This window comes from Aulostomus chinensis, chromosome 23, assembly GCF_037954235.1.
Source record: "Aulostomus chinensis isolate RoL2024-O1b breed Wild chromosome 23, RoL_Achi_v1.0, whole genome shotgun sequence".
Taxonomy (NCBI): domain Eukaryota; kingdom Metazoa; phylum Chordata; class Actinopteri; order Syngnathiformes; family Aulostomidae; genus Aulostomus; species Aulostomus chinensis.
In genome coordinates, this window is record NC_141342.1 from 18,828,757 (window position 1) to 18,900,845 (window position 72,089).

The window sequence follows — 72,089 nt, forward strand, 5'->3', positions numbered from 1 at the left end:
CTCTGAGGGCAAACTTTCTACAGCACCAACAGGAAACGTGGGATTCTCCCATCCTTTTTATCTTTTTCCAACAAAAAAACAAAAACAAAAACCCTCAAAAACTTCCAAAAAAGTTCAACAAATTTATGAGATTTTTAATTTCCCCCCCCCCACCTTCAATTTGATCCTGAAGTCAAAACTAATTCAGAAAAAAGTTGGATCCTTTCAACGACAAAAAAAAGCTCGAACAAAAAAATTGTTTTTTTTTTAAATAACTGAAAAAAATAATTTAAAAAATTCAACTGAATAATTTAAATCGATCAAACTGGAATTTTGAACTTTTAACGAACGAGTCTGAAGACGCACGAGGCTGCAGTGTTGCGCCGCGTCCAATAGAGACCACTGCGCCACGCAGGTAAAGAGCCTGACACACACACACACACACACACACACACACACACACACAGTAACTCGGTCCGTTTCATTTGAAAAATGACGAAAAATAAACAACATCTACTAGTAAAAAATAAACAAGCCACGCGCGCGTAATGGCCACCAAACTGCGCGCCCCAAAGAAAAAAACCAACATTTGGATCCAAAAATGCGCGTTTGTAAGTGTTTGCGCAGCTTCAAGGTTAGAAAATTGATTTATTTTAAATTCACGAGGTTTAGTGAGGTTTTTCCCTTCTTTCAGGAGGCAGACTGCTGAGGTTTGCTTCTCAGGTGTGTGTGTGTGTGTGTGTGTGTGTGTGTAGCAGCAGAGACACTGACGATCCCGGTGGCATGCTCCGGTACCGGTGTGTGTGTGTGTGTGTGTGTGTGTGTGTTGGGGGGGGGGGGGTTACCTGTACCACTCCAGGCCGTTCTCGTAGCTGCGGTCGAAGAAGTGCGGCTCCGCTCCCATGGCGCGGATGTCCGGGTGAATCCGGAGGAACTCCAGCAGCGCCCGGGTGCCTCCTTTCTTCACCCCGATGATGATCGCCTGGGGCAGCTTCTTGCTCACGGAGCCGTTGGTGAAGTTGGACATGGCGGGAGGCTCCGGGGTCCGGGGCTGCTCGCCCTGCGTCTCTTCCCAGTCGTCGGTTCTGTCCGTGTCCAGCTCGTTATTGAGCAGGTCTCTGGACGCGCTGGTCCTCAAGGACGGTTCATCATAGTCCACATCCTCCCAAGACTTGGTGAGCAGTCTGGACACCAGGTCCATCCTGCCCCCGCCGCCGCCGCTCTCCGTCCTCTTGTAGACCACCGAACCGGCCTCCCGGGCGCCGTAAGAGTCCACCAACAAACTTGGCACGGTGGCGCAGTAGCCCACGCAGGAGTAGAGCATGTAGACCCACACCAGGAGCATCATGCTGAGCAGAACTAGTTTCTTCTTCACGGGGTTGGACCAGAAGACGTGCAGGCTGTGACACACCACGCTATATTCCATCAGCCTCGCGGGTTACAACCACGTCCCAGCGGCGCATGTTGACCGGCTCAGGCTCCGGGGCTCCTCGGCGATCCTCGCTCAGTGACGCGCATGCTCCTGCGGGGGGGACCGGTGAAACATGCGGCTGGGCGCCGGGACGCTGCCGTGGTGCTCCGGGGTCATCTCAGGTTTGATGCCGCTGCTGCCGGAGCGCGACGCTTATAAACACGCCGGCGGCTGACTGGCGGCGGCGGAGGCCAATGGCGGCGCGCAGCGCAAATATGCAGCCGTGTGTTGACGGAGGGGAGCCAATCAGAGGCGGGGATGGGCGGGATCAGCCGTGGGATCCACCGTGTGGAGATGGAGCGTGCGCGCGCGGCGGGACTCTGATGAGAGTTGACTAAACTTTCTCATTGAGTCGCTCGCCCCCCCCCCCCCTCTCTAACACACACACACACACACACACACACACAGGTTTACATCATCCACACGCGCACCTTTTCAATAACCCTCACCGGGGATTCACGTTTTCATCCCAGGAACGTCCACGAACTTTAACATCGAAGTTGTGACGAGACAAAAACGACCCGAATAATTAAACTCACGTTAATCAGTGAATCTGAAGCGCGTGGATCAACGGTGAAGGTGAAGCCGTGTCAGAGTCACGTGGTTTGTTTGTTTCATTTTAATTTCACACTCCTGTAATTTTTTTTCATTTAGATAAAAAATCTGGATTTTTTTTCCCTCACTCATGAATCTGAAGCTTCCATCTAAACCCGCGCCAGTAAACTCCTCACGTGATGACGTTGGAAACGTAAAAATCAAAGTTTTGATGTGAAAACTTCCACATTTGTTTGAGTTTTCTAAGGGAAAGTTTTAAAAAACAAATCCCGGTCAGACTCAACTCACGCGCTTTTCCTCTCATTAGAAAACAACTAGAAAAGTCAGTTTCTCACGCGTTAACTAGGAAAACTATTTTTACATGTTCCCTTTTTAAACTAAATGAATAAATAAATGAATAAATAAATGAATAAATAAATGAATAAATAAATGAATAAATAAGGTACAAAGTAAAGTTTTAACTGAGTAAAATGACTTTAACGGGAGTTGTAGGACTTTTAAGAGTGTTAAGAAACTCTTTAGTAAGCCACTCACACAAATACTCCTGACAGTAATTATTGCTATTATTATTATTATTATTATTACTGTTATTATTGTTATTGTTGTTCCTTGGACCATCGATCCGCATGAGTACATGTAATAATAATAATAATAATAATAATAATAATAATAATGATAATTATGATAATCTAGCTGAGTAGAATTCCATGTATTTGTGTTTGAGGGAGGAACGAGTAGAACCCCAGTAGAACCCTAAATTTCACTTTCCGGTGTCTCGCGCGTCTCCTCCGATTTTTACTTCTCATCCTTGGTTTTTGTCTTATTTACACATGAAGTTACACACGGAACTACCGGCAAGTACACAAAAGTATTTGAAAAAATACTTTCAACAGCCCCCCCCCCCCCAACGCGGACCAAACTTGTAGATATCATTTCCTCTCACTAAATACTGAAACTACTTTATATTAAATATAAGCTACTTTATACATATATGTATATACATATATGTGTATATATATATGTATACACACACATATATACATACATAAATACATATTGTACCATGTGTAGACACATGTGTGTATTTTTGTGTATATATTTGTGTGTATATACATTTATACTGAACATATATACATACATGTATGTGTATATGTGTGTGTAAAGTAGCTTATATCTCATAGGAAGTAGTTTCAGTAGTTTCAGGCAGTAATCAGTGAGTTAAAGTACAATACAAAGTATTCAAAACTCCTCTGTTTTTCTTCAGAATTTAAAGAAGTCAGTAAATCCTCGTGATGAAAAGCTCCAGATTACAGTAGAAGTACTTTAATCTCTAATTTAATAAAATAGGGGGGTGGGGATCAAAACAGATCCGTCACACAAACCACGGAGACCAGCGCGCGCGCGGGGGGTCCAACTTGCCGTTTTGATCGCTGATGACGTGGATTGACGGCAGGGAGGTTGATTCTCCGAATTAGAGGATCTGCTTGAATGAGTCACGCACGCGCGCGGTTTCCACTACAGTGGCTGTAGTACTTGTACTCCAACACTTGCTTCCTGTGCGGTATTAGAAGTACTTCTACACCCGAATACTGCCCCGGCGCCGCTACTCGTGCGGGAGCCCTTCAGAGATCTACAATAACGCACCTTTGCAGAGAGGCCAGAGGTCAGCGTCACCCGGGGGTTCTGGAACTCCACGATGGGAGTCGGCGGGGTTGTTAAAGCTGCGGCTCCGGGCCCCCGCCGCTGACAGCAGCTGAGGGACCCGCTTTTGTTGACCGATGAAGGTCCGAGTCACACCGAGCATCGATAAATCACCAGTCACTCTGATTACCGACACCGGGGCGGGGAAGAAACATAATCTGTGGGAAAATGAGATTAACGAAGATTCGAGATATAACAGGTTTTAAATGTTTAATGAAGAAAACTGTCGGTCTTAATACACTGGTTTCAGGTCTTTGCCCCCCCCTCCAAACACACACACACACACACACACACACACACACACCTCCCCGTGATGAACAAAGTCACACAAACATCTAAGTATCTTCTCCCCACACCTGCACCTGGTTTGCGTCTGACAGGTATGGAGGACCATTTCTGACAAAATCCCATTTCTGGTAAAAAGTTATAATGAAAAAAAAAAATCAAAATCACAAGATTAAAATAGAAAAACTGAGATCAGTCTTCAGCAAAACTGAATAAAAGGTAATAATCATGAGATTAAAAATAATGACTTTTTGAAATATAAAGTCTAACTGATATAAAAACATTAGAATTACAGAAAAGTTGTGATCATGATAAATATGCAAATTATGAGACCTTGAGGCAAAAAACTCAAGTTCTGACTTCATAATTTTGACATTTCATCTTTAAATGATCATTAAAATATAACTTTTTTTTATCATCAAGTCTACATTTTTATGTCAGAAGCATTTTTTTTTTTTTACTCAGAAATTAGGATTGCAGAGGAACCCTTCGTGGATCACGTCGTTGATGTTCCTTCCTTGAGGGACCAACGGTCGTTTCAAGACTCAAAGAGAAGTTGAGGCAACGCGCGACCTCCTCCCAACACTCACGATAAAACCTCAGGAGAACCAGCAGGAACAGGAGAACCGTTCCACGGAGTGAAGATCATCCAGTAACGGAACATCAGATGTTTCTTTTTTTGTGAGCGAACGGCTTTAAAATCCCCACCCCTTTTTTTATGAGTAAGAGAAAACTTGGCCAAGACTTTTAAAAAAGTTTCAAATTTACCTTTAAGAGAAGGGTGAATGCTGTGTGTGTGTGTGTGTGTGTAATTCACCTGTTCTGCCTTGGAAGAGGAACACCAGTCGGGAGGAACTGAAATGTCAGAGAGACCCAAAGCTGCAGGTCTGAGGGACGAGCGCCCCTCCCTCGGCGCTCCACCTCAAGAGGGACCAGGCGTCGACCATGACACCACCTCTCTGGGCCCTGCAGGCCACGATATTCAATCTCCACACAGGTTGCCCCCCCCCCACCACCCCGACTGTAACAGCTGGCTCGATCAATCCCCTTTCACCCTCTGATATGAAACTCTGGATCCGGTCAGACGCTTTACGAGGACGTGGAGTCGTTTCAGGTCTCCCCGGCCTTGGCCAAATCCCACGGACCCCCTTTTATGGAGGGAGGATGGCAGCCAGGGCAGTGGGAGCACTGGTTCCTCCCAGAGCGGTGATGGAAATGTAACCAAATACCAAAACTACCAGTAAAAAGGGGGCGGAAGGGGAGCCACATGTTGACTGACAGGTGCGGAGGTGGACTGAGACAATCGGAGGGGTGTGATTGGTGCACTTAAGTGTCCGTCATGAATAATCAGTCCCATATATGGTCATAAGGCAGACAAGCGTCCCAGCATCGTTCACAACTTCTGAAACAACAAAGGAGACGGAGGAGAGGTTTGAATCCTGATGTGTTTATTGTGATGAGGCCGCTGGCGTTGGCCCGGTGCGCTCTTTGTTCTGACGTTCCGTCTCACGTTAGAACCTGAACAGACGCTTTTCTGGAAACAAACGAGGCTCATTAACTGTCAAGTAAGAGGGATCAAGTGAATGTCACACAACAACCAACCGTGTCTGTAGCTGCTCCGGGGCGTTTGTCCTGTTGTCGTACCCCGACTGAGCCAATGCGTCTGCTAACACGGCGTCTCTGGCCGCAGACGTGCGCTGCTCTCTACACACGCTTGGATCCACAGAAGTAATTTACACTGTACAAGGTCATTTAACACCAGTCCACGCAGGGAGGAACTGGTGGGATCAAATAAATAAATACAGAATATTTACAGTACACACACACTGACATGGCGACTACAACCTGACATGAATCTCAGTGCGTTTTCTGTAAATTGGCGAGTTTGATCGGAAGCTCTGCGGTGAGCACCTGAGTACTGAGGCAGGTCAAACAGCGCGTTGGTCACACAGAGCGGACCGAGCAGAGTGAAAACAACGAGCCGGCACAAGTGGCTAGCTTTGTGGTGCGACGGCTAGGGAAGCCAGCGGCGGCGGCAGTGGCGCCGCCTCCCGCCGATCTTTCTGGGGCTTCTTGCAGGTGAGGGCCAGCAGCAGCAGCATGGGCAGGTGCCACAGGCTGCAGAAGAATAGCTTGCGGGCGCTGCTGCGGCTGCCTTCGCGGTAGAAGCGAAAGGCCAGGTAGCTGATGTACAGGTTGATGGGTAGTGAAATGACGGGGAAGGTCCAGGAGGTGACGTCCAGCACGGGGGCGGCGCTGGACAGGCCCACCAGGGCTAGGCTGTGGCGCAGGGCCACACGCCTGCACATGCCGGGGTGGGTGACCGACATCATGCGGTAGCCACCGCGAGAGTAGTCCTCCTTCAAGTTCCAGCTGAGGGCGTTGAAGTGGGGGAACTGCCAGCTGTACAGGAAGCCACCGAGCACCAGAGCACCTGGGGGGGGGGGGGTCAGAAGTGTACAGCTGAGTTGTCTGATTTGATTGAAATAGTACATCAAAGTATATAATAAGTACACAATTTCACAATGGCAGTTGCAACTACATCTTTCAGACAGTCAGAACATGAGGATGTAACACTGAAGTTGACCTTTGACCTTTGGAATATGTGCACATTTGTGCAAAATCTTGTCCTGATTCTTTGGTGAGGGAGTTGTGGAGACGCAGACAGAGACCTTGACTTTGGACATCAGGTCAAGTGCACGAGCGCATTTGAAGAATCTGAGCTATCACAGTGACCCGTGACCCTCAAAACTTTTTAACTTCATCCTCGAGTGCGAGGTGGCGTGAGAGCTAAAACTGAAGACTCCCCTGGAGGTGTCCCTGAGGTGCACCTTGAGAACGGGACGGCGGTGCCTCCGAGCATTTCAGTCCATATCCGTATTTAATAGTGAACAGTAGTATTTGTACTTCATTTTTTGATGCCGTTATGTTGCAATAACAAGATATTACCTCAATATCACGATTTGATACCTCGTGATGACGAGGAGGTGATTTATCTCGACACCTCCCCACCCCCGTAACGACCGCACGTCCCGCTATCACTAGCGAGCTAATGGCTAATGGTTGGTTGGTTGGAGCGGTGATCATGTGACCTGCTGCAGATGTGAATCGACACCGCCTGCAGTGACGTTTGTGTGTGTGGACACACACACACACACACACACACACACACACAGTATCCAAGTACATGTTTGCATGCATGTGGTTTATCCCTGAAGAAGTTACACCAGAAAGCACCCAGCAGACGTGTAATCTGGCCTCCGCTCACTCGCTCCCATGTCAGCCATCATTTCACCGTTTTACTGCTTCAGGCTAGAATCCAAACAGACATCACGTCCTGAGAGACGCTCGCTGCCTCCCGTCTCTCCGGGCCCCATCACTACAAACACCGAAGACACTCACATTCGGCGGCTAAATCGCTGCCGACATGAAGCTGAAAGGGAATGAAGTCATTTTGTTCTCCAGGCTTTTTTTTCTTCTTTTTTCTAATTGAGGTTTTGTTGTTGTTGTTTTTTGGTGCTCCGAGCTCAGGAGGGAAGGTGTGTGAACTTCTCCGCCGCCTCCTAAAAGCGTCTACGTCAGCAGGTAGTTGTGTTCCGACGTCAGCCAGTTGGCCTGAAGCCGCCAGTCATGACCTCCTCGCCGCCTTCACGACCTCAACAGCTGCCTTCACTAATTCATCCGCTTAGTCAATTCCATTAAAATATTCATTTTAAAGAGCAAGACACTGATTTAACTACCAGCGTGTCCAGGCAGGGCAGAGCTGGATCCAACCATCACAGCTCACGGGACGGGACTCCTTCCATCTGCTGGTCCGAACAGCTTCTCTGAGGGGATTCCCAGGATGCACCATACAGGATTTTTGCTAATATTTTACTACTGATTTTGTGAATGGCTGCCATTTGTTATTTACATTTTTTGTACATATTCTGTCTATTTTGTCTTTTTTTCCTCTTATCCCTGAGCTTGACCCTGTTCAGCGAGCAAGGCCAACACAGAAATAAACCTGATTCTCATTTCTTGATATCAATATTAGCTTTTAATACTAAAATAAACAGCGTCTTTATCTTTCATATCAAAATAAACTGTAAATTTGGTGAATGAGTTCACCAACATTCAGGAAAGCCCAGGAAACACTGAGCCGACTCGTCGTTTCCTCATCATATGATTGTCAGTTCTGTAATTTCAACGTAACGGTGTATCAAGTGGTGATGGCGCTGATGTTGGACGAAGGTGTGTGTATGTGTGTGTTCCTCTATGCTGACCCTCCACCTGCTCTCTGCCAATAGCCCTCCTACCTGCATCCAGACAGCCTGTGGCCGCCGTCCAGCCCATGATGGGAGGTATGGCCCCCACCACTGCTCCCACCCAGGTGTTGAGGATGGTGAGCCTCTTGAGGGGGGTGTAGCAGCAGGTGTACAGAAAGATGTTGAGGGCTCCCAGGAAACCCGTCAGGGGGTTTACCGCCAATGACAGCAGGGCGACTCCAGGAATCCCACAGGCCACAGCGAAAGACACGGCGTGAAGAGGACTGGTAGAGGGAAGAGCGAGACCAGGATAGAGGAAGAGGATCATCTCGACCAGCACCAGCACACAGGAATGTCACACAATGGAGATGTTTCTGTTACAACAGGAGGCCTGCGGGCTGGTGCGCTCGGACCCGTGGGGGCACCGACATCAGCACGACGCGCTCACAACGCAAACACAAACAAGGACTCCCTGATAAGAGTTTGTCAGGGATGAAAGTCGGCCTGGATCACGAGCAGCATGCGCACGCGCCTGAGATCAAACCTAGCAGAGGGAAACCACTGGGGCTCAGGCTTTTAGCCGGATGAGGACTTCCTCCTCCTCCTCCTCCTCCTCCACTTATCTTTTATTGAAAGCAGCAATGGCAAGGTCTGGTTCAAATTCACCAGTAAATGCTCCATAAATTAAAGAGAGGCTGGATTAAATTCTTGACCAAAGGCAGACCCTTTCTTCAAAAAAAGCAAATAAAGGCTTTTATTTTGGTGGAGTGGCCACGCGGGGAGATCGGTGCATTAATGTGATTAGTGGTGTTATGTCTGTTTTATGTGGGCTGAGGTGGGGCCGCGCGGGCTGGCTGTGGGCTGTTGACAGTGTGGTTGTGGGCCGGCTTGCTGGGGAGGAGGGGGGTCAGGGAAGGGAGTGAGTCACATGGCCTGAGGCGAGTTCACTGTCCTCTGCTTACAGTCTGTTACTGAATGTCAGTTGTGGAATATCGAGATGAGAGACGAAGCCAGGCAGACACAATCAAGGCCAGAGAAGCAAACATAGAACGCGAGACCACGTGGTACTGAAAGAGAAGCTCCCAGGCTGCTGGACCGGGCGTGAGAGGATCGACTCGAACACATATCTGTGCCATCATTTCATTCTTTACTTGTTCTGCTGATGGAAGCTCACGGATCCAGAACGGTGGATGTAGTGCACAGATGTGAAACTTTCTAGAAAAATCTCTTCAGATGAAGCGATCCTGCCTTCAAAATAAAAGCTGAAGTATTTTCTTGTCGTACTGCTGTTGTCAGATCAGACTCGGTGCTTTATTCTGAGCGATCTTGAGCAGGGGGGGGTCAAAGATTTGAGCTCCCAGCTCTACCCTGCAGCTGCAGGACCTTCTCGCTCCTCCTGTCCTCTGCGTTACTTCATACTGTGACACGATAAATACCTTGAATAGCAATAAAACTGAGTTGACTCACATCGTTACTACAGCCAATGGTGTTACACAGCAAACAGAGCTGAGGTGAAAGTCTCCGTCTCTTCTGAGGACGGACGCAACTGCGATACTGATCCGTGTTACCTGTGATTTATTTCCTCAAACCAAAACACTGATACACAGATACTGTGACATGCGAGTACTCCAGTCAAGTACTTTTCCAAAACTTCTCCAGGGCCTGGAACATATTACTGTTTTCAAACTTCATGGTTTTTCCCTGTTCTTCACGGCCACATAAAACCCTGCTTATACAAAGCCTTGACCTGAAGATTACACGGAGAACGTGTAAAAATGTGGCCCGCTGATGGCTTGTTTGACAGCACAGTCCAGCCTCCCATCTGCTCTCTGTCTCTACACATGATTGTATGTGTGAGGCAGAGAGACGGAGACAGGGAGAGACAAAGAGTGAAAGATGGAGTGTTTCTCTGAGTCTCCTTCGCTGGTATGGAAGCGGCTAAAAGCCGGAGGGACAGGGCAGTGTTTAGACAGTGAGGGGAGATCTTCAATCGCCTGCTCAAGTCTACTTTTAAACAACGTGTCAATGCAGAATTCCTGACACTGGGACGGGTTGGCGGTCCAGGTCCAGAATCACGGATGATGCAGCCTATAGAGTCAGAAAGTCAGCAACAGGTATTTGCCTCCTACGTCAACAAGTCGATTGCTTTTGAGAGTAAAAACAAAAGGAGAGAAAGAGAGAGAGAGAGAGAGAGAGAAGCTTTTCCTGTTTGAGTGGAATGGAAAGGAGGTGGTTTCCTGGCACGGACAGTAGCTGAGGAGTCAGCGGAAGGCTTGTGTTTTTATTCCTGCATGCATCAGTGAGTATCTGTGGGTCTGCCTGCTGCATTAGACTGGCGGTCTTCCAAAAAAAAGGGGGGCAGGTATGGATGAGCACATCCAGTCACTGGGTCAGACTTGTGGGGAGGGTGGAAAATCACGCCGGTCTGTGTTTCAAGTAATGAAAAGTGAAGGAGGAGGTGCAGCGTCACAACTTTCAGACGACAACAATCAGGACACAAACAGGATGACAGAGTAAATTCAGCAGGAGGATAAACAAAAAAGTGTACCTGATTTGTCCTCTGACGAGCGGACGGTTCTTTGTGCGGTTCATGTTGGAGTCAAAAGGCACCTCGAAGTACTGTGGAGACACAATAACAAGCGGGTTAACGCAAGAGACACACAAACGTGGAACTCCCGTCCACCCGCGTTCACTCACGTCCCTGCTGAGGAGACCAAAGGTTGGCAGAGTGAGGAGCCACCGTGGCGGACGGGTCCCATAAAAGGACTCTGCCATCGTATATCCAAACAGCGGTCGAGACAGTCCATCCTTGTAACCGTACAATGAAAGTAACAGCCTTCAGGAAGTAGTAACTTTAACCCAAAGCCACAATGTTCTCCCAACCCTAACCAAGTGTTTTTACGCTGGGAGGCGGCGGTGGCGGCTCAGGAGCTTCAATGGGTCATCCACGATACTCCGGCCTCCAATCGCCAGCTCTTCCTGCCTGTGAGCACTGAGCTGAATTTGGCAGAAAAAAAAAAGCTCATCATAATTTCCCTGAAACCAGAGAAAGTCGTCCATACTCAAATCTGAGGGCCTAAACCTCACAAGGCGTAACCTACAGTAATACCGCATCATCGAAACCTTCATTTTGGTTTGGGTGGCAAAGAGGTTTCACAGGTGGTTGTGAAACCGGCGGTGGTTTATCAATGGCAATAGATTAAATGTTCCAGCCAAGCAGTCTAGTAGGTGCAGGTTGGGTGAAGTATTACAACGGTAGCGATAAGAGCCGATAACAGCCGTTTAATGGACTGATAACAGAGCAGCTCAGGTGCAGATGTGGTCTGGAAAATACCGTTTTTGTTGTGCTGAGGAATGCGGAGGCACAAGGTCTGAACTGGACTTCGGACAGGAAAAGATTTATGACGGAACTATTCTGCAGGTGGAAACAAACAGGGGAGGTGTGACGGAGGAGCACACCAGTATGAGTGGCTTTCAACTGCCTGTTAACTAAGCGGCCAACGGATGGGGTCTCCCGCCTCAGTCCGCAGGGTCTCGGCTCTGTTTGTACCCCCCCAACCTTCGTCATGTTTGTGCTGATGTGAGGAGAGCCGTGCCAAAGACGGGAGATAGGAACGTTCCGCCGCCGCGACCTCGGAGGGACGTTCTGTCCAACATCTGGACAGAAACAATGTGGGAGGAGGAGCTTCTGGAGAGTAAACGGACAGGAGGTGGTAGGTGGAGGCAGTGTGCTGTTGGGTGGGAGGTGGAGGTGGTGTTGGGGGGGGGGGTACAACTATGTGAAAAACTACTTATACTCCTGTTTTATGATCTGCTCTGGAGGAGTATGCTTCAAAGTGCTCCCATGAGATTGGCAATGTGTGACTAAAATGCAAACACATGGGGTGCTTAAAGGCAGGAACTGGCTAATGTGTGTGTGTGTGTGTGTGAAGAGCAAACGCACATAAATGTGTGTATTTGCTCGCCTGCATAACAGCCTTTAACTAATGAAGGAAACAGATCAAGCACTTTGAGTGTGGAATATAAAGATCTATCTCCTCTGATATACGGTTCACATAAAAAGATCTAATAAACAGATAATCCACTTTTCTCCTCTTAAACTCCCCTCCCCCACATTTACTGCACTCGTGACATTGGAAGCCATCACACTTTATTTCATATCATACAGGTTTTTATTTTGAAGAACATTATGGTTGGGCTGGATTATTAAAGCCTGGGTGTACATGACTTGAAAATGAAATTACGTTCAAGTTAAGATTCAGACACAAACCACCTATGAAAATATCAAATTTCACAAAAACGTGGTGACTTTTGGACTTTGGGGGATGTCACCAAACCTCCCAGGGGGCAGTTGGACCTGTCGTTAGATTTTAAGCTAATTAGCACGAATCATTAATTCTTACCGTTTCACGCCGGAAGTGGACGGCGGTGAACCCAGCTCGTGTTCTCTTTTGACAAATATGGTTGTGAAACAGTGAAAACCCACCTGGGTTTCTTTGCAGACCCACAACGACCCTTTCAAGAGATCTCAATTGTGCCATTTCAAAGGTAAAATCACACCCATCACTTAGATGCTGAACACATTTTCTCAGTGACACAGCAGCAGCAGCACTAAAACGCCTTCAGCACCCAGAGTGGTGGCATAAGTGTTGTACTTTTACTTTGAGAAAACACTCTCCTCATGTACTTCCCATCTTCAGTTGACATGGAGCACTACAGCTAGCAGGGTACGACCAGACCGGCCAGGCTAATTTCCACAGCTGTGTATGCGGCTGTGGGACCCCGAGGTCCTGGCTGAGGTGTTAATTCTATTTCCTGGGTCAGGAAATGCGTCAGGAGGTCAGGGGCCGCATGAGAGAGAAATGCACTTTGTGGACGAGGGAGAGCGGAGCTGACGCAGAGCGGGAGCGGAGCTGACGCAGAGCGGAGCGCAGCTCACGCAAGAAAGATCCACCCAGTTACCAACAACTTAAAATATAAAAAAATATAATAAAATTTAAAAAAAGATGATGGCCTCCATGGAGGACACCTGCGCAAGGTGTTTGTAGCCCCAAACAGATGTGCAGCAGTGGCAGTGTTGGGATGTCCCTGGTGGACGTGTGTGAATGTCACGTCACTCGGTCCACCCACCACGCGTGTGTGCTGTACTGTCCACTTCTGCTCCGGTTCCTCCCGTTCTGCCTTTTCAAGTCAGAGAGCCTCATCTGGTTTGCATCAGCGGCCTTCGCCAACCATGTCATTATTTCCACCCGACACTGCCATGTGTTGCAGCGGTGGCATCAAAATATCTGGGCCCTGTTTGTATGTTGTTTGTGTGTATGTGTGTGCACGCGCATGTGTGTGTGTGCATGTCCATGTAGGAAACCAGGAGACTCGCGTCTTCTCAACATATCTGAATTGAACTATGATGGCGTCTGTAGTGAAAAACCTTCATCTCCAGCAGGGGGACACTGGATGGTGCAGCAGAGGGTTTGATAGAAACGTGATCAGACGTAAGTGTAACCATCAAATCCTCTAAATGTTCTTTTCGTTCAGAGGAAATGGTTCCGAAGGGCACAACCCAGTCTGAATGGCATCAATAATTAATATGTAAAACATGTGAATGCTAAAAATCCAAACCAGGAGGAGGGGCTCATTATTTTTAGGGGGGGCATTGAATTTCTTTAAATAGTTAAAATTAGTTTTGTCACAATCCTAACTTTGACATAAAACTTATATGAATATTGATATTTGATACCACAGGGACACATAACATCATAACCAACCGGTAAACATCCCTCCTTTCTAGTTTTACTCCACTCAAGATCAGGCCTTGGTAGTACCTACAAAGTACTTCAGCTACAAGTGTTGATTTACGTCCCCCCCATAGACAAAGTATTTCCCTCTGAACCGCAACCCTGGCGTGTGGCAATAGCCCCGAACATAAATGCGCCGTTCAAATTTTTAGAATAAATATGCATCGATTATTTACACACCTGTGCCACACAAGCTGCTAAGCCCAGATACAGGATCGGGACCCGTGTCTATATGATGAGAGGGAAGTGTAGCTGTCACTCCTGAGTCTGCCTCATGTTTTCAAACGCTTCCAGTATTTCAGTGTGTTACTGTGGGCTGGTGTGACAGGAGTGTTTGGGCAGAGACTCCACACAATGCTCAAATTAATATTTTATTGTCGTACATGTGCAAAATGCCTCGGAGTTTCTTTTCATTCTTCGACGCGCTGTGTAATAAAGCGGTTTATTCCGTGTGTTTCGCCGTTCACTCATGATTCACTCGATACGACGCTGACAACAATAAGCAGTCAGTTCAAGTGGTTTTGATGGCGCCAACTGGAAATGAACGAAGGTTGCATCAATACCCGGCCTGATTCTACGGATCACCTCCGGACATCGAAAGCGAGACGTGGCTGGGGAACTAAACCAGAAGATATGGAGAGTGTGTCTGCTGCTTTCAATTATTAACACAAACACATGCGCGCGCGCACAAACACACACACACACACACACACACACACAAACAAATGCAAGGACAATTATCTGCCAGATGAGGACGGAAAACAGGCGAGACCAATGTTAGAAGCAAAGGAGAGGGGGGATGTACAGCTGCCAGACCCTTTGAGCTATCAAAGGCAGAACGCGATCCACAGCCAACCACCAGGGCTCAATTGATAACAGGCTGCAGGGAGGCATTTCCTACTCTTGTGTTGAAGCTAACGAAGATAACATGGCTTTGTATTATGACACAATTAATGCTGATGCTAAGCCACAAAATACGTCTATTTGATGGGTGTAAATTAAACGAGGAGGCAGGAGATCAAGGGCTGACGGCAGCTTATGAGAAAAGTTCGACGGATTTTCTTGCGACTCCAAAAAGCCAGTTGGAGGTGCATTAAAAAGGTCAGAGTGGCTTGATACCATAACCACACGCCGCGCATTTGCTGTGTTTACTTGAGAGGCAAGTTTGTGGCTAAACAGATGCTCAAGAGCACACAGAGCCGAGCAGCTGTACGGCTTTGGCTCGCAGAAACATCAGCTGGCCTAAACAGCGCGTCTCTGTCGCTCTGTCGAAGGAAACCCAGGTGCACTGACTGAAGCCAACAGCGAGACCAAGTCGCCACTTGTCAGCCTGTCACCTGTTTGCACGCTGGAGTTGAACAGCAAACTAAAACATCCACAACTGGCAATGCGCACCAGCCAAATCTACTTAAAAAAAAAAGAAAAAAAAAGAAGCAGCAGCTCTCAAAGCCTCCTTCTGTTCCCACTGCGAAGTGTCTCTCATCAGCCACTTGACAAACAAGCAGCCAAAGATTTACAGAGATTAAGCTCCGCCCACAAGTCTGAAGTCACCTAACGGAGGAGGACCTCAACTGACCTAAAGCCACAGAGCCCAGTGTTTCTCAGGTTGAGGTGGTTCTGGTGTCGACGGCCCAGTCTTCAATCACTATTGCCCCCCCCCCCCTTACAGAACCCGTCTCGTACCCATCAGACAGAGAGAACCAGGATGAGTGTTGGTCCAAACAACAGAGGCGAAAGAAACAGGGGGGAAAAAAATCAAATAATGTTGATTAAACAAGAGAGGAGGGGAACTCAGGAAGATTTCAACCTGGAGCCACAGCAGACGCGGCCATCTCTTTAGGCCGAAATGGTAGAGAGAGATAAAAGTGAGTGAGCGGGTCAAGGCTTTAATATGAAGGGAAACAAAGTCAGATTGGGAACAGCAGCACATGCAGCCTGAATGCTGACAGTTTCTATGTCTGCATGAATCATTCCCAATGTTGCTTCAGAACTTATAAAACACCTCCGACTATAGCCGAGCTACCTTTTCATTCAGGTCCTCTGAATCCCAGAACTGTACAATCCCGCCGCTCTACCTCAGAGCGGCCTGTCTGCCTTCCAGAGCACCATTGTCTGAGACTGCAGTACTCTGTTCGGCCAAAGAGTGGATCACATCCCTCTCAGTTGTGTGTGCTGGACTGAACACACACACCCCTTCTCCCTCTCTTTATAGTCTGAGCAGAGCTGTTGGCAGCGGTTCAGCTGGCACGCCGTCTCTCTTGATTAATGGTCTGAGTGTGGGACAGTGAAGTGCTAAACTGTCCTCATGTTAATCAGGCAATTAATGCGAGCAGAGCTGCATTACCTCTGCCCTGCCGATAATCAGTCTGTTTGCCTGGGAAGATGTGGGCAGGATCTGGGAAAGCTTGCTGAGGGAGACAGGCAGGCTGCTCTCTCCCCTGACTGGGCCGTGAGGGGAGGGATGCAGTGGTGGAACAAAGACAACCGAAAGCTCGAGGAAAACAGGAAAAAGGCTAAAAGTAGATGATATTTGCATGTGCTTTTCTTATAACTCGTCTGATCAGAAGGGGGTTTTGACAGCTGCTTTTCCACGTCTATAAACAACACAAAGAAATGCTTTTGGTGTGCAACTTAAGATGAAGAGGTACACGGCTATTTTTATTCTGTTGTTCGGTTGCGGAGATGCTCGTGCCACTGAGGCGCGGGGGCCTGCTGGAACATATGCCTCCAGTTTAGAAGAGATGGCTTGTTTTATTATGCATGGCTTGCGTGGTGTTTCGTATCACAATTGTCATAAAGCTCGGCGGGGATGAAACCGGCGTCATGTTAGACAAAAAAAAATAAATAAAAATAAAAAAATCAGGTGTGTGCAACTCTGATGATCGGGATACTCACACGGGAGCCACAGTCGTCAAAACATCTGACCGTGAGAATGTTCTCCAATACTAGAGAGTAAAAGTGGTTTGGTATTAAAACTACACATTTCTTTCCATGAAACAAGTCGACTGCAGAGAGGATATAAGTTTCTTTGTCGGAAGGCCGGTCGGCCATGTCTGTAGTCCCAGCCTGTCAAGTGAACATTCTCACTAATGAGGGCATTTCACTCCAGTTCCTGATTACCGACGACTCTGCACACACTCGACTGCTCTCTGTTCAGCTTTGCCCACTGTGGGAGAGCATATCAGGGAAATCTGGACACGTAGAAGCCGGCTATGTGAGTGTTTAAAGAGATATAAACACTATTTTCCGCCATCGATGGGTACGTGCAAATATCTGCGCGGGTGTGACTGACATGACATGCGGTTTGAAAACCTCTCAACAGTCTGGGTGCACTTGAAACAGAGGCATGAGCACGACCGTATGTGAGTTTGAGAGAATGCGAGTGTTTAGGTTTCGCGTCCTCAGCTGTTTGACCACGGGGAGACTGGAGCTGCAAATGTGAGTGTTGGCTTTGATAGCGTTCTGATATCGCTCGTCTTCGCCACCTCAGGGATTAGAAACGACCAGCGTTAAGTAGCAAACGCGTATGAAGACCTTCTCAAGCACGGCAGGAGCCATCGGCACCTCTTGCAGATCTGTCTTTGCGGCGCCGACCCGCAGTAAAAGCCACTCCTTTACCCTGACGGGCTCATTCAGCAAACCCTTCCCATCAAAATGATGTCCAACTGAGAAAACGACACCGACACACAGCCAGCTCTCGTTTCTCTCACTCTTTCCCAGCTCTACCTTTTAAAGATGCTTCATTTAAATTCTGGCTGAAGGTGGGCTTCCATTTCAAGAACCGGGTCAGCTTGGCGGGGAAAGATCGGAGGGCCACGGCATGGACTCTGAAGGGGATTTCAGACAGCTGGGATTTTCAGTGATTTAGCTCACGAACCTTACAGGAAGCCTTGAGTCAAACAAGATGAACAGATAATTCCGCTGATTTCACCCTTTTTCTTAAAAATTGTAACCAAAAATTAAAAGGAAGGGTTATTTTTCTGTTTCAGTTCTGTTCTTGGCCAGAATGGACCAACATTAGAAAGGTGAGTCACTACTGCTTAACGCTCACTCATTTTTCAAAATAAACTGGTACAAATGGTTCTACATTACATCATCGGGGCCTGCAATTTGTTTTGGGAGGGGGGGGGGGGGTACTCAATTATGTAGTCAAGAGCACTATTTATATTGGTTTCACTTGCAGTCAGATTTGCAGTTTGGAGTCCAACAGAACATCACATTTCTGTACATTTTCTGCTTTGAGTGACGTTTTAATAATTTAAAAAAATACACACCGGTCACAGGTTCCCTTTTACTGCAGCGGTGCCTGACCACCCTGACCCGGCTCTGACACTCCAGTCCGTTCAGCGGGCCCAGTGCTTGAGCTCCAGGTCCTTCCCTTAGCTACTGAAATTGATGTGCAGAGGGGACGAGCGCAGCAGCAAGGCCGAGCTCTCCTCTTGGCCGGCGGATAAATCACTGGTCGCAGATTGTGACCGCAGGTCAAAAGCGAATGGCCTGATCCAGGCAATTTTGCCTCTCTGGTGGGCTGGTTGCTGATGGTAAGTGGTCATTTGTCAACACAGGGACGGCGTGGTTTTGCGGGCTGCCATAATCAAGTCGTCCAGTTGTAAATTAAATGATAATAAAAGTCATTTTGGCCGCTGTCGTAGCTCTGCAGTGATGACAGCGGTACAACAAACAGCCTATTGACCACCGCAGAAAATTGTAAATGAGCATTTAATATCCAGAAACCCCCAAAGTAGACACATCGACTTCCACTGTGACAAATTGGCCACATTTTCACACTTTGACCATACACGGTCCTGCCATCTACTTAGGGTCTGGGCTAGTCTTGTTTCTTCTGGCTCGCGTTTGGCTCATTCAATTACTGGAACGTGAGTCACAGGCCTCATACGGCCTGTTTTTCTCCCATGTTTAACAGTTTGAACATGATCTGTAAAGTCCATTCCAAGGACTTTCATTGTTCAGTTCTGTATTTTTATTCTTCCTCTCCCCCTTGTCAGCAGTTTCCATGAAACTCAACTTTCTGATAGGCATTCAGCTCAAGGCGGAGCGGCACACGCCGGTTCGGTTCAGGGAGACGCGTTCAAATGTCACTACGTTCTGTTGCTAATCCAAGATGCCAATCAGAAATAACGTAGAGACGCATATTCCGCCCCTTCAGCAGTGGAGTGAACCTGCTAATACATTTAAATGACATCTACATAGTTTCACAACCACCTCATTCAAGGTCCAAACTAGAGAAATGAGCGCACATGGTTAATATCAAGAGAGCTCTTTCCACTGGCCTGGGAGAGCAGGACCGAGAGCCGAACATTACATCGTGCTTGTTTCAGTCAAGAAGCCCTCTGATCTCTGATTATAAAGTTGTGGTTTCCAACTCATGAACTCAGTTTTCGACATCAAATGTCCTAACTCCTTCGTTTTTTAGTACTAAGAATGACTGTTTATACAGAGTCGATCATTTATCCAGGAGTGTCAGTCGTGTTTTCGGGAGTAAATTAGGGGGAGATCGAGGGAAGATAGCAACACGGTTCCTGTCGCTGTCCGTCCACTTGAACTGACAGAGTTCTGCCCCCCGAGACTCATCCCTACCATACCCTCCCCATCCCCTCGCCTCTTGCTACCCCCTCAAGTGTAAAGACGACCATCTAGCTTGTTGGCAGTTTTGTTTTGGGTTTGTTTTTTGTTTTTTTTCCCAGAAATGAGCTGTCAACCATCCGTCCAGTGAATGTAACAGAAATTCCTCCTGTCAGGATGTGGCATGACACAGCTTTCAGGCTGTCTGACGCAGGTCCTTTGGGAGCGGTCGCAGCGATGGCCAGGTACTGAAGAATGACACTGCTCTGGCTTTCCCTCTTTACAGACAAAGCACTGAACTCTTTCAGCTAAAGTAGCGAAACTGTAGTTTTATGGGGTTATTCAGCTGCTCTCATCACATTCTTATAAAGAATATAGTTGGCTATGTGACCACATTTGAAAGTTAAAGACTGCAACTTACTTCTATTGTGGCATTTGACTCGAGAGAGCTTTTAACAGACACTTTTAAAGCTAATGTGAGAGGATACATTTGCCCATTTATCTCTGCAGCAGGAAACTGTATAAAAGAGTCTGTGTCATACATAAAAAATCAATTTCAGAGTGCCATTACAATTGTGGGCTGGTGAAATTGGAGCCACTCTTCTCATACCCACTCCCGCTTTTTTTTCCAGGAGCAGTAATTACAAGGATACTGATAAAAGGTCTGCAAGCAGGAGACGGAGCAAAGGCATAGTATACCCCCCCAAACACACAGACACCCCCCACACCAGTACACACAGAGCGGAAATGTTTAATCTCTGGATCTGGGTAATATTGACAAAGACATTAAGAGTGGTGCACATGTGTGGGCACAACCTCTAACAGGCGTACACCCTCATGTCTATCATTCTCAAACTGGTGGGCGTAAAATGAATGGGAACACAACTGCAGTTCCTCCTTTGTACTAGAATGAGTGATTATATGGTGTCATTAATGGTGGTCAGAATAAAATGCGCATGTTGGGTTCAAGGTCTTTTTGGGTGCTCTTGGCATGTAGGCAGCCAGATAATAGAGGACGAGTGCAGCGCGAGTCTCGGCAGGATTGGATCTTGACGATTGCACAAAGGTCCTGCCACACACCCCAAAACTACTCAGAATCAGTCGAGGAGTTTGTCTCGATCCATACATTGAACAAATGTATCAAACAGCACATGCTCGAAACTGAAGGCCCTTCAAAGCCGTTAGAAAGCCACAATTTGGTCACTTTTATTGTGGACTGGCTCACAAGTGAGCCTTGAAAAACACTTAGGATGTGTAATGTAGCAGTAATGTCAGGTTATGCCACAGACATAAACAATGAAAGAAGAAATGTGCGGTTTTGAAAGACCTTTGTTATTCCCAAATGGGGTTAGCGACAGAGTAAGAAGAACTTTCTCATATAAAAAGGGGTTGGAACACTTCAGGGCAACAAAAGAAGAAGTTAGTTCTAGTTAGTTGATGTGTTCACCATGTACACACCCAGAGACACACTTTGGTCTGTCTTGCGAGCTATAATCAACAATTATTGTAGACCAGAGTCTGGCAGACTGTCATCATACAACTGAAGAGCTGCCTTTTAACAACAGGTAGTATTTGAAACAGGGACATGCAGGACACCACACCCAAGACAGCAGATGAGCGTCCTTGGGTGAGAGAGGACCGACCGGGAGACGAGAGCGGGGCAGCCAAGCGGAGGAGCCGACGCTACATCCAGGCAGAGAAGGACATGGCTGGCCAGACTGATGTTGATCTGCTCGCAATTCAATACCCTGGTCTTGTGTTTGAATAAGCAACTCTTGCAAGCTTGACCCCATGAATATTTCTATTATACTTTCAACAGCGGACACGTCTGAACTGAGTCCACTCCGAAGACAAACAAGGACTGACACTGGAGATGTTGGTAGTAGGTAGAAAAACCACCACATGTCCACATCTCCTCTGTACCAAAATAATATTTCAAGCCCCTCGTTTTACAATGAACTTCCTCATCTGATCCAAAAAAACAAAAAACAAAATGTCTGTCACACTATGGTCTCCATGCACTTTCTGCATGTTGTTCACCCAGTACCTACAACATCTATGGTACCCTCGCGACTTCTGGTATCACAAAAAACCAAAAACAAAACAACAAGTAGCCATATTCAGCTTGGTGCAGAATTACCAGTTCCTGACATCTTTTACAGCAGCACAAGCTTGAAAGCGGAAAAATCTGTCCTAGCGTAGCTACACCCGTCATGACGTGTACATTATGCGCTTTATTGTGACTAATGTGAATAAAAAAATGTGGTCGCACATGGCAGTATTTTTTTGTATGCTAAATATCAACTGCGGCCCTTTTCAGCTGTGCAGGGAGCGTGATAGCATCATGAACGAGGGCTTGAATGGCGGCTGAGCTTCAGAAAAAGAGTCATTGCGGACCAGGAAGGAGCCACTTCAGAACTGCAAGTAATACAAGTTGAAGCTGGAAGGTGATGGCCAGTATAAATCTAGAGTGTCAGCTCATGAGGGGATTTCTACATAATGCTCATATCAGGCAAAAGAACTCCGCACCAGTGTGGCAGAATGAAGGCCTCTTTTCCTCAGAGATACAACGTCATTCATACAGAGAGGGAACCCTGATTCTCGTACTGCACTACGATCACTGATCAGACAAGATGAATGCTGCGGAGCGACTCAACATGATATTAAACGAATTAATCATGGTGATTCTGAGAGCGTGAGATGAATCTGAGACTTGGTGTGGGTTGGAAACCATTTTGTTTTCCATGATGCCCTTGCCCCAAAAGCTTCTCGGTTTTGAATCAAATTAGCATGCAGTGTTGTTGTCTTGCGGGCACGCCATAAACAGGGCTGCTTTGTTAATTATTCACAGATCTCAGTGTTACAAAGAGGGTTCCTACTTGCCCCTGGCGAAGTTACCTTCAAATAAAGAGGGTAAACTTGAGAAGACAAACAATAAACTGCACATAAATACATAAATGTGATGCTTCAAGAGAGTTGATGCCCTAAATAAACGTGGAGCTGAATCAATAATCTCGTCACCTTTACTCATTGTTTAGCTGTTGTTACAACCATAAATGAATTTGCCATGCTTCGGATCGCTGTTTATCTTGCTTGAAAAGTCTAAAAGCAGGAGCTTTTAATGTATTATAAATCTCAGTGAACTTTGGAGCCGTCTCTTTATGCGTGTACACAATTAGACCTCAAGCATCTAAAAAAAGAAGACCGGCCTAAAACAACGTCAACAACAGTCCTCTAAGAAGGACTTTGTTCCCTGATACCTACAAAATTCCTGCTAGAAGTGGCAACATAAAACCATCTGCTACAGAGGGAGAGCAGGCACAGAATGGCCTTAGGACATCAAACTGAGAATTTAGTCTAAAAAAAAAAAAAAATACAAGACATTTTCACATTATCTGTTAAGTAACTGAAAGCATGAGGTTGTCAAAGTCATTTTTCTGAAAATGAAAAAATGAACACAGAGGCACGTCTCTATCGCATGTCTTAGGAGTGTACTTCTGTGGGAAATCACTTAAGTTTGTCCACAACTGGAAATTACCGGAGGTGCAGCAAATTTCTGGGATGGTGACGTCCCTAAAAAACATTCAGAAAACACTGACGCACCCAGTGATCACTGAGCAAGAAAACAAATACATTAGCTGACGTGTTCAGGTTGGTTTAACAACATTTACTCAGCTTGCATGAGGTAAGCCTTAGCCAAATCCAAAGTGTGTGAGGTGTAGAAAGGTTCACTGGTGCCAGACAGTGCTGAGGTGGGTGGTTTCCCCCCACCCCGATTCAAGTCTCACTCGTGTCGGCATCTTCACCTTGTCGGTCACTGAAGCCCATAATCACAGTGTTTTGTCAAAAACTAAAGCCTCATCAAGGAGGTGGAGAGGAGCTCCAACCTGCCCATCAGTCTGTCATGCTCATCCCCTCAGGTGAAGGCAACTCTATTCAAGTGCGTTTGCCCAAACAAGCAGTGGCACTGAAAGGTCAGAGAGACGCTGCGTGTGTGTGCATGCGCGTGCGCGCGCGTGTGTGTGTATAGAATTTGTCTCCTGAGTGTGAACTTGACACAAGATAATGACACGCTGTCAACAACTCCAACAGGATACCTCATTTTCCTCTTCCTTTGAGGTGACGGCACACTTTTTTGTTGTTTCACGGTATACACGCATAATTATTTTTTGCTATACGGACACATACTGATGAATAAAACAGAAAGAAAGTTCCAACTTAAACTGTTTCCATCTTTTCTGAGAGTTCACACTGTTGGTCAAATTAGAGAGCGTGCATGAGGCGAGCTGGGACTCCATAAATTTCAATCAGAGGGGAAACGGCGCTGCTTGAAATTGAACCTGCGCAAACTTTATTAGGCCGCTCGCTGCTGCCTGCCAATACCTTTTAAAATGAAATGCCTCGAGCTCCGTGAGCAACTACCGCTGTACATTTGGTCTGCTTATTCAAATGTACAGAAAGTAAGATGTCAAAAGTGGCACTGGAGAGCCCAATATCAGAAGCACGACTTAATACCTGCGTGTAAATAGCAAACATAATTTCTTGGCCACCCACTCACAAAGACAAATGCCAGACAAATGTCAAATGATTCGGAAAGAATGGCGAGCAAACACGCGACAAACATTTAGTGAAATAAAGATATTACTGAACAACAGAAGAGTAGAAACTTCACTGTGTCGAAACACTTTGCCTCGTTACAGTGTTTTCTCTCCCCTTAAGCGTTTAACTTGGGGTTATATAATCAGTGGATTTACCCTTCATGGCTTTATCAGAGGGAAGCATCTGTCTCCCGTCTGAGGCTGCGAGAGATCTTTTAGTACATTTGGTATGGATTGGCACCCCGTGGTTGACTAAGACAAAAAGGTTTTAAATAAATTAACTACAAAAACAGAGCCGTCTATTTAAATATTCACTTTAATCCAGCACTGAATGAGAGACACCCATCTAGTTCGTTAAGTGACATCCTTCTATCGCAATTAAAAAGGAGAAACCATCCTTTCTCCCAGGGCAAATTAACAGCTTGAAGACCATCAAAACAAAAAACTCAAACGATCAGTGTCAAAGATCAGCTTGCTCTTTTGTTTTAACGAAGCTTGATGAAAACCCCGATCTTAAAAGCAGCACCTGCACTTGGAAAGGGATTATATGAGTTCATTCACCCTCTTGGCTGAGCTTCTGATGCATTAGACCTTTTCTAAAAATTCCTCCCACAGAATTGACAAATAAAACACCGGAACTCTGAAAACGGTGGAACTACTTACGAGTCCATCTGTTTAGGACCTTTGAAGTGTTCCATGCAGGATTAATAAACCAAGTACTCTCTAAACATAGAAGTCATTTCTAAGACGTCCGCTGCAACTCATCAAATGGATTCTGGCATGAGGATGCCAAGAGTAGTTTTCAATAAGAGTGCAAATAAATCGCACAAAGGACAGCAAACGCGCCTGGGGTATTCAATCGCACTCGTTTGAAACTATATCCTCTGGCGCTAGTTCTCAGTGGGGAAGAGTCAAAGTCAGGGTGGAAGGGTTGATTTCATTGTCTTTGAAGATCTCAATGGTTGGTGGGATTAAAGCGCCTATGAGGTCTTGTTACAACTAATGACACTCTCAGAAGGTACAATGTTATGAGAGGTACCCCGGACTACAATGAGAAGAGGGCTATTGTGGAAAATTGTAAAAGCAGCCTTGGCTGATGGGGCCCAGTGTTTCTAGATCGCCTGAAGCACACTGCTAGGACCTAGAATCCTCCTGATGGACCAGCGTCAAGACCTTCAGACTGTCTTAAAGAATTACAAGAAACGTGTCCCTCCATTCAGGGGGCCGCATTTTAAAGAGAAGGGGGAGGCCCAAATGATGTGGATCATTTAACTAATAACTAATCCACCAAGGTGTAAGCAGCTGTAATTTCATTCCAGTAGTTTGCCAGGAGTTCCTATTTGGGAAACAAATCCAACCATCGCCAGCATGCAGTGAATCTTGGGAGATTCTGGGCATCAAGAACCGATGCCAAGTTTGGGCGTTTGGATTTTTGTCATTTCATCTTCCTAACTGAATGTTTTTCTCCTCCTCAATTTAAAAGCGCAAACAAACATGATCATTAGGCATATTCTTCTTGCAAAGACTTTCAACAAGTCTTTCACAAAACTGGGTAACTAATGGTGCTGAAAATAGTACAGTCCAACCCCAGTCCACCCGCTGGGTTCTCCAAATTCAGGAAAAGAATTTTAAAGACCCTCGGGACTGGTACAGCCTTGAAGTATTGCTACGACACATCCGGGATTCATGTAACCTTTGAAGTCTGCATCATAGCGGCATGCTTGAAACAGTATACGAAAGTGTAGATCCTGACTCATTTCTTTTCACCAATCAACACTTGGTCACACATGGCAACCATCTTGTATATCGCCCATATTTCTGTCCTTCAACAGTCTCCTTGGATTGTACTGAGAATTTCATTGACATTCCATGGTCTTCGGTGACAACTTCCCTGCTCGTCTGGCTTCCTGTGTAGCTGATGCTGAAAAAAAATGAGGCAGCGCTGGCTAGAGAGTCACTTGGCTGACACTAAGGTGTTTCCATAGATTCAAATAATATTCAAGCATTGGAAGGTTCACTCGATTCCGGTTATTGTGCTCATAAAAACAGATCTTCATGGCATTGGCAACGACTTGAATCATTGTGAAAATAATAAAACAAGTCGGGCTTCACAGCTGTAGTCCTGCAATCACGAATTAGATTAAAACTGTACTTTCAAATTTGAATTTTGTGACATATATCATACGCAATAGGAGACAGAATTCTTTGCATGAGCTAATGATGTGTTGAGAACCCATACACTCCGAGGAGCTGACCAAGATGCTCACAGCAGACGACCAGAAGCAGGGTAAATAATGCATGCCCGAACAGGACAAGGGAGAAGGGCGTAGTTTGGAGTGGTAGGAGTAGATGGGCCGGGGGCTTGTGGGGGCTCGCTTATGCGTGCCAGCCTCAGACAGCTCACCGCAAGAGAGAGGCAGACACAAAAGAAAGCTCACTGTCATAGTCACGAAAACAGAAATGACACCAGGCAGCCACAAAACAAGCCAGCTTGAATTTACATCAAAACAAACACGCACACTGACATGGTGTGGCTTACACTAAAGCCCCTGTCAAAATAGTCAAACAATACTTATTTGACAGTAAAAGTCCATATCGGGTCTGGTATACACTACTGAGGATCTCAGACTTCCCCTGGGACTTTTAGGCACCAGCCTGAAACTCTCATCAGACCCAATTATCCAATTAGTTGAAGTAGTGGCCAGACAGGAAGGTGATGACGGCTGGAACACCTGCAGAGGTTGTGCCTGGTGAGGGGGGCCCAGAGGTCCAAAAGGCAAGACCAATGAGCACTTTTCTGCTAACATTAACCAGGATTCCCTCGCTCCAAATCAGAGGAAGTTCTGTGTTGAAATCATCCTTTGGAGCAGGTACTTTTTTCCAGGGAAGGCTTTCTTCAAAATATTATCCCTGGTCAGTCACAAGAACTGACAAAAGTGGTCTCAGCAAGAAAGGGGTGTAAACAAAAGCTAACGTGAAAATTTCCTACACAACTGGAAGGTAAAAATAATTACAGCCCCGTGCAGCTGGAGCTGACAGTCCTCTGACTGTAAGAGAGAGATGACAGCATCAAGTCTCTTGACTGTGGTGAGAAACTCTAGACGGTGGCATGCCATTGTTACGTGACTCCGGGTGCTTACACCCTTCCGTCAGTTTCCTAAATGGAGTAGCATTTTAAAAAGAAACCACAACATTTCTGTTCGCCCTACGGGCACTTCCCAAAGGGACAAAGAGCAGCCGGCTTCTGACAGCTCTGTTGAAGGTCTTGCTGCCACTTCCAAGAGCCGAATCATTTTCCCTCTCCCTCCAGGCATTTTCCTGCTTTCCTCAAGGTAATTCAACTGTTGTGTGGTCACATATTTGTACAACCCTCTGTCTCTTCAGATACTACGATTTAGGGGATTAGGGCGGAGCAGGAGAATCCATTGGAAATTATCCTGACTGGGGTCTTTCACTGCTTTGATTTGTTCGTCAGGCGTTTGTTTGATTTTTCGTATAAGACTTCATAGCTTTGATCACAACTAACCACACTAATTTTGAAGCATCGGTTTTGCAAGATGAAAGGGAGTAAAAGAGAAAAGCCCTGGCAGCAGATCTGAAGGTGGAGTGTTTTTCCTCTCAACTTACTTCGTATTTTCAACATTATTAAGACAGAGAATGACAAACAAATAGATAACCAAGAGTCCGGAGATCAATTACACACAGGCAAGGGTGTGTTTTGCGCCAGACAACAGACAACCTTGAGCTGCAAAGAGGTGGGGAGTACCACCACAAAGTGCTGCAGGCCATGACGTGTTACACATGACATCCCTTGTGCTTCTGTGCGCATCATTACATAGAGAAAAAAGGAGGTTTTCCAAACAAAGCAAAACCAACAACTACTGTTACTTAGTCACCTTTTAAATGACAGACTGAAGCACTGCGCAAGTTCTTCTCAAAGTCAGCCTCACTCAAGCCGGGTGGCTTATTCATCCGAAACAACAGCCTAACCTTAGGACGGAGCCTATGATGGCATGACACGCACAACATCCCTACAGCAGAATGAATGTGACGCGAGGGAAGGCCCAGGCTCACACAGCAGCTACCAGCCACAAAAATAAAGAGAAGCCTTTGACTCAAACATCGCGCACGGCACTGATGAGTCTCAGGCTGACAAGCACAAGAACATTTGTGAAGAAATATTCCAGCTGGGTCTTTTTTACAGTTGATTGTATCCTTACAGAGAGTATGCAACGCATTTAAGAAAACCATCAATTGTAACATTTCTGACTCATGCTGGACCAAAATGTGTTTCACACAGAATTAAATGGTACTAGGCAGTATTTGCAGAGGTAGCTGACGGTGCGGTGACATGTGGGACTGTATTTGTGCACACACAACACTATGCGAGGCACGCTCTGCAGTGTGTGCAAACTGTGCAGCTCTCTTTGTTTTAATATGTTTGATAGGTGGCTGTCGTTTTACGTTGCCGTTTATAGACCAGTGTTAAAGCAGCTCTCTTCCCGGGAGGTGAAACCTGGCTTACAACCGTCTCACCAAACCAGAGGATCTCATCCTTCATCAACAGATGCCTGTGCAGAATCATCGGAATGTGGTGGCCCTGCCACATCAGCAACCAGGAACTCTGCCAGCTCACAGACCCGCTCCCTGTTCCGGTGCAGATGGCCGTACATTACGGAAAGATGACGATTACACAAAAGGCCTTTTACATGGAAGGAAAAAGGAAACGACAGCCACAAAACTCAGAGCAGATCGATAGAAATGTGGATGGTCGGGGCTGGATACATAATCCTGCACACCCAGGACAGAGTTAGATGGATGAACTATCAAAGAGTGACAAGATACAAGTCCAGTAAGTCCTTCCATCGACATACCTCCTACAATGGAAACTACATCGGGGCAGTGACACATTTCTGGGATTCCCTGCAGGTTTAAACACACAATTTGTGGCTGCAAATTATGGGAACACCTCCCACGAACTTCACCTCACCCAGGCACCCTCCCCGATGCAGAATTTTCAGCCAGACCACACTAGGGGAGACCAAACGAGAGGCACAAGAGGAAACGTTTCACAGAAGTTATGAAACCGTGTCATACCCTAATGTCACGTTGAGCGAGCGAAGAAAATGAAGACTGACAGCCCTGATGTGAGGGTGGGCCCACAGACAGAGGGACACTCAGCCACCTCTTACATCATTCAGTGCCTTGCAAATCTTGGATCTGGACTTTGGGCGACTCTCTTTGAACATGAGCGACATTCTTCAATCACTTGTGGGATTTATTTACGCACCTGTTCAGTGTGAGGTACGGATACACAGGGAGGTGGGAGCTCTGTGTCCAGCCAATCAAGATTCGACACAGTTTACTCTGAGTCTTGGACTGACACGCGAGTCCAGATGAACACAAAAATCGAGACTGTGTAAACGTTTGCACATCAGTATCATAGACGTACCCCCCCCCTGAGGTGGGATGCCATGGAGTCAAACTGTAACTATGATCCAGGAATCAAGACCAGGTCCCAAGACGATTATTATTTTTGGTGAAACACTTTGTAATTTTTGCAAAACAATGAAGACCACGAGGCTGTTGACGATAGGTGGATGGTTAGGAGGGGAGGGGGTGGTAATCAAGACCCTTGCCAAATTACAGGCCCAAAACACTACTAAGCACAGTTCAGTCCAGGGCGGAGGGAGGGGTCACTCATTATACTAACATTCTTAAGTCACAGAACAAATTCCAATGTACAATGTCAACACTAGGAGACAGAGGGAGGAGCTTTCGGCATTTTAAGTGTCTCGGAACACTCGCTCTCCTGTGTTTACAGCAACAAAAAAGCTTTCAGCGAGGAAATAATAATAGCGTTACAGTCCACTCAATGCAGATGTGAGATGCGTAGCTAAAGAGGAATGCAGAGCCGAGTGGGTCAAAGACAAGATGCACTCACTCTTTCAGCGTTTTCAGACAACACAAAGCAGGAGACGTGTGAATGAGGGTGTCGAGCAACAAGTTCACGTTTGAAGAAAATGTCAGCAAACAAAATGTTAGTAGGCCTTTAAAAGCCAACAGACAACCTGCCAGCTCTAATATATGAATCATTTGTTAAAAACGCAACAGTTTTTACCATAAACACCTCTACTGATTAAACAAGTAATATTTAAAACAAGCACTGACAAGTGTATCGATTGTTTTGCCTTCTTTAAGCTCACCTAAAACGTCTACATAAAGACTATTTTGCATTAAGTTCAGTGCATTAGCTTTAGTTTATCCATTTACAACTGTGCATGTTAAATAATTTTTTAAAAAGTGCTGTTTGTCGACAGCGCCCATCAAATGGTTTCATCTTCATTCCAGCTGGGGTTGAAGTTGTTTCATTGAAGTATTTGGACGTGGGTGGGTCCCACCAGTTAGTTTTACCTAACAAATATGTTGAATCCTTTGGGATCACCACGAAAAGATCAGACCCTCATCTGACGTTTGAATAATTCATCGTTTTGGAGCTGCTATTGTGAAAGACAGATATGAGATATCCAGAAATCCGTTCTGAGCCCACCTGGTTGATGGAATTGGCAGTACAGGAGGCGAGGCCTGTTCCCAGACAAGACACCAAGAAGATGACGGGGTCAAAGGGCACTGGCGCCATAGCGAAGCCAGCAGCTGCAGTCGTGACCACAAGTGCTACAAATAATGACAACAGAACAAAATAGGAAGTGAAGCGTTTTCTTTTTTATGCACTTGTCTACATCCATCCATCCATTTTCTACTGCTTTTCCTGTTGAGGGTCACGGGGTGGAGCCTATCCCATCTGCCTTCAGGCGAGAGGCGGGGTTCACCCTGGACGGGTCACCAGTCCATCACAGGGCCAACACACATAGAGACAGACAACCATTCACACTCACAGCCACACCTATGGTCAATTTAGAGTCTGGATTAACCTGGTCCCCTCTTGATGTCTTTGGACTGTGGGAGGAAGCCTGAGTACCGGAGAGAACCCAAACAGAAAGATCCCGTGCTCGAGCCAGGGCTCGAACCCGGAACCTTCCTGCTGTGAGGCGACAGTGCTGTCCACTGCACCACCGTGCCGCTCGTCTGCATCCATTTCTGTAATTACTGGCATGCATCAACTTTGTTTTTTGAAGATTAGCCACACAGCAAAGTAAAGAGACTACCTGTGAGTTTCATTTTGGCAAGTCGGGTGTAGACTTCTGGCAATTCCGCCCAATTAACTTTCAGCTGCTTCCACTGTCTGTCCTGACGAGCCTGCCTGGCCTCCTCCGTCTCCACCTGGACATGTGGAGTCTCGTCGGAAGTCGCCTCCATACCAGACACGGAACTTTTCTGTGATGCTGCATCTTCCGTCAAGGTGGACATTTCCTCTGTGACCACCGGCTCGATAGTTTGTAACCTCTGAACCTGCCTCTCAACACTGTCATCTCTCTCGTCCGCAAAGGCGATCACAGGAGCCCGTTTGGGGACAGCCCGCTGGTGGAGCTCACTGTTGTTCTTGGCTACATACTGAGAGGAAAACAAATGGAGAAGTTGGTCACCATGACAGTGGACGCCGTGCGCTGTTCGCTGTACAAAGAAGGCTGATGACAGTGAAAGCTACCTGACGTCTCAGGACGCCGAGATGCTGGTATGTCAGCCTGCTGGATGGATCGCTTCTGTGTAGCTGACAGACGCTGCGAGCTGTCTGGGTACATTGAGGGAGAGTTCCGACTAATTTCTGTTTCACGCTTACACCAATCAAACCTAAAAAGGAACATCAGACAAAATTCTTCAATAAAAATATATCATAAATTAAAAAAACGAACACTTCATAGAATAGGACATAAGCAGACAGCAGAGTTACACCTCAAGGCGAGGTTAAAGGAAATCAACCTGTTTTTTTGTTGGACAATAATATGTCCCTGACATTGTTGCAAAAATTGATGCCATCCTTTTAAGAACGTTTTAAGACACTGATGTCATGTTAATGTTGTCGCGCAATCATGCAAATACACAAAAGCAAAGAGTAATTAACTTGTTCAGAGCCAAACATTAAAATTTCCTATATAAAATAAGTCAGTTTGGTGGGGTTTTTTTGTAGTTTAAGTATGATGTGAAAAAAACAACAACACATTAACACACTTGGCAGTGTGAAGACCGCAATATCATTGATTTCATGACAATTTATTCAGGGACAAACAATCCAGCAAAGATGACAGTGACATCTTATGTCCAGCACCAGTCTGTGTCTCTGGTATGTGATCATTAATGATATGACATGATAAGGTCACCGAGCGAAGCCGTTACACAGTTTCGACATCACATACCTGCCTGCCTGCAACAGTTGTTGGGCATTACGCTCATAATCTTCACATTCCATGTCAGTGTGTAAAATACACTGAAATGAATCAACGCTGGTCGGACACGTCTCTGTCATACAGTTTGATATCCTGGTTTGTCCGACAGATTCTGTACATGTAAGAAACTTTACCTAAAAAATTAGAAATATAAGCCACAACCATTCCAAAAAAATCACAGAGCTACAAACTTAATCACAACTTTTACTGTAGATATGGGCATTAGAAAAGTGATTTGTTGCACAGCATATCTATATAGCGACATCAGAACATGCTGGATACGTAAGAATGTTTATTTGTAGAGTGACTCGCATTGTGTAAACGGAACTGTCACGTTACCCAACAGCTCCAAACACCTCCCCAAACAATGGCGTTGCCCTAAGAGAAGCGAATTTTTCGTACTATACGTCACTAAAACACTCACTGACAAACTTCAGCGAGCTCCATTTCCCATACATGCAGCTGACTCCTCTGTAAGGTCACTCACTGTTAGCCGCCTGCCAAGCACGCCACTGGGAAGGTTCACTCTGGGTCGGCGGCGTTAGCTTAGCATGCTTAGCTAGCTAACTTCCTCTTCCCCGCCGTTTCGAAAGCTCTCTTCCCGGACGCGCATTAAACTCGACGCCGACCTGTAAAGAGACGTGTTCACGGCGATCGGTTACCTGACAGCCGGCGGCACTGCGTTTTGTACATGTTCTCATCTCAAATGCCGGCTCCTGTTTCGTCCCCTTCACACGCAGCGCGCCGCCATTTTGACCTCGTTAGGTAAAGACAACTACTTCCGGGGCGAGAAAACGTCAACACGTAAAAAGAGCGACCGATCTAAATAAAAAGGCACAACAAGAAATTTCCTCGATCTTCAAAGGAATTATTTGTGAATTAAATGATCATATTAAATAAATCAAGCTTATAGACAATGTGAAAATATTATAGCTGTGTAAAACTTTACGCAAAATGTAAACTTTGATGAAAACTGATCTTTTGTTTTGGTTAATGACTCATGAATGAAGTTCATCTGTCTAAATAAATATTAAAAAGCTACAAAAATAAGCCTACTTTTGTGTGTGTGTGTGTGTGTGTGTGTGTGTGTGTGTGTGTGTGTGTGTGTGTTAGGTTTATCACATTGAGTCTATTAAAGTAAAAATGATATGATTGATTAAACACACAGCAAAGTATAAAAGTAAGAAAAAAGGTGTGGTATGCTACAAGGTAATTTGTCCTGTTAAATGCAGCTGTTTCTGTTTCAGAGTATAGGACAAGTGAGAGATCCAAATGTATTCCTTTACATCAAAAACAAATACTGCAAAAAAACATATCCAGACTGTAAATCATTACGACAGACTCAATATGCTGCATGTGGTAAATACAACAACAACAACAATACAAGCAAGTTAATGATGGATTTTAAACAAGATTCTTATTCTAAGTGATGTGGATAACCTTCCCCCCCCCCCCAAACAACTGGTAGACAATGGAAACATTATATGTCTCAAGAGTAATTCAGTGCTATATATAAACTGATATATTTAACAATGGTTTGTTCAGGTAGGAGTTCACCAGGTTCAGCTAAACTGATCCTGTGTGCAGGTTCAGGTGACTTCACCTTTGGGAAGATTTGTTTTGAAGTAAAATAGCGGAGCGCCTCCATATACCAGACAACTAGACGACGAGACCGCTGACAGGACAGGAACAGCGCCATTAACCTGGCCAACATGACATCATGACGAACAGTATTCTAAATACCACTTGAGGGGATATGCCAGGAATTACTCTGACTTATTTAACGGAACCATTGCAGCTGGCTCAAAGCTGTTTCTCTAGTGTTTACTTGTCAGAGACGAATGTTAAGAGTGTTATTTTTCCGTGATTCGTTTGATTCTAAACCGCCATTCAGTTTGTTGTCTGGACTTTCCCCCCCTGCTCTTATACATCCTCTGGGCAGCCCCGATGTTTGACCTGCTCTTCACGTGAATGGACAAGATGAAAACCACATAATCAACAACCGCCTCCTCTGCTTTTATAGGCAGACCAGAGATAATCAAACAGAAATAATGAAGATTATAACTGCAGAGTGTAATTTTCTTACTGGCCCAGGCAGATTATTGTACCCTGATTGAGATCATATTTCAATATAAAGACATGAAAGACGTACCTTTTGATTTAATTGCTAATTGGATTTCAAAGAGATCTAATTTTGAAGTTAATACGCTCAAGTGTGGCTCATTGCTCAGAATTTAGCATGCACAGACGACATGAAAAGGACGTTCTGCGAGCGACGGTGCAAGTAAACAACAAACAGTCATATGTTCTGTCTCTGAATCTAAATCTCACAGCAATCAAAGCGGAGCATCCTATTGTCCTGATTCATCTTGCTCATTCCACTCTACAGTCTCCTCTTCCTTCCCCGCTAAGATTACACGGGGTAATCTTCACGCACCATCAAGATGCAGGGTCTGATGAATGCCAACAACACACACACACACACACACACACACACACACACAAGGCCATACCAGATGCAACACAAGAGCGCTTTTATTACAGGAGATAACCATGATGCACTGTTCTACAAGATTTCATTCCACACTGCCCCGGTCAACCTATTTGGGTTTCAGTTTTCATGTGAGTGCTGAAAGGGGGGATTATTGCTTAACCTGTATTATTTATTATCATATGCAATTTAAACGCTCTATGTTCGTGTCATTTTGTTTCTGCAGAAACACAGTTACCAAGGGTAGGATCAGACCGGCCAAGTTTATGGCTGCGTAGGGCACCGCGTCAAACCATAATCTTTTGTGTAGCAATCTGCAGTCCACCGCTGCAGATGACTGACATCTTTAACGGAACGTCAAGGCCTCATATGAACAAACAGGCTCATTCATGAATCCACTGCCACCCCTCCTCGTTTGAATTGGACTGGAATAATATTTGTTTATTGCATCAAGGAATAGTTTATCCGCTGCCAATGAATTAGTTGGACAAGCTCAGCGGAATGAATTCCAGGGAAAATCTCGCCGTATCCCTCTGCCTGACCAGTATTCTGGCAGCTTGAGCAAATGAATTTTGACTGTGTAATTTGGTGTTTTATTAATGTGCGCATCTGTTCTGTATCTTAAAGTCTAGCTGAAACTGTATTTGTGTCGTGACGTATTTCCGAGAGAAACAAGAAAGGTGACACAGAGATTTTAAAAGATGCTGCATTTTTGTGACGTATTTTAGAGTGAAAACCAGGTGAAAAGGTGGGAAAGTAAAAGTTTGGATGAATCTGATTGGAATGCTGAAAGGTGGTCATAATGTTGGGTGAGTCCCTAACTGACAGAAAGAAAGAACGAGACCATTTTTTTTGCTCCATGTGGTTGCTGAAGCGGCCCTCTGTAATATACTACGCTCATAAGCTGGAGCTGTCACACATCCTGCTCTCCTCGAATGAATAACTAGAGTGGTGTGAGAATTAATTGTATAACCCTGAAATAAATTGGCATCGTTGAACATCGGGTTCCTTTATCTCAGACTCATTTTTTTGTGGGGGGGGGCTGAAGCTTAAATCAAGGTCTGTAGTTCATTCAAACTTATATTTGCTCATTTTTCTCGAAAGCATTAAACAAATCTATAAATGCCACATTTGTGAATTTTTAAGGATGTCTTCAAAAGGTAGTTGCTTACAAGTAGGTACACGAGTAAAGAGGTTGTTGAAAAGAATTAAAGATGGAGAGACATAAAACAGAAAAAGTGAGAAGCAAGTTGTGACGTCGTCTGAGCCGTGCGTTCACATCGTAACTTGTTCGTAGTGGAACGTTAGCTTTGTACTTAGCATCTGCGTCTACACTTGAAAAAAAAACTATAGAAGTGGTGCTCGTCGGGGAAAGCATGTTGCGGAATGAAATGTGTTCATATCATAAACATGTGTTTGCCACAGTACTTGTTTTCTGTGATGAAATTGTTTTGTGGTCCAAGGAACCCATGGTGATGCTAACGGTGTTTTGGGGGAAAGAAAAAGCAAGCTGGTTAAACGCACTTGCTTACCGTAAGCCCACATCTTGTTATGTTTCACAGGAAGGAAAAACTTTTTTTCACATAAAATTTTTTTAAAAAGGAATTGGTTGTTTTTTCATTTTTTGACGTAGGAGGTTGACCATGTTCACAATTTTTCTGAACTTAAAGGCTTTCAGAGGTATTTTTCATCCTATTGGGAAACATAACATGTTTGTCATTTGACTGAGTGGAGTTCCTCAGGACATACTGACATCTGTTTACGTATGGTTTTGTGAATTATTCCCCTAAAGTCAGGAAGCTCCATTTGTTTAGATAATTGCAGGATTCACCTCAGCAAGAGAAGACAAAACCAAACATGTCTTTAATGGCATCTGTCCATAAGGTGGCCCGAAAAGATGAGACCTGGAGAACAGATGGACAAAGTGGAGTGGAATGGCCCTGTAACAATAGAGACTTTGTGAGGTCTGGTCCTTTCATAGGACATTTACATTTATTCTTCCTCTGGTGGTGGTCTCAGTGTGAGGCCCTTTTATGTTGCTTTCACTGCATCTTGAAAAAATAAAATGGTTGTTAACATTGTCTCCAGAGAGAAACAAAGACACAAAAAATGGCAACGCTTGTTTTGGGTGAGGACATATCACAGTAAAATGCTGGCTGACATCGGAACATGAGGGGAAATATACAGAACTATTGCAAAATCAGCAAAGTACTTTCTGGTTGAAAGAGCTTGAAATGTTTCATATTCGCAATATGACTTTGGGAAGAATTTTGGTGTGTTCTTACAGTGTATTCTTTCTTCTTTTTTTAACCTCACCATTTAACTTAGTATTGTCATTTATTGTGGCCAAATCCTTTCAAAAATAATATATTTTTTTTCTTTAAGTAAGCAAGAATTAATTCTAAAGAGGTAATATGTCAGTAAGATTGATGAGCCGGCAACGTGTTAGGACGTCTGGCCGTCTGGTTTACTGTGACGCTGGTGTAGCAAGAGGAAATCGGGTCTCTTAAGCGATTTCAAGGGTCCAGGAATTTAGTCACTTTTTTATTTTTAACACAGCTCCTTGGCGCTTAGCGGTGAAAAGGTGACATGTTGAATCAATTCAATGAAACATGGGCCCCAGGTTGTGCAAACAAAGTGCTGAAGGGTAATTAATAGACATTAATGTGAAAGGCCCTGTTGCTCCATGCAAACAGCCTGCTTGGAACATATGGCCCTCACAAAATGGCCAAATCATTTTTTATTCTGGATTTACATGTCTCACACCAGGGAAAGCACTAAGTGCACATAATGAAACACCCCCTCCAAGGAAAACCCAATATACGGCCTAGTCAAATAACAGAGGCCTCCCAGACCTGTCATCGCCCCAGTTCATCTACGCTGATTTACAAGCACTGTCCTCCTGGCTTTAGTGCCATCACTAATCCCACAGGGATGACCATCTGAATGGCAGTGGAGTCAGACCTTTGAAAAAAAGAAAGAAAAAAAAAAAAAACAGACGCAGGCAAACGGCGCTGCATAACTCCAACCAGAAACAGATGCAGAGACACTGTCCTGTTTATAATTGATTTTCAAGGGCAACATCTTGTTGTCATAGTTTGTCTAACAAGCTCCTGGCTGGCGCCCTGTTGCTAATCAACTGCACGGTGTCTGATGGAGTAGCCAACCACCACAGCACCCTCTAATGAGGTGGAGTTTTCCTGTAGGACATACGTTTCTAGCAGGAATGAAAAATGAACTTTTAAGCCTTTTAGTAAAGATCCTATCCATTGTTCTCCTGTTCAACAATATACCAGAAAAAAATACAAGGAGACAATTCATTTGTATCAATATGGAACAGAGCTTTCTTCCTGTTGTATGTCCCAACAATATCGTGGCATTTGTTTTATCAGTATCTATCAAGCGGCACGTTTATGAGCTAATATACGTTAGCATTACGACATACAGCTAGCAAAATGGTGCATGGGTGAGTCTTTGGTTGTAGTGTCTTTGGCCAAAATACTGTTGTGGTACGCTGGTTCCAATGTATTTACGTTGAAAGTATAATCTGTGACAGGCCAGATGACATGCAATTCATTTTACAGAGAACTGCTTCAGCAAATGGAGCTAAAAGTGAACGTTAGCTCTCGTGGCCTCATCTAACATCATGTTGTGCTCTGACACTCTCTGGGCACTCACTATTTTATATTATTTGCAAACTTTGTATCTTGTTTCAGGCAGAAATACAGCGCAACATAACAGTTAAACCCTCTTGAAATGCTCTTTTAACTGGGCTTAATGGAACATTTGTTTTAAAATGCTTGCCAATGCCTCTCTAAAGTTATTTTGAATCAATAAAGCACCCGTAACCTCCAGAAAAGAACCGATGTCCTCTTCAGCTGCCGGGCTGAGATCTACCCTCTTACCATGGACTACAGGTATTCTCAGGCCCCGATGGTCACCAATGTTTATGTCTGAGATCCCGAGTGTCTTTGTGGGCCTCCAAGGCTAAGCTCCTAATTGGCCACGGCTCATCAATCACACAGAGCAACCTCTTTCACCCAAGGTCTCATCGTGTAAGAGCAGCGGGACTCATGGAATGGACTCTGTGGCTCCCAAAGGCATAAAAGTAGGCTTTGGGAGGAGCAAATGTTTTGTAATGAAAAAACGCTCTTATTCCAAGTTGATGCCAAACAACGTGTGAGTGTCCTTTGTGTTTTTTTTTTTGTTTTTTTTGTTTTGTTTTTGGACATGGCAAACTGACAGTTGAGATTAAATGAACAAAACAGATGTGTCCTCCAAGTTCATGGTGTATTTGAGGACAAACCCAACACCAGTATAAAGTGTTGGCATGACTGCAAACCACACATACATAATCCCAAAGATTCTGAAGAGATGGCTCGTCATTTTACAAGTGACAATGCAGTCTGTTGGAATAAAAACTTGCTGGCGTGCAGCTCCTTAACACTCTTGAAAAGTTATGATATTTTATGATGTGGCATTACGAGGTTAGATTCAGGAAAACATTATGGTTTGAGTTACAATTGAGAAATACAACTGAAAAAGGGAGTGAAAGTAACCAAAACAGCATCCTAGTGACGACTTTCTAGACAGGATAAAATACGCCTCCAGAAATGTTAATTTCCTAGCGTGAGACGGGATACATCCTGGTAGGATGGCCAGTCCATTCACGAACCAATTTATAGGCTCCAGCTTAGAATGTTTTTGGCGTGTGGGAGGAACCCGGACCACCTTGAGAGAACCTTCACTGGAATGAAGATGGGGAGTTCAAACCCAGAAACTTCCAAACAGATATGATAATATGATTTTGATTCTAAAACAATGAGAAATATGCACATAACTGTGGTTTGTACAAATGCACCACGCCAACATTTTATTCTGGTGACTGCTGAATATTGATACTTTTTAATAATGCTCTAGATGCCCAGACTTTCATACTTTGTTGACCGATGGCTAATTTTGCCTCTAGATTCAATCTCGCTACGTTCCCTATAGTTAGTTCTAGGAAAACAGCGTGCCATCTGGCTTCACTCTGATTCCTATTTACTGTTTTCACTTGAACTTGACCTCAACGTGATTTATTGAGTGGGTGAGAAAGAGGGCATTTCTTTAATTCAGATTTACTATCCTGGCAGCGTCTTTCACGCGGGCAAACAGCCATTTCATGTGGCATCGCACATGGTGACACTTTGCAGTTTGCAGGTTTTTAGAGTGTCCAGGACCACAATCCAGAAGCATGTTCCAGACAGGTCACAGGGGTCATAATAACTCCTCAGCCATTGTATAGACATTATTGGGTTTGGCTGAACTCTCAAAGTCCAGGATTTGGCTAGAGCGTTACAACGAGCCCACAAATTTGTCAAGACTAAAAAGGAAAAGTCCACGGCGCATGCGGTTTATGGGGTCACAGCAAAGTCGCCACATTTCTTCATATCCAGACGCAGTATGTACAACATACAGTGTGTTTTTTTCCCATTAGTCTGGATGTGACTGTTTATTCATTTATATATTCATTCATTCATTTTCTTCCCAACCCACAACACGTCAGGTTGCCTGATGCTCGTCTCTAGAAAACCTGGGCGATTGGGGTCATTGAGGCTTGCTAAGGATCAAGTCTGACCATAAGCTAACCTGGATTCCTATGCTTCCATTTCCCATATCTGAACATAAATACAAACACACACTGAGCAGTGCCATGTCCAATTCTCCTCAGTGCCCAAGTGTAATCAGCTGTGTCATCCTCATCATAAATCTCCACCTACGCAACTGGCTCCCATCCCAGATGGGAACAGGCCTTGCTCAGTCGCACTTGCCTCCACGTCATAAATCCATCGCCGTCTTCGCAGGATCGGTTTCTTGCTTTGTCCCAGCAGAGGACTGTATGGGAGATGCGAGGATATTGCGAGACCACAGTCTCCTGGAGGAGTCAATCTGCAAAATAGACTGTCTCTTCCTCCCCGCTGAAATAATGCAGGGTTCAGAGGCAGATTTTTTTTAAGATTACATCGGATTGCAGATTTGTAGCTTGATCCTTGGGATCCGAATCTATGAATCCGTGGGAGAAAGATGTGCAGAAGGTCAATTGAAGTTCCAAAACGAAAGACCTTTTGAATTAGCAAAACAACAACATTGTTTTACAACTGATAATTTATGTTCTCAAGATTGTCAATTTAATTTACACATGGAAAAACATAAGTAGGGGTTTGCCTTTCTGCGTGGACATGCTGGAGCAGCGCAAACAAAAAGAGACAATCACAAAATGTGTTTCCACTGGGGACTCATTTCTGATTGACACGATCGTAAACCACAACCATGTACTTGTTGTAAATCCAGTTTACATTCCTGTGAATGTGGATCTCCTTTCATAACAAAATAGAACACAACTGATTATTAAACAAAAGACAGTACATCGAAACCAACCCAGTTTGCTAACTGACTGTGGTTTATAATGTATATACAATAGAGAGTCTCATTTCTTCGCCCTCTCTCTCTGAGGATCCATATGAAGAGGCTTTGTTATGATCTCTCTGCTGTATGAACTGGCTTGAACCTACGCTCCGTTTAACCTTTTACATCCATATTTTCAGTAATGACACTGAACCTTCTCTTCTTCACGCAAAAAAAAAAAAAAAAAAAAAGTTCTTTTCTAGCCAGTTTCAGTGATCATCTCAAGGCCAGAGCGGGACCCTGGCGACTGGAGGTCAGTGTGCATGGCTGGTTGTATGACAGAGTCTTGGCAGCTGTGGTCTAAAGGTTCTTGTAAGGTGGGTGAACACAGAACATTCTTAGAAGGCGCCGCTATCTTTGGGGGAGAAGCTTCTCCACGGGTGACAGTGTGACACCGCCGGTGGTCTCCTCGACGTCGTTACCCCAACCGCCAACCCCAGTCCCTTTTAGCAGCCAGTACCAAAACCCATGTGATTGGATTAGGCGCTCCAATTAGAGTAATTAGAATTTGAATTATTAAGTTAAGAACCAAATTATGAGCAACTCCCGAACGGAAGTGCTGGAATGAGTTTAACTATCAATCTGTCTGTGTTGCAAAAATGATTGATCAGAATTTAATATTCAGTATATTACATTCCTGATTACATTTCCAAGAGGACAGCTTTTAAAGAATTACATCTGAAAAGAAAAAAAAATGACAAAAAAGTAGAAATATGATGCTCCTCCCCCCCCCCCCAACAACTGCTCTCCTTGTTATAAACCTTCCGCAACCTCCCCCCCCCCCCCTTTTTTTTTTTTTTGGAAACCGCCAGAATGACAAAGTGCATGAAGAGAGCACAGTGGCAGAAAAACGAGAGAATCCTATCAGTGCATGAATTTAATTACCACTCAGATGGGTCCACATAATGAAGAAAAGGTGGACGTGTGAGAGACTTGCATAATTCATTTTGCTTTTCTCATTTAAAGCTGCTCCAGCCGCCTCACTACTCTTCTGAGTTTCCCGCATGGCGTCGCTTTTCTCTGATCTATGATCAATAATTTCTTTTCAAACCCCCCCCCCCCCCCCACCACCACCCCAAAAACCAGTTTTTTAGAGCAGGGATTATCTGTGCACTATCAGAGAGAACGTGGGCGGCAATACAGGTGGTTGAAATATCAGCTTTAATGTTGCATTCTCTCTCCATCTTTCCCTCATTTTCTCATGCTGTTGGCTTTATAAGCTTTTCCGGGATGTGCGTCCCGTCTGTTCTCGACATGGTATCTGGAACGTCTTGAGGGAATTGCTCGTAATTTACCACTGGGACTCAAGGGTCCACTGAAAAGATTTTTGTGGTCAAAGGTCAGGGTCACCTCACACGAGCATCACATCTCTGGAACACCTCGAGGAAATTTCTCCAACTCTGCCAAAAATGTCCGCTGGGGCTCAGGGATGAGCTGAAGAGATTTTGGTGGTCAAAGGTCACTGTCAGTGCACATGAACGTAATATATCAGGAACACCTTGAAGAAATCTCCTTGAAAACTGTACAAAAATCCACTGGGACTTTAGCTGGTCAAAGGTCAAATGTCTGGGTCACTGCAAAGGGCCCATGACCACGATGCAGTATTTCTAGTCTCCCCCTGCTGTAGCTAATGGCCACCACAGGCAATTCTGCGGAATATACCACTTCCTCTTTACGCATTACCATGAAGAGTTCAGATATAAACCAGCTTTACTGCATATCTATAGACCACTCCCTTCAGCAGGGTCTGTGGAAGCCTCAGAATGCATGGAATCAAGAATAGGATGTGGATCTTTGGCCAAACACGGTATAAATCTCATGTAAACATAGGTTGTTAGAAGTGTTTGACCACATGACCTGGCGAGAATGTTTTTCCTCGGAGGGAACGGGGAACCAATCACAGCAGGTTGTTCTGATTCACTCTTTGTGCTTCTACCTGGAGCTGCTCGGTGGCCCGCAGGTCAGACTGTTGTTGTACTGAGCAGCTTCCAGGTGTGAATGTGAAAGAGGACATCGCTCTCAGCCAACCACCCCTGCATGAATAAAAGCTGGACCTTTTTTGCTGGGTTGTCTGTATCTACTGAGAGTGCTTGTCAGCCCTGCTTTTGCTGACAAAGTGCAGGGAAAAGTTAAGCGCAATGACGGCCACAAATGACTGACCTTATACATTTCAGCTGTGCATACATTGTTTTCGTGTACAGAACAAATGGAGCTGAGAATAAACGGTGAAAAAACTGAAGTGGAAACCGAACCACTTCAACCCTTACTCGTATAAAACCCGCGCAGCCGTGAGACATTAGGACATTTGCAGACAGTCATCTTTCCAAAATCCTCATCAAGTGGATTTTGTGCTTTAGACTTTTCCATTTGCCACTGAAAAATCAAGGAATATCCAGGATTTGGCCTGAGGTTCTCACTGGTGCACTGATCACTCATGATGCTGGACATTCGTAGGATTATGCATGAAATATTGCATGCTAGGAATATCATCCGAATGTCTCACGCCAGGACAGAGACACGTTTGCTTGAAAGGAACGCCTGAGGTTCAACGGAACAACAGACGATCCACTTTTGGACACGCAGTATCCAGTGCAGTACAGTCGTCCTGCCACTCAGAGGTATTTGTCTTTCAAAAGACCTCTGGCTTCATCTCGCTCATTTACACAGCCTTAAAGCTTTCATTAGGCTGAATTCCAGTGGTTTTCACAATGAGCGACCAATCGCCGGGCGTTATTGGGAACTCCTTTCCACATTGCAGGCATTTTACACATGGTGTTGTGCCCAGTGTTTGCATCTATGCAGGCAAAGTGCGGATGACAGGTTTGCTTGTTTGAAACTTGACCCGCAGGCCAGTTGGACTCATGAAGGGCCTCTTTCATGTCCCCTTCCCTTTTCAGTGTCTGACCTGAATCGTCCTGCTGGAATCAAGTGCTTCCTTATGTCAAATGTTTACTTGGGTCCTTAAGAATATTAAACAGGCCCTGTGTGAGGTGCCGAGATGCTGTCAATTTGTAGCCTGTGTTACCATGTCAGTCAAACACTTGCGGCTTTTGACAAAATTAATCTTGATCCCCCCCCCCCCTTCCCTCCCAGATGTCCCCCTTCTGACTGTTACATCCACCTCCAGAAGTGTTCGTCTGATTAGAAACCAGACTAAAAACATTTGTCGACTATCCTCTCTGATTCCGTTGACAAAAAACAAGACTAAAACTAAATCCAAATCAGAAGCCCAACAAACCTGAAGAGATGCATCAAGGGTCGCCACAAAAAAAAAACAGTCAGTTTTCATCAAGTACATGAGACTAAGATTCAGCTAAAAAAAAACAAACGCTGTTAAGTCAAATAAATCTTGACCAAATAAAACCAGGATGAGTAGGAATAAATTGATCTGACACAGGACAAAGACACACTAAACTCCTTTTAGTACACTAGAGAAAAAGTGTTGTATGCGTCAATATTCTATATCAGCTTCAGCAGAACTGAACCGATTTTGTTTTTTTTGTTCTTTCACAACTTGATTCTTTTTCTTTTCTGAACATTTGCGCCAGATGGAATAGTCATTATCTGGCACTTGCGGGATAGTTACATGGGCGGGAGGAAGAGAAGGCGAATAGATGGACATTCCATACTCAGGAATGCCGGGATACTTTATAGGATTGGAGAACTGTTTTGACGGTTTCTTGTGTAGCAAGTATACGTTTAACCATCAGCATCCCCACAAAAACAAGACACCGGCTCTGTTTGTCCCTGAAAAGAATTCCGTCTCTATAGTGAGTAATGTGATGTGAAGCAAGAGTTATAGCCAGGAAGTGAAGCATCCTGCTTTTTCCAAAGTTTAACTATGTCAACAAACCATAGGAAGGAGATTGCACAACACACACACAAACACACACACACACACACACAGGGTTGTTTATCTGTTTAAATGTGTAGCCTGGACATACGCATCCTCGCCGAGAAATACGATGTAATGTAAGTGCAAGTCTTTAATGTCTGATTCGGGTATAAACTTTAAAGGCTGCAGAACTAATTTGATTCAAACCAAAATGGAAAAGCGGGTTCTGACCCTTCGCTGGTTAACAGCTGCAGGCTCAATTCGGCCACCAGGTTCAGAAACCATCATTTTAAAACAATACGCTTCTTGCAAACATCTGAGCTTACATGCTTGGCTGCTACTGCATCTTCATATCCAGACATGATGTGATTTATGATGGATTCTTCTTTTGCATTCAGTCTTTATCATAAGATATATTGTTACGCTCTGTATCTTTCACACCTGAGAGGGAATATGCATTCGTCTTAATTTTGCGCTCCTTTCTCTCCCACTCTCGTGTCAGCAGAGCAACATCCTAATAGCTTCAAAAATGTCCGCGCAATCTCCAATGAGCGACTCATACGTGCCAAATCAGATTAGCTGTTAGCGGCTAAGCCTGGATTCCATTCTGTAAAAGTTGTGGATAAAATTCTGAACCCACCGCGTCTGAGTTTCCGTTTCTATATCATCAAGAAGAAGACACGGTGTTCTTTCTCCTGGGACACACCAACAAAATGCTATGTGGAAAATGTTGCCTCAGGACCTCTGCTGGCCTGTGCACATTCCCTCTGGGAGCGAAGGAGGAAACCACAATCATTCATATTTTGTAAGGATGCATTTTGACCTCTGCTGCTGCTAAGTGTGAGGAATGACAGTCAGGATTTTCCCCTCATGACAAGGGTTTCTAATTACCACCAGAACATCCTTTTTATCAAGTTCAATGGCCGATGTATGAGCACACACTGATTTGTTTTTCCCATGGGTTGTATTTTTCTTGGGAGTGGAAACGCAAGGTGATGCTTTAATTATCTTGTGTATCACTGCTCAGTTAAGCACACACACTCTTCGCAACCATACAAACACAAAAAACACCTCATGATACAGATTTAAAAGTCTCGTGATAAACCTTTTCACATCATCTAGCATTCGACTTGTGCAACATGAAGATCTGCTGGATTCTTCGAGGTGTTGTTTTTGTTTTACATAAACAATGTGTTTTGGCAAAGTGTCAAGCTCAGAAGGAAACAAAAAAATACTCCAGAGGTCCTTTTATCCTTCACAATAAAACAATAAGGGATTATATTTGGTATCACAGTTTGGCAGGGAACCAAACAGGCGTGCATATTCACACAAACACACACACACACCCACACACACACACACACACCCACACCAGGATATCTGGGACATTTTGTACAAACGAACACTCTTAAAGTTTCTTCAGTTTGTTCTTGAGAAGTTCTAAGAATTCCGTAAGTAAACACCCTGACACATTCCATCAGAGAGCATGGGACTGACAGGCCATGACAAACACACGCAGAAACTGAAAAGAAAAGAACGTCCAAAGTCCAATCAAAAATGCTTAAACTAAAACCTAATGACGGGGGAGTGTGGACCCCAAATGTAGGAGAACCCTGGTTCTAGTTGGGAAGTTGATCTGCTGGTGCAGGAACAACAAATGGTTTTATTCAGAAACTTCACTAATTAATGTAGAATTTAAAAAAAAAAAACAACCAGAAAGTGTGTGTGGCTCTATGCTTTCACAGCCAAAAGTGCCTGTCACACTGACCTTTAACCTCTGGTGGATGTTAGTAACAAATTAGAGGAAAAACCCTCAAAACATTCTTGAGATACTGCATTAATGTGAGATGACACTGACGCTGACCTCTGACCTCCAAAATCCCTTCACTTCATCCTCGAGTCGTGGATGTTTGTGCCAAAGTTGATGAAAATCCCTCCAGGCGTTCCTGAGACGTCGCAGTCGGGAAAATGCGACGGATGTCACATTCAGATGAAGACGACCTTGACCTTGACCTTTGACCACCAACATCCCTTCACCTCATCCTCGAGTCCCAGTGGATGTTTGTGCCAAATTTGAGGGGGAAAAACAAAACCCTCGAGGTGTTCCTGACAAATGCTGGCAAGGAGAATGGGACAGACATTCCACACACGTGAGGCGACCTCACCACTGAGTTCAGAATCCTACTCGTTCATCCCTGAGTCCCAGTGGACGTTTGAACCACATCTGAATGAACTACATCCCTGAAATGCTGCGGGGGAAAAAAGAACCTCGAGTGTGAAGCCTTAAAGAATACCGCCAAGCTCCAACCCTGCAGGGGGACAGTGCTCCTCTGCACGGGGCCGATTATTGGACCGGCAGCTGAGGGTTTGGACTGTGTCAAGTGTTACTCGAGTGTTTATTTTCTGTCTAGGAATCATTCCTAAAACGATGACAGTAACTTTTCAAATCCGAAATAAGAAAAAGAAAGTAAAACCTGATGGGGTTTTTAGGAGAAGGTTTTCTCCTCGAGAACAGTTGTTGAATGAGACCCAGTGTGTTTCGCTCCAGTCTTGGATGGAGGAGGTTCAGATGAGGGCAAACTTCATGAAAGGGTAGACTTGTAGTAACTCTGTCTATTGAATTGGGCAACACACTCTTTGACTGCAGATGGAATTCCAGTCAGTTCCGGACTCACTCTCATCATTAGGTGTTTGAGGAGCCTCAGCCAGAGGTTTGGCTGGTGTTCACATGGAGGGCTGACGGTTTAGACGAGGACGCGAGGGTTTAGACAAGCAGTTCTGTTTAAGTTAGAAATTCAAGCGCACTGAGAAGTGTGCTCTACCTTGTTTGCACAAAGTTGTTTTTTTCGGGGAGGAAGGGAGGAAATCTACTTTAAATGTTAATATTGATGCAACCAGAGAGGCTTTTTTTGAAGCTTTTTTGTGTCCGTTCCACCTTTCGTTTACAGCTATTTGTACTTCTGTCTCCCAATAACCATTCCAGCTTGGGTGTATTTCACATGACCCAACAGGAAGCAAAAAAAACCCCTGTGGCAACATTGTTTCACTTTACACATTCTCAGCCTTGACAATTATTATTTCTTAAATCAATCATAGCCAAGTCATTATGATTTTAGCTCATTTCATCACTTGGAAGTTAAAACAATCAATGGTTTTGACTCATCAAATCTTGAAACCGTCGTCTTTTAACATCTTTCAATGAAGTGTTTGGTTTTTCCAGCTAGCTGCTATACACATCGTAGCATTTAGCTAATAAAGAGGCTAATGCTTCGCTCAGGATTTAGTGGAGACCACAAAAAAAAGGGCTACAACAGAATTGTTACAAAAATAGTTCTAATCATAAGACAAGATCAACTTTATTCATCCCATACTCTGGAAATTCTGTTGTTGCAGCAGCATGGGGGAAAAAGACCGTGCGAGGAAGCTTAAATACGATTTTTTTTTTAATTAAATAAAAATACAATAAAAACAAATAACAATTTTATCATAATGAATTGAAATTTTCATAGCAAATGTGATACTCAACCCTATTTTGACAAATGCAGGCAAAGACTGTTATGGAGAGAAGTTAATTTGCTGACTTTTGACTGAGACAGGTTAACACTTTTTCACCATTCACTGCGCTAAGCTAATTAGCACTCAGCCAGCCTCTGTGGGTGTCAGCTCCCTAATGAATGCACAAAGTTGGGGTATCTATCTTCTTGTCTGGCTCTGGGGGAGGATGAGAAATAAGTGCATTTGCCAAAAAAGCTCTTGTAACGTTTGCTACAGTTGGTATTCTTGAGGTAATATATCAATGTTGTGCTTTCAGACTGTTTTGCAAACATCAAATTGACAAGTAGAGGTACCTGAGAAGAAAAAAAATGCTCCCAGAGTACGAGGGAACAGCACTTGAGATTTCACATCGTCAGGATGCGTGCGTCTTCCGTTGAGCTGACTGTGTCAGATATCGATTATGCTCTAAAGGCGTTGCATGCTAAACACTCGCCACATCTTCCCTGCAGCTCATGAATAACTCAGCCACTGGCCTCATGTTTAATTCATTGTCAGAGAAGCTGTTGACACATGCTGTATGCCAACTGCCCCTTGCTTTTATTATACTTTTATCACCACTTTGAGATAAATGTGTTGCTGCACGATCAAAGTGGGATCATTAAAAAGCTACTTTGTCAGCAATGGGAATCCCTACCCCAATTTCTGCAGGCTTATTAGAATCATGCCGTGTTACATCTAATTGTTTTACGTCAACAGCTCGAGTGTGCAGACTCGGTCTGTTAAAAAAATATAGATTCAATTACCTTTTCTCTTTCCCGTCCAGCGTAGCATCGCAAGTGAGGTGTACAGCGCTCCAGGTTTTATTTTTGTAAAAGAGGTGTTTTTAAGGGTCTTGTCTTCATGTGTGTATGAGCGTGTGAATATGCCGTGTGTGTGTGTGTGTGTGTGTGTGTATGTGTGTGTGTATAAAGGCATGAAGACACAGCTAATGTTCGGATATTTTTCTGCTTGGGTGGGCCGAGGACCTCGAGGTAATCTCTGACACGCAGCTGCTACCAGAGGTGGATAAACTAGCAGCGGTTAAACAATGGTTGAAGCCCAGCGTGGGGGATTTGTCTGTGACACAGGTGCCATATTTAATACCCTAATACCCTCATATATCAGTGAGGAGCAGGAAAAGAGCGGGAAGGAGGAATAAGTGTGGAGGGAGCTCATATAGATCCCTTTCGATTATCTACTGTATGTTTAAAAGCCTACTGACACTTACCTGGTTATAAAAACTCAACATTACTCTCTCCTTCAACCTAACGCCTCGTTTCTGCACAAATCTGTTCACAAACCCCAGTCAGCTGAGGTCCTTTCACTCACATGAGAAACGCCGCAATTTCTGATACTTCCTCCCTTTTTTTTGTACCTGTATAATGAAAAAAAAAGTAACTTTTTTTTTTTTTTCCTGACAGGCCACAGAAACTGTGCTAGCTAAAACAAGCTAACGGGCTACAAGTGAGCTAAATAGTTGGCGACTGCTATTTTTGAGGTGAATGAGGATATTCCACACATTGCAGTGTCAAAAAATATGGTGTAACAGGAAAAGAAAACAGATGTGGAAAAACCTCATTCCCCTCCGTTTCAGTTTGCCATCTATTATCTTTAGGTTTTGGGGGGAATTTCCTAGTTATATAATATGTATTTCTTAAGTAATCTTGTTTCCTTTCACATTTATTTGATACCATTTTCTTGTGCATCTTTTGAATGTTGTCTTCATGAGCAAGCAGGATTCCCTCGCTTCACATTCACATTTCCATTCCCCCCCCCCCCCACCCCATGTTTGTGTTTATTGGACAAGTACGATTCACTCACAGATATGAGAGAATTGAAAATTCAATATGAAAACAGAACCGACCTGTAAATCTTAACGCGCCATTCATCAAGAGAGACCCAAGAAAGAGCACTGGTGGTACACGGGGAATATAGTCTTGTCCTTTTCATCTGATACCACAAACGTTTAACGGTCCTCTGTTCCCAACATCCACCATATTTGTAGTCATCTTGGGTCCAAACATGTACGCATTCAATCCTCCTTTCTTCCCCTCTCTTGCTTTTCTTTATAGCTTTCTCTTAAACACTACCCGCATCATCTCCTTTTTTTGTGTGCGGTTACAAGTTCACACACACACACACACACACACACAGATATAAAGTGTTAAACTACCTTCTCCGTGCTTTAGTTGTCACACTGATTCAAAGCTACTGTAGGATTCTGCCAATGTCCCGTGTGCAGATTTCTCTCCTCTCACTCTTTTTTTTCCCAATCAATGGTTAATTGCTCGGTAAGTCTTGTGAAAAGCTAAGGAAGGAGAAAAGGAGGAGGCGTTTGTCAGCTTGGATTGCTGAGTCTCCTCTGGTAAACAGAGGCAGGCCGCAGTGATAAAGTGTGTCCTCTTAGAGGACGTCAGGGGATGAGACTTCCTAATTAATCCAAACATTAGGCAAGCAGGGGGCTTTCCAGATGCAACAGCCACCCCCCCCCCCCCCATCTGTCACACGGAACCACAGCACAGGAGATCCACATACACAGTACAGAACACTCTATAAGTACGTTTCCATCAGTGTAGCCTGGCTCCACACCATGAGTCTGACTCTTCGAAAAGTGATTCAGGGTCTGGAAGGATCTGATCCCAGTTCTTTCTCTGTCACTCAGTAAGAACCTTTTGTTTTTGTTAACTTTTCACTCTTTAGTTAAAAAAAAACCCCAATCCTATTACATCTAAATGAGATTAAAAGACACGATTCACAACAAACTTGGAAAAATACATCATTAGCATTAATAGCTAATGTTAACAGGGAGGCATGCTAATGCTAGCAGTACCCATTAGCGAGGTCTGCGGGAGAGCCAGATATTCGGTTTGGATTTTTCTTAATATGAAGTGTTTCATGTTTAACAAATTGACAAACAAAATTACCAGAAATTTGGGATATTCTTGACCAACATGTGGCTGTTTTTGCCAGTGGCTCTGACCACAACTAGCACTCTGGCTGCTGGACTTGCTAGCTGGGCCTCATAGCTCGCCTGCGAGGTCCTTTTTTTTTTTTTTTTTTTGCTCTTTACAAAGAATGTAAAGGTGCAAAATTTTTTCTCCAAGCTCTTATACAGCTAATCTTTAAACGGCACGACCGGTTTTCCTGCTCTTACCTTCCCAGATAATCCCAAACTTTGAATCCAAACAGCAGACAAAAAACCTGAAATTAGCTGGTACCCAAGAACAACAACAACTTGGCCATTAGGACCTGTGTCTTATATAGAATATACAGTATGTCATTTTGCTTGTGACATGAATTTTTTAATTTAATTAATTAATTGTGATCTTCAGGTTAAAAATATTATTATATAATAATTTTTCAAGTTTACACTTGTACTTAATTAGATCTTGGCAACTGCTTTCGTAAAAGAAAATGTAGCATACATTTTATAAGAAGTAAATAAGTATAAAACTAATAAAGAATTTTAAATTAATATATATGGGAACATCTTATTTTCCTGTCAACAAATCAATAAATGTCAGACAACTAATCAGTGAGATTATTGATTCCCTTCTGCTGTTTTTCTAATGTAAAATGTCTTCCGGGAGACAAACATTTTGAAACTCCGACCTGGAGGTGTTGCACTCAAAGATGAATGTTTAATCGTTCAGACTGTCATCAGATTCAGAGGTCGTCAAGGAGGAGCCAGCATTGAGGAACAGCTGCGAAACCAAAGCAGCTGCGCCTGAGTGGAAATGTTATTGCTGGCGTTGGCCCGGCATGTCATGGCTGAGTCCTCGCAGTTTGATGACCCTGTTAGTTCTTGTGTGCGGCTGCCAAGCTGGCACTGGGACGGCCGGTCTAATGAGACACTGGCACTTACCTTTATTAATGGCCGCATCCCGTCGCTAATAAAAGTGACACTTCCAAGATAAGCATCCGGGGTGGCGGCGAGGTCGTTTAGCTCATCAGTGTGGATCTTTTTGTGTGTGTGTGTGTGTGTGTGCTCCTGTTTTGGTATTTAATATTTAGCATTGCAATGCATTATGTATCTACCACTTTGCTCTGCTAATTTAACCCTTGATTTAAATGTATACATCCTCAAAGAAAACACGAGCGTTTCCCTCTCGCAGCAGCACGCTGAGTAAATCCAAGCGAATGTGCCTGTCCTTGTCTGTTGCTCTCATCTAGCTGGAGCCACATTAATCCGCTGGGTGATATGATTTATTGGTTGTCTGTCCTTCACTCACACTAAATGACAGAGCGTGGGTTTAAGCTACCTTTTCCCTCAAACGCCCTTCTGTCTCTGAATCTGCTCTCCTGGGCAAAAAGCGGGGGGAAAGGGAAAGAAAAAAAAAAAGCCGCAGCAGATTGGAAGGGAGGGATGATAGAGGAGAGACAGTCTGAGACGTTTGAGGGTCCAAACAAGTCAAGTGAGACGAGCGGGAAGTGGAACAGGAGCACTGATTAGATCATCGGGGTGGGAGTGTCAGGAAAACAGCATTGGTATATCCTGAATCTTGTGTCTGTTGAATAAACGATACGGGGGGGGGGGGGACAAAAACGTCCAACACTCTCGACTACAAGTAGAGTATAATTCCTGTCCTTTCAAGAACAAATTAAGCGGCTTGGACGACGTCCAGGAGTCTTCCTGCACTCTTCGATTGCAGCATTTGCTAATTGATTTTCAGCCAGGAGCAACGTCAAGAAAACATTACGCAACAGGATTAGGGCCACCGAGAGGCCCAGGGGCGTTAGCGGTTGTAGGTGCAGAGACCTCCAATTAAATCTCTTCTTCCAGAGTGGTGTCTGACGAGTGGAGTTAATTAAATAAATCTCTCATGTTTTTTTTTTTTTAATATGCATCATGGGCACGCGCTGAAGGATACAGCAAGGAGGAATACAATGGGTGGTCCAAAAAAACAAAACAAAACTTTACTCTTCATCAGTGATCTACTGGCCGGCAGCTTAGTTGAGAGAGGGATGCAGACGGGAAGAAAAGTCACGTCCAGTGGAGTTCCCCAGTTTGTGCCGAGCAAAATCCTGAATTCTTTTTAAAATAAATAATGGTTTTCGTGTCTCAGTCCGTAACATCCAACAGTGCCCGCTGATCTCTCCAAGCCGCCAGGCTGCAGCTGCATCTGGATGACAGTCCTGATGCGTCCACTTTCGCCAAGGCTACCCATGGACGTGAGTTACCCAGCGGATGGAGGAAGCTCGTCCTCAGGCCATCATTCAATCATCAGTGACACAATTAAATGTCACTGCGCATAAAAGATAAATCAATAAACCAGTATGGCTGCCAAAGGGACTAATACTTCGGATCATACGTTTCCCGAATGAATCGTTTGCTTAACAGTCGACAAAAATGTGACGCAAATCCATCTGTGCACGTTGGAGGTAGGTGTGATTGTGGATCAGGGGGAAAAAAAATCAATAATCCAATATGGCTGCCACAGGAAGTGAGCAACATCAAACAAAATCGATAAGGATTCCAGACCCGAAAGGACAGAAACGCTGCAGAGCGAACACGCAAATGTGACGCGGCGGCAGCAGCAGCTACGAGGGCGCATCCAGGGGGGCGTCCCGTCTCGTTTGATTAGAAATGGACCAAAAATGAAGCTCATCCAATATGGCTACCGCAGGATATTGACAACCAAAACGAACGGGGATCGATGGGGGGGTAAAATTGTAGTCCCCCAAAACCGGTTACATCTTATGGAGTTATAATAAACAGATTGATAGAAAGCACAATAAAGGCGGGATATTTTAAATGCTTGTTTTCTAAATTCTGTCTTGCTATGATGTGTTTTTTTTTAATCCATCTGATGAAACGCCGCATTATTTTCTCGCCAGGCGAGACCCTTCGACTTTGTATGAATCAACAGAACCAATTGTCAGCATGTTTGCTCCAAAGACATCATCAGTAAGGAGGGAGGGGGGAAAGAAAGGGATGAGAAAGAGGGGAGGCAAATAAACCGGAGAATGAACAATGGGAAGTCTTTAGTCCGGCTACCATTATCATCACCTGTTCTGTGGTCATTACCGCCCTGGGAGTCTGCTGTCTGTCTGGACCACACCAGTGATGGAGCAGCTGCAGAGCGAACTCATCCCACCTCTGCAAGCTGTCCCTTATCAACACAAGGAGGAGGGGGAGGAGGAGGAGAAAACAAAGATGTAGAAGAAAAAAACATGCGCCCCAGTTTTGAACTAATAACAAATACATCACCAACGCAAAAATTACAGGATGGAAATTACGTTTATGGATGGCTCCATTCTGTCCGAACTCATCACACTTAAGAAAAGCTTTCAGAAAATCAACAAGAGGAAGAACCAAATGGTTGAAGTGGAGGAGAGGAGACGACCAAATGAAAGGAGGGCACGGTCGAGTGTTTAGCTGTGAGTGTTCCTGGCTTCTGCAGAGACGATGACCCTCCGATCAGCTGATGACACCGTCAGCTGGAAATGAAAAGGCTCCGGATGAAAGAAGAGGGCAAATCAAACCGGAATGACGTCTCCTCCTCTCTTTTTTTATTTTTGCCACATAATCGCTCTGTCTGAACTGCAGCAGGTTGTCAGAGCATGATTCAAAAGGGTCCTTTTCATTTCTTTCCGTGAGAACAGGGAAACTATCAGGAGGTCTTCAAGGTTTTGTTTTTGTTGGGGTTTTTTTGCAGAATTGAAGAGGTTACAGGAAGTTTACGGTGAAAGGAGGATGAAAATTCAGATTAGTTAACCAGTCTGAGGACATTGTTTCCTTCAGAGGGGTTCCGTAGCGGCACGGTGGTGCAGTGGTTAGCGCTGCTGCCTCACAGCAAGAAGGTCGCTAACTGGAGGTCAGCTGGTCTTTGAGGCTCCCTGTTGCGCACACACTCAGGAGAGGAGGGTTTCTACCTCCTCGTCTGGCTCTGAGGACAGTTGAAAACAAATGTTCCACCAGGAGTGGAACCTCGTGTGTTTTCACCGAGATGGTCTTGACCTAAACACGACGCTAACAGCTTCGTGTGCAAAACTGACCAGCTATCCTAGCAAAACCTGACCATTTTCCGGCCACTATCCCCCTCGTGTTTCCAGGGACTAGTAAATTCTGGGAAACCTTGAAATACCCAAACGTCTGTGACATCTTCAGCTGAATTGTCAAGTGCTTGCAGCTCTTGAAGCACAATGGACAATTCCACATCAATTTCCTGGGGAGTAATGCATTACTGTACGGTTCTGTGTCTGGCGGAGCTTCCACCGCTGCACTCAGCTTATTTTCCCTTTCATTGTTTTCCTTGTAAATCAAAGTATTTGCGAGGCAGTGATGCAAGACAATGTTATTTCTCAGTCAAGAGCTGACGCAGCATTGCTGAAGTAGAGCGAGCTTCATGCGGGCGTCTTCATCAACACCGTTTCCTCTACAAATCACGGCAGCGGCCATTTTTAGTACAACTTTCGGGACTTTTTCTTTTGTGATTTCTATTCTGGAGAGCAACATTTACAGGGTTCAACTGTTTAACCCGTGTGTGCTTGTGCGTGTGTATGTGTGTGAGTGTGTGTAGTCCATCTGGCTTCCCGCAGCTCCTGCAATCCCTGCCTATCTTCATTCACTAGATGACATCAGCTGGTGTGTTGCATAAAGCCGGCAGGCATGAGCACAATGTTGGTACAACGTCGTGGTCCTCAGGCAAAACAGCGTGGCACAGAGCCTAATAGAGACATCACGGAGGCCTATTAGCACAGATGGTTGTCATATGTATGCAAATACGGAGCAAAGTGAATCACGTACCCTCATCAGCACCACCTGTCTGCCTCACACACCAACACACACCCTACACAAACACACTACCTACCCTCCAAATCCCTGCAGACTGACAAGTCTGTTCTACAGCTTTATATTAATTACAGTAAAGACATTAATCATCATTTTGTTCGTATTCAAAAGCAGACACGAGGAAGAGATGTTGCCAGAGCGGCGATGATGATCAACACATTCAAGGAAATCAGTGAGAAAGCGAGCGATGTTGTTGCTGAGGGTGTGTTGGGAGTGTGTTTGAGAGAAAAGCTTTTTCAGTGTGTGTGTGTGTGTGTGTGTGTGTGTGTGTGTGTGGCGCTATTATACCAAAAGGCTTGCATGTGTGAGATGACCACTCTGTTAATGAGTCATTTGTAAGTGCCTGAACAAGCTAGTTCCAGTCCCTCTTGTGTGGTAGTGCCACTTTCCTCCTCAAGAGGCAGTGGCGAGTTGTTGCAGCGTGAAGGAGCTGCGGCTCTACTGCGCAGACGTCTCACCTCCCATCTTCAGCTGGCGGTAGTGAGTCATAGAACAATCAGTTCTTTTCACAGTATCGGCTCCTCTGAGTTTTAAGTAGCAAACCTTTAGGATCTTTGATGTTTTGATTCCTCCTTTGAAGTATGGCGTCATTTTCTCTCATGACGACAAAACGCTAAGAAACATGAGCCAGAATCAGACCAGCTCATGTTACACATTGAAAAAAAGTTTGAACCTTGTTTGTAGTGCAAAAATCAGTCATTATGTAGAATTAAGTCCATGGCGGTTCAGTACCTGTACCTCTGTACAATAATACAGATGCAGAAATGTGATAGTAAGAGGTTACAGGATGTAACAACTTCAGTTTACAGTCACAGTCTTGTTGTCTCGGTCTCCACCAAACGTGACATTCGGTGAATGTTGGAGCCGCAGCTCCACAGCTCAGTGGTGATTCCCTTTAAAGGGAAATATTTTGCTTATTTGGTGAATCTTTAAACTCCGGCCAGCTGCAGGGTAGAGTACAGAAGGCTGGAGGGTGGCATGCAGCAGTGCTAAAGTAAATATAGATGGAAATGTTCTTCCGTTCTGTGGAGGATTTGTAACGACTGGGCATAATCACTATTTTGATAACATACTTCTTTTTTTTTCTGGTATTCCGAATCAAATGCCAATGCATCATTGCCAGCAGATGCCATAGCATAATATTTAGACTGTGGTTTTCCATATTCCACTCGAGTAAGCAGTAGTTGAGTTGACGTTTTGTAGTACATTTTTATTTTGGATCGGCCAGTGTATTTTTTTTCCCTCCTTCTGTTTCTTCACATTCCTTCCATTTTTGACGCAGTGGGACTCCGAACAGCAAGAATTCCCAGAGGAAAGTGGCTTCAAACAATTACATTACGTATTTTAAAAAATCTTGTTGTAGTTCTGCATGAAAATAAAAGGAATACTACAGGATAGTTGGGGATAATCAAACATATCTTGTTCAGAATAAATAAAAACACACAAATATATACACACACACACACACACACACACACACACACATTAGAGAAAAAAGACAATTATTTCAACTTATTGTGTGACGCATCTGTGGCTAGACTCGATTCAATGCTTTAAAGGAACAAGCCAACTTCTGGGTAAAATCTTTCATTGCTCAACAAGAACATAGATGGCCGTCTCTCCTCAGTGCATGGACCAGGTAGCCGAGATCCACAGAGGGTGGCTACTGGCTAGTTAGCTTAGCGCAATGAATGCTAGGGGAAGTGTAGCATCCATCTGACCCGCTTAAGCTCTGGTCCAACATCACGTTCAGGGTCTTGATTTGTCCAGGCGATCCTTCTCATCCTCTCTTAGGGTTGGCCATGATCGTTACGAAGAGTCGTAGTCAGAAACAAATATTTACTTATCAGACCAGTGTTTCAGGTCAAATCGCCACAGTGAATCAGGAAAGTAGTTCCAGTTATGTATCTGATTCTAAAATTAAAATGCCTCACAATGTGAAATTGTTCCGTTTTTTTGTTTTGTTTTGTTTTTTATGCAGGCAAAATGCAACTGCAATTCATTGTGCTGAGCTAACTAGCTTCAGCCGGTTGCTGTGGTCTCAGCTCCCTCACGCAGCACAGAGGAGGGGTGGGGATCTATCTTCCTGTCTGACTCTTGAGAGGATGGGCAATCAGCACATTTCCTAAAAAAGTTGGTGTGTTCCTTTAAAGCAACGTCGTAATCTCAAGCAGCTTTACACTTCCGTGTTGTACTCAGAGCTTGTTCTCCTAAACCTCCACAGGCACAATCTAAACAGGGATTAAGAGGGAGGATTTAACACAGTTACAGGGGGCTTAGAGAGTTGTGTACTAACATCCCCTTTAGATTTAAAAGACGGTAACAAACCAATGGCACAGTTGATTTGAGAGCAACTTTATTGACACCCAGCTCGTGCCTCATCCCAGGTGGCGTCCGTCAGCGGGTTGCCCTTTCCTCACCCCAAACATCTCCCTCGTGTCTACTTTATTTCCTTTTACACAACACACTTCAACACTAAATTCCTTTTCCAGAGAATCTTACAGCACAAGCATATGGCCCAGAGGTTAGTCAGATCCAGTCTGAGGACTTTCTTACTCCTAAGCCTGTTCCTGCTCTTCACGATGCCATCAGGAGGGGATTTTAGTGCTGCCAGTGGAAGTAGCTGAAACCACTGAGTTACCACCCATAATAATGGCTGGCCCACCCATTGATGAGTCACCACATCTATTACATTACTTACTGCATGGAGGTCCCATCGCCATAGCTGCCACATGTTTCCATAATGGAGCAACCCCACTGTGCTTCTATCCATTCTCTCTTTCGCACGTGAAATTCAGGTTTTTAAAGGATGAAGTGCATTAAAGCCGGTGAGTCATTATTTTTTCCCTCTGGATTCAAAAGCGGTTGGCCATCTTGTTTCGTATGACATATTTTATTCATGCCGTTTCTGGGAAAATTCAGCCATGACCTCCCATGAAGAGATCTATCTTTGCTGTATGTCCCTCACTGCAAACAAATATGGTAAAGTCAGTTCTTCAATTTTGGTGCTGCTGCCATTTTGAATAGGATTTCAAAAACAGCCCATTATGGAGCCTATTTAACCTGGCAAAATTAATGACGATGACGGACTGTTTATTTAAAGTTTTTTATCTGGGACTGAAATCTCTGGAAAATAAATATCAGACCTCAGTGGAACTTATAAAAGCTGAATAAAAAAGAAAAAAAAAAAAAAACTTACCTCAGTGTGTTTGTGTCCTTCGACTGCAAACATCAGTTGAAATGATTTATAACTGCTCATCAATCCAAAGCCTTCTGGTCTATGTCTGACAGAAGTTTAGGACATTTTGTCCATAAATTTATGATACTTGAACGCTTGACTTTGTATGACTGGACTAAAAGGTTTTAGGCAGCAGATGTTTGGCTCTTTCACTGTTAAACTTACTTGCCAACTCTCGACTGACGCTAGCTTATCGTGGGCGGGATCTTTTTTTGTCTTTCAGACTCTGAGCTGACGACCTACACTAAACTGTAAGATAGACGAAGTCAGTGCAAAGATGCAGTCCAGCACCCACCACCCCCGTGGTCACACTTTGCGCCATTTTAACGCCGTCTAACACCCTGTTGATGTCTTGGTGTCATATTCTGTAAAGTTCTTCGCTACAAAAGTCATACTAACGCCGGACAAGCTGATGGTTGCTGATTTTGAGTGTGAGTTTTCATGTTTGACCACTACAGAGACACTAAAACTAGCGTGCAATTTTTGCTGCCTGCTAATTTTGATGCTAGCTGTCCGTGCTAGCACATCTCTGAAGCTAGTTCTCAAGTGGGCTTTATTTAGGTAAAAATGACCACAGGTTTGAGGTCCAAACACCCACATTTTCACCAAAACAAATCTTAAAATATGCAAAAACTGTAGTCGTTAAACAAATGCTACATGATTCTCCTCTTTTCTGAAAGAAAACGCATCACTCAACTTAAATATGGATTGTGTCCTTTGGTCTGAACACATTTAAAGGGGGGGGGAAGCTCCTGAAATAAAACTCTGGAGGCTCTGAGATAGTGTGTCAATATATTTAAGCTCCTTTAATCACTCCACATTCCTGATGTTCTGGGATCAATGACACGAGAACTACACTGACATCCTGCATTCGTACACTGCTTCAGTTGTTCCAACCAGGCCGGAATCATCTTGTTTAATCCATCCATTCCCTCAAATATCACATTCATGTCTGACAAGTGCCTTACAGCATCGGCAAGTTATTCATCAAAGACAGCATGAACTAGAGCCTTGTGGGTAATAAAAAAAACAAAAAAAACAAAAACACAACAGCTGAATACAACAGTCAACTAGAATTTGCAACAATGATGCAACCGTCAGAAATACAGAGCACTAACGTGTGTCTGTCCGGAGGTGTCTGGTCATCTGCTGCACGTCTCCACACAGCTGCGATGTTAATAAGTCAGAGTAAGACTTTTAAAAGTCAAGTCATTGACGGTCTCACTTTCACTCTTACAGGTGGGATTTCTCTTCAACTCCTCTAGGAAAATATTCCAAAGGCCACAGACGTATCAAACACGTGATTAATTAAGTGTTTGACAACGCCGCACTTGCTTAGACTACAAAATACGCTTTCACTGGGTTATCACAACCGTTCGCCATGCACATCCATCATTTAATTCATGCCATAAAGTGACCTTAATTTTTCTTCAGGTTCATATCGGTCTCCTCCAGGAGACAAGGCTGCACATTGTTGAGATGCCTGTGTAATCACGAGAGTCTCTGGCGCCTCATGCCTTTTGACCCCGGGTGTATTATCCACTCCTCTCCCTCTCTACCTTATCCAAAGTGTGTTCTGAGGAGGGCTGTCAGGCCAGGCTGATGCAAAAGGCACTCCGGCTAACGGTGACACAGCACATCATTGACTATGTGAGGCCATTTTCAGCAAAAGTGCTAAATGTAATGCATGAAAGAACCAAATGTTCTCATTTGAATTGCCTTTCCTATTTCCTTCCTTCTGCAGTTTGGCCCAGACGAAGTAATAACATAGATAAAGCGAAAATTCCACTTTTGGACTTTTCAAGGCTGCATCCTATATTTGTCAAAATACACGCAGATGTTTGGCAGGGGGATTTGGAGTCCTGTATCTCTCTCTGTAACACCACCAGGATTTCCACAGAGGTAACCAGAGAGCACCGACCTCAGTCAAGGCCGATGTTAAAAAAAAAAAAAAAAATGTAAAAAGAAGAAAGGAAATGCTGTTTTCAGTTGAATGTATATTGAATTGACAATACGTCTAGGTCCAATGGGTGAAACCAATGTGGAAGTGCCTTAAAGGGATATTTCACTCAAAAATATAAACCCAGTCATTGTCCACTCACCCTAATGTGGGTGGAAGGTTGGGGGGAAAATTTTCATTCCACAAAACTCTGCTGGAGTCACACAGGAGTTGCAGTAATCTCACAAACAGTGAAAGGGACCAAAATGTAATAAAACCTTAAAAATTCCTCCATATTGCTCGTCCTGAAGCCTCGTCAGCCTAAGTTCTTTTGACAAACACCACCAGTGCCATGTTTCAGCCTCACTGTAGCCTGTAGCGCCTAGCCGCAGTGCTGTTTTTAGCCTTAATGTAGCCAATAGCTCCTACCTGCAACACCCATGTTTCAGCCTCACTGTAGCCTGTAGCTCCTGGCTGCGGTGCTATGCTTTTAGCCTCATTGTAGCCTGTACTTCCGAGCTATGGTGCTATGTTTTTAGCCTCATTTAGCCTAGCTTCTAACCGCAATGTCATGTTTTTAACCTCACTGTACCCTGTAGCTCCTCGGTACGGTGTTATTTTTTTAGCTTCACTGTAGCCTGTAGCTCCTAGCTAAGGTGCTATGACAATCAGAAACAGATGATATTCAGGGTATGTTTTGGGGTGTGACTACCCTTTCATTGATAGTTTGGTATCATGGTGGGGTGACTGTATTTCAAGCAACTTTTTCGCTTAGATCCCACCATATATATAGCACAGCAAGTGGTTTTGTATCGCATCCTGGTGTGCCTGTTCAGGCACGTGAACTCAATGTCAGGGTTTTATGGGGAGAACTGGACCCAAATGCAGGATAATTAGACAATGCGGGGGTTCAAAGGTTAAAGGAGTGGAAAAACAAAGCTTCACCAAAAAGGGTTACAAACAGGCCTAAATCCTGGACAAATTCATTGTACAAACAAATTAAGTTGTTCACAAAACTGACGACCAAGGCTTTAGGGGAAATACGGAGGAGCAGGGAACGCAACGAGAGAGACAACAGAAATGACAATGACCCGACAAAGGACAGCGGAAAACACAGAGGTTAAATACACAAGGAAACGAGACACTGGTGGCGCAATCATACACAGGTGAGACACATGAGGCAGGGAGCACACAGGAAGACGAGATCTGGACTTCAAAATAAAACAGGAACTAAAGACAGAACAAGACAAAAAGGGAGCGCACAGGGAGACACTAACCACAACATACAAACCCTTGCTCCTAACCAGATATAGCTGGCAAAAATAAGATGCGCGATAGCCAAAATGCTGTACTTCTTCTACAATCCATGCCTTTTCGTGATATTGAAAAACAAATACTTCTTGCTTGGTCAATGCTACATCTATCCAGGAACTTAGCAAAAAAAAAAACGTCATTGATAATTCTACTGACAGAAGCTCTGTGTCAGATGAACAGAACCACAAAACAAAACCTCCTCGGTTGCTGGAGGTCAACATGCAAAGCTGCTGTGTGGAAAAAATGCTCATTACACTATAATGGTGCCATTGTGAAGCAGTGGCGGACTTGTCTGACGGGGACAAATTAACTTTGTTATTCAGTCTTTGTAAGACGCTCGCCACATGTATCACTTGGCAGCGCCAAAGTACTGTTTATATATCCAGTTTGAGGATATTAATATGGCTTGTCTTTGTCTTTCTTTTCCTCAGACACAGAGCTTCTGGTGCTCTGAACAAAATTGTTTGTTCAGCTCATCTAAAACCACAACGCGAACCCTGTTGATGGTTCCCCTGATTGCAGAACTTTCCTAACGGACCTCAGAGCAAAGAGTTTACAAACCAGTTTCGCTCGTCTTTCACTTTGACTTATTTAAAGAGTCAGAACATGTGTCGCGTGTGACTTCCAGCTACTTAACTGCACCTCATGCGCCATTTTTAAAGCGGAACCTACTGTTGTGTTCCACAGAGTCATTCTTCATTCCCCTTTTAATTCAACTGACTGTACATCACAGTGACGGCAGCCAATTATTGATAAGTCGTTAACACACACGTCTAAAGCAGAGTTGACAGGTTGTCGTAACCTGTTGTCTTTGTAATGACTAATGACAATCACTTGATTGATTAGTGCATGCAATTACTGTCTGGGCCATAGAGCCGCGTGAAAAACAGCCGCCGCCGCCGTCCGCTTCTCTGTGTGACATTTTAATCTACTGGCAGATTAATGGGACACTGGTAGAGTGGAGAATATTCCACTATTGATTTTTTTCTGATGAATCAAATGCCTCCGTTTTAGTGACAGTTTTACCATATATCTAGTCAGGTTTGCCAGTTAATGTGTGTGTGAGAGAGACAGATGTACATACAGTAGGCGAGAGAGAGTAGCTACAGAGGGAATGAGTGATTGTGCTACCGTGACTGAACTTGAGTGTGTAGTCGAGCTTGACTGATGTAAAAGTGTGACCAATATTGCCTGTCATAGTCAGTGTGCTAATGTCCATCGTATTGGACTGAGATTATTCTTCAATGTTGCCACTGGTGTGTTGATTCCCCCGCTACGTAATTTTCTTACACCCTAAATCGGTCAGTATCCGTCACGCCCGAGTCACTCATGTGGCCCCATCTCCAACTGGTGAGGTTTCATTTAAAATCAGAATTTGAAAATAAAGTCAATCACACCTTAGTTTGAGGACCACAACACTACCAATAAGTTCACAGTTACACGCCAGCAAAATCACATGACCATTTGCGTGCACCGGGCATGTGCGTACTGGTGCAAACAGGAAGTGGATAGTCTACGCTGGTTAGTTGCGGAAAATGTTTTGAAGGAAAAGCAAGACCAGATATTTCTTTGCTTGAACTGACAGGGTGGACAAGGCTGCAAGTCAAAAATAACGAAATCGTAGAGCTGTAACGTGAGAATTATCCATCGCCAGAGGAAGCAATGGGACGAGAGGACGTGCACGTCGTCCACAAGCATTAGCAGTTCAACAGAGTCTTCCCTTGTCATTCAGGTGAGTTCAGGCCCCATCCCCAACCAGACAGGGTGCAACTCATAACATTCTGTTGAAAACATCCATTTTCTTCCGCTTATCCTGTTCAGGGTCATGGGGGTGGAGCCTATCCCAGCAGCCATCAGGCGAGAGGCGGGGTTCACCTTGGACAGGTCACCAGTCCATGGCAGGGCCAACACATAGAGACAGACAACCATTCACACTCACAGCCACGCCTACGGTTTATTTAGAGTCTGGATTAACCTGGTCCCCTCTTGATGTCTTTGGACTGTGGGAGGAAGCTGGAGTACCAGAGAGAACCCACGCAGAAACAGGGAGAACATGCAGACTCCACCCAGAAAGACCCAGTGCTCCAGCTGGGGCTGGAACCCAGAACCTTCTTGCTATGAGACGACAGTGCTGACCACTGCACCACCGTGCCGCCATTCTCAGCAACATTCTAAAGCTAAAACTTTGCCTGGGTTGTGAATCATCGGTCTGACCTGAGCTTTTACGTGCAGGTAATCACATCCACAGGTGAGCTCATGTTTGTTCCTCTGTGGATGGTGTTTCTCGCTTGCAAAGACAAGGGCAGCGAAGCCTGTACGCCATTATCCATGTTGAATTAATCCCATCGTCATTGTTGAGGTGGATTGTTTCCTTCCAGGAAAGAGTCACGTGATGTGCCCAATTCAATGAGCACTTCATCATGTTCAGAGGTCTGCGGTTTCACCCTCCACACAGCAAAGCAACCCCAAAGTTTTCAAAGGTCTGTGTTTTTTCAGGCACTGAACGTAGTTAAATTTATGCATTTTAAAATGAAACCTTATTGGTGTGGCTGCAGCCAAGACTCACAACGGTATCTCTTCTCTGTAAACTCCTGTTTTCAGCCGTATTTCTTTTAAAGTAGACCTGTTCACGTATTTGTTTGCGGCTCAAGGGAGTCTTAAATTTTTGTTGGTTGCCCACTGAAAAAAGACAGGCAAAAAAAGGAAAGAAAAAAAAAAGACTATAGAAGTGTTCCTCGGCCCTGCTGATTTACTACTCCGCTTTAATTGGGTTGTAAAATCAAATCCAGACTTGTTTGGGGAATGCCAAAATGTGATTCCCTGAGTTGTTTACAGGAGGAGCCCAGCAGTCAAGGACACAGACAGATAGTGAGGGAGAGAAAGTAAGATAGCGAGGGAGGAGGAGGAGAAGGAGGCAAAGTGATAGTAGGAAAGGCAGGAAGATAAAGGGGCTTGTTAAAAGAGAGAGAGAGCTGGAAAAAGACTGGAGACAGATGGAGAAAAAGGGAGCGGATATAGCAAGTTGAACTTAGTTTGGCACATCATTTACAGGCCGGGTCTGTGCTTCTTCACTCTGATTAAAACCACCCATGATTTATTTAAACCCATCTGGCTTATCATGAAACTTCAAATGGTCGTGATGGGTGAGACCCACACAGACACCAACATGACAATGCAGCAGTCGCTGTTCAAACTCAGCAGAAACGACCAAAATCCAGGGAGGAGGAGCCGCTGCGAGAGCCCGTGTTGAACTTGGACCGGGTTTACAAGCCAAACTTTGTGGGTCTTTAACACATCCACAAACACAAACAGTGCATATTTTCCTTTCATGATGTAAAAATAAAAGACAATGGTGAGGCAGAGTTTTCCACCAGCGCTCACTCGAAGCCCTGTTCCCCGCTGGACGGGGCGGTGGAAGCCGAAGGGATTTGAAAGGGATTTTATCAGCGACGAGGGGCTAATTTGCACGTGATTAAGAAAACACACACTGTAAAAATTCTTTTATCGAGACAAAGAGGTTCAGAAGTGAGTCCAGGCATTGAAGACTGAAAAAAGAATGGTAAGAAGTGGAGGGGGGGGGGGGGGGGGGGGGCAAACACGGAGACAACGAACATTAAGTAACGGACTTGAGGAGAAGCTGTAAAGCCTTCAGTCCTTCAGCCAAAAACGACGCCCGTATAGTTGTCTTGAGCTAGCAAACACGTTTTTTTCCTCCTGCATCACCTCACTGTGTCCCTAGAATGCAGAAACAGCCAGCCAAGTACATGTAGTTTGAAGCTAATAGATACTGATGGCTAACAATAGCAACAGCAACAAAAGTAGAACTGCCGAGACAGCATCCGTGAGCAAACTCTCCATCGCATCGCCGGTATATTCCACATCTTCTTGACCCAGCAACACTCAGTGATCAACAAACTCTTTCATTACTGCATTTTTTGAGGCAGTTTTGCTGCTGTAGCTGTTGGTAGACATTAGCTCCAAGCTAAACACACCCAGGTACTGTTTCCTGCACTCTGGAGTCACACAGAAGTAATGCAGGAGGGGGAAATGAGCTCAGGACATCTTTGATTTGTGGGTGGAAGACAAAAAAAAAAAAAATCCCCTTTTTTTGGGGGGGGGGGGGGGGGTTTGCTTTAAATCCATGACAGGTGACGGAGTCGTTCCCAGAGGCGCCACAGTTCTTCAGAATTTGTGTCTGATTTACAGAGAAATAGGTTGGTATTTGTCTTCATGTAATCCCAGAATCATTAAAATATCATCACATGAGAACACAATATTGAAAATCAATAGAGAAGCCATTGCTCATCTGGAATTGTAGTTGCAGTGTAAGCATTGAGACGTTTTCCTCTTCTAATGCCCTCGCTGAACTCCTGAACCCACATTATCCATTTCCACTCAGTCCAAAATATCTTTCTTCCCTCTGATCATTTACATATGCAGCAGACTGTTATTATTTCTATTATGATTATGAGACCCTTGCCTCACATCCGATCCAAATAGCATTTAGGGGTAATTAGGTGTAAAGCTTCGCAGGGAAAAAAAGAAAAAAAAAAGCAATTTATGGGGTGATATCCATTTGATTTCTCAATACTACACATGGTTGCATATGGCTGTTTTTTTCCCCCTCGCTCCTCGCCATGCCTCGTGAGTCTCACTCCATTTCGCCGTCCTTTCCCACCCTTCCCTCATTATTTCTCAGTCACGGAGATGCAACATTTCATTTGTAGGGGTGGAGTTCAACACCCGCTCGCATACCAATCCAAAGTTGGAAATCAATAAAGTCTAAGCTTATCAATACTTGCTGCTGAGACCAGCGAGCCTTTTTTTTTCTTCTTCTTTAATTACATCTTAATGAAAATTCCAATTTTTACGCAGAAAATCAAATCAGTACTGATAGCTGGTACTGATTTGGAGTCCCTAAGGTCACATGACATGAGTTATCTGCCTAAATGGATGGCGTTTTATATCACACTTACACCCAAAGTGATTTCGGGCTTTGGTTCTTAACCTCAGAGCGAGGGCTCACTTATCGTCGCCGATGATACTATTTCTGTATTTCTTCAATTAAAGCAATATTAGTCTTGTTAAGAGTTTACTGACGCCAAATAAAAGAGAAGTATAAAGATAACCGGCTCATTAACAAGTCTCTAAAATGGTTCCTATCTGCAGTGACTCATTGTTAATACTCCTCTCTAATGTTATACAGATGGAGGAGATCAAACTTCTCTCTCTCTCTCTCTCTCTCTCTCGGGGGTTAGGAAGAATCTCAACTGTCTCCTGATCACCATTTGTAGCTAGACGGAGAGTAAAATAGCCTCATCTACTGTACAACCACTAATCCTTACATTATTCAACACACTCGCAGAATAGCTGTACACAAGCCAAATAAAGCCGTAAAGGACAACAACCTCCCTTTGCTGTGAAAGTAGGCCAGCCTTAAGCGCTGACGTCCCCGCATTTATGGGGGAAAACCTCACTAGAAGGAGCCTGAGCTGACACTGAGGCTGGGTGATGTGCAACAAAGTGGTTTACATTAGAAACATGGTGTTTCATTTAGCCAGATAAGCTCGGTTCAGAGGTCTTTGCATGGGGCTCAGCCTCCCTTTGCTGTCAGTACAAAGCCAAGCTCCGAGGAGGAGGAGAGGAGGGGAGAAAAGAGGTAAGACAGCCTCTAATTAGCTATGCAAATCCCATCCACTGGAGGATTGAGTTTTTAAATGAAATTGGTCCTTTGGATCTTCTCAGCTTTTTAAATCTCTGACCAGTTAAGTAGGGGTGGCTTGAAGTGGTGAACAGAGGGATGGAGAGGTTTCTTATTAGAATCATGTCTTCACAGTCTGAATAAGGCCCCAGCGAGTTGTTTACGACACACTTGCAGCCTCGTCTCACACACACACACACACACACACACACACACACACTCACACGTTTACTTACAACACTTTGGGGGTATTTACATAGACTCAAGCCTGCTTTCTAATTGTGCGTTGACTCATGTAACTGTTGTGAGTATTTACGGGATTAAAACTGAAACAGAGCAAACGGTTTTGGAGTCGGAGCTTTAAAAAAAAAAAAAGGTAAAATATATTTAGGGGGAAAAATTCTAAAATTGAAAAGAGCTGAGGAGGAGATGGATGTCACAATAGGAAACTGAGACAGCTTTTACGATACGGGCGGTGTGATACGATACGGTGAAAACACGATACGGTGCGACACCATAGACCAGGATACGATACACTGCAATATGATGCGACGTGATTCAGAACGTTATGGTCTGATGCGATACAGATTCAGATCCTAATGAGCGGCACACAGATTTTGGCAGGTTAATGCAAATGTTTATTCCCCTTTTACAGCGTGGGAGAGATCGGCGGAAACGACAGCTGCGTTTCTAGGGAGTAGCGGCGTAGCGTACGCTGCTACGCGCACCACCACCGTAACCTACAGAGTCGATTCAGCGCGGAGCAATGAACACGACTTTATTCTAATCACCACCTGCCTAAACTTCACCAGCGTTTCAGCAGTGAGGGACACGTCTTCTCACACCAACAGCACGTCGTCCCCGATTAACTGGTCTTTAGTCTGGCCTGTGTCCCCAAAAGTGGCATAAGCGATACACACACACACACACACACACACACACACACACACACACACACACACACACACACACACACACCTTTACCAAACATTGCCTGTCAGGAAATGAAGTTTCATCAGTTTTTTTGTCCATTACAGCTCAGTGTTCCCACGAGTCTCCTAACCAGACGTCTAAGCTGGTTTCTGCTTGCTTCTGCAGAAAAACCCACGGACATGGAGGTGTGTGAAACAATCCAGGCATACAAACACTACAACATAGTTGTAATGTGGCGGACATATCATTTGATATGCTGGGTTTCAGTTCTAGGCTATTGCTAACAACACCCCAAATATGCTTGACCTCAAACCTCAACGTGATTTTTTTTTTTTTTTTTAATTTAGGCTGACCTCAGAATAATTGCTCAACACAATGCATAATTCCATTATGCAAGCTGCTTGTAACAAGTTAATTTCACAGTAAAAACCGCATTCTTTGTCAAGACATCATTAACCTCAAGCAGCATGAGGGAAATCCTAGCAGCGGCTGTGGTGGGTTTTTAGGGTCCTTAAGGGCCAGAAGGGTTAGAATTAAACCACGCAACAAGCCAGAGTGTGGCTGTACATTAATACAAAACTGGCCAACTCAATTTTCCCCTCTTAGGACTAATCCCTAATACTTATGACTGCTGTCTGTGAAACAAGCCTCACATTGTAATGAAGAAAAAGATGAAATCCCAGCGGTTTTTGAAAGAGCACGTTGTTGCCCTCTCATGAAAGCATGAATGTAATTGGACCAGCGTGCGTCCCAACCCCGGCGGATCAAAGGTCAGAAAAGCAGCCACTTATTGGAGCGCGTCAGGGATGAGTTGGCTCACGACGCCGGTTTGGCTCAAAAATAGGTGTCCGGATCAAAGTGTGACGTCCAAGTATGTCATTATGACGGAGGAGAAGTAGGAGAAGAGAGGGAGAAGAGGAGGAGAGGAAGAGGAGAGGTTATTTGTCCGATGAGATAGAGCTGCTGTGCGTGACAGCAGGCAGTCGAAGCCTTCAGGTTTGTTTATGGAGGGCTGACGTTTGTAGAAGTTGCCATTTTGCAGCATTTGGAGACGTTCCATCTGCCGGTACCCCTGCACTCTCACGCGCTCGCACCAGCTGACAAGTGTGTGGTCGAAACTGCTCGCGCTGAGGGCACAAAGGAAATATTTGCTTAATAAACTGTGGCTCAGTGTTTTTATTCACAAGCTGTGCTGCATTTTTAAGGTGTTTTATACTTCTACTCCACTACTTTAAAAAAGGGAGTACTGCACTTTTTACCCTGAACCCATCAATTACTTTGGAGAGAAAGTTTGATTTGTGAGTGTGTGTGTGTGTGTGTTGAGAATATGACGGAACCTGATTAAGATGATGTCAAATCTGAAGAGGAAACATCCAGAACCGACACCACCCTCGCACGAAGGAACGAACACTCCCGAGAGTACACAAGCATCATGTACAATATGTAATTTGATACTTTTTGACCTCTAATTTTACTGGAATAGAACTTTGAATGGAGAGTTTTCCTTGTACAAAAGTGCTATTTTATCTGAGTATTTCTACTTTTACCCCCGGTAAAGGAAGTGTGTACTTCTTCCACCGCTGGAAATAAAAAAATGTGTACCAAAAGCGTACTAAAGCCTCTGGCATCGGCGATCCCCCGCCGTACCGTGTTTAAGGAAAAGGTGGCGTAAGAGGGGGCCTCTATGATTATTAAACCACCTAAATGTTGGCAGCTCATGTTTTAGATCATTATATCGTGACACAATTCTGTGACTTATTACATTAGCATTTAGGCCAAGAATAATGTGTAAAAGATTGTTCAGCACGCATGTTAAAGGGTGATTGCAGTTTTATTTTTGCACTTAATTGCCGCGATCTGGAAACGTGGCGTCATCGCTAAAAATAAGCCTGATTGGGTCGAGAAAGCCAGCGGGTTGGAAGCTGAGACAGGATTTCATGACCCGCCGCCCCCACCAACTGTCAGTCATCACTGTTTACCCACCAACTTGAGTTAGTTTACCCCGACTGGACCCGCCATGTTTAGAAATGGTCCTCCAAGAAAAACAACCACCCGGCCGGTCAGACCAGCGCCCCACAAACAATGTCTGATGACACGCCAGCGAGAAAGTCCTCTAATTTTGACTCCCCGTCCGTCGAAGGACTGGGGGATCCAGTATGATGTCGTGACTGAGAAAAGTGATACAACAGAGACCATGTTGGAAGGCTGGGACCATAAGATGTTGGGTTTGTTTTTTGGGATTAAAAATGGGGAGGTTTCTGGGACTATGAGTGTCTGTGGGCTGTATATCATAGAAATATGATCCA

General features: G+C 44.5%; 2 protein-coding genes across 4 annotated transcripts in view; both read right to left on the reverse strand.

Moving 5' to 3' along the window:
* hs3st3b1b (heparan sulfate (glucosamine) 3-O-sulfotransferase 3B1b) overlaps nt 1-1,562 on the reverse strand; it is a 17,207-nt gene extending 15,645 nt beyond the window's left edge. Inside the window, exon 1 of the mRNA XM_086195282.1 lies at nt 825-1,562. Within this exon, the coding sequence (XP_086051408.1) occupies nt 825-1,405 (581 nt within the window). The 5' untranslated portion in view covers nt 1,406-1,562. The remainder of the gene's footprint in view (nt 1-824) is intronic.
* A 3,652-nt stretch (nt 1,563-5,214) lies between these two features.
* cox10 (cytochrome c oxidase assembly factor heme A:farnesyltransferase COX10) lies at nt 5,215-33,345 on the reverse strand. Of its 3 annotated transcripts, none has more exons than XM_086195935.1 (8): nt 33,219-33,332; nt 32,527-32,690; nt 31,821-31,963; nt 31,381-31,726; nt 30,765-30,889; nt 10,787-10,857; nt 8,290-8,522; nt 5,215-6,425 (listed from the first exon to the last, which is right to left on the reverse strand). In XM_086195935.1, exons 2-8 carry the CDS (start codon nt 32,561-32,563, stop codon nt 5,986-5,988), a joined length of 1,395 nt encoding a protein of 464 aa, XP_086052061.1. In that variant the 5' UTR covers nt 32,564-32,690; nt 33,219-33,332; the 3' UTR covers nt 5,215-5,985. The 3 variants fall into 3 exon arrangements, with proteins under 3 accessions (XP_086052061.1, XP_086052062.1, XP_086052063.1); XM_086195936.1 differs by lacking the exon at nt 33,219-33,332 and adding an exon at nt 33,044-33,201; XM_086195937.1 differs by lacking the exon at nt 32,527-32,690 and having other exon boundaries at nt 5,223-6,425; nt 33,219-33,345.
* Between the last annotated feature and the right edge of the window lie 38,744 nt (nt 33,346-72,089).

What these genes read in the sequence shown, in the direction of transcription:
- cox10 (XM_086195935.1), bottom strand. Translation starts at nt 32,563, where the DNA reads ATGAGCGTAATGCCCAACAACTGTTGCAGGCAGGCAG. An exon ending in TGCCAAAATGAAACTCACAG is followed by an intron (nt 30,890 to 31,380) that starts GTAGTCTCTTTA and finishes CATTATTTGTAG; the next exon opens with CACTTGTGGTCACGACTGCA. An exon ending in CACAGGCTGTCTGGATGCAG is followed by an intron (nt 6,426 to 8,289) that starts GTAGGAGGGCTA and finishes CCCCCCCCCCAG; the next exon opens with GTGCTCTGGTGCTCGGTGGC.